The 55735-nt window shown below is 34.4% G+C and overlaps 1 protein-coding gene and 1 pseudogene across 1 annotated transcript; both read right to left on the bottom strand.

The window, feature by feature from the left end:
• Nucleotides 1-29537: 29537 nt before the first annotated feature.
• On the bottom strand, nucleotides 29538-30179 carry LOC114077153 (B3 domain-containing protein REM20-like). The gene is made up of 2 exons (XM_027916841.1): nucleotides 29843-30179; nucleotides 29538-29686 (listed from the first exon to the last, which is right to left on the bottom strand). The coding sequence occupies exons 1-2, from the start codon at nucleotides 30177-30179 to the stop codon at nucleotides 29538-29540; spliced, it is 486 nt and encodes a 161-aa protein (XP_027772642.1).
• Nucleotides 30180-41272: 11093 nt separating this feature from the next.
• On the bottom strand, nucleotides 41273-42118 carry LOC114077152 (annotated as a pseudogene).
• Nucleotides 42119-55735: the final 13617 nt, after the last annotated feature.

Here is a 55735-nt window from a genome sequence, read left to right as displayed (position 1 = left end):
TTATTTAATGAGTTTAAGTCTTCCGCATTATTTTCTGTTGATATATGTTAAAATGATAAGGGTTAGATTGGTTGGTTCGCTCACATAGGAGGGAAATTGTGGGTGCCAGTCGCGGCCCCGGATTTGGGTCGTGACAAAAATAGGTTATTGGAATTTAAATTTGGTTGGGTCATCACATGCCTAATTTTACTTTGGGCTCAAATAAGTTTGAGCTCAAATGGGCTGAAAACGGATTTGGTCATGACTACCCAATTTGGCTCAATAATTTTAACATATTGTTATTTAACTTTAATAACCACAATTTGGATTTCAACTCAAGGAAAAAAAGTTATCAGTAGATAGATAAATCCTAGAATTAAGATACAAAATAAATAATAGTGCATAGTTTCAATATAAAAACATACGTTACATCAATACAAATACAAATTCTTAAAATTACTTGAAATTAAAGATTAAATTAGGCTCAATTGAAAAATTCTTTTTTAATGGGTTAACACTTGAACGAGTTGAGATTGAACTCAATTCAAACTATCAAAAGCCCAACCCATAAAATTCTGAGTAAATTGGGCGAGGTATCTATATTTGGGCTCATTTTGATACCCTAGATGAAGTCAAATTAAAAGCATAAACCTAATCTATTTAAACCTAGGGAGAAGCAGCTGCAACAAGCACAACCACAATTCACCTTCTTTTGATCATCGAAAACACACCATTTCAATGTCATGAAAACAATCGTTTAACTCGATCTAATTCACCATAAACGGAGGTATAGTTGAATTGGCGAAATGGTTTGGTCGAGCTCCGACCAACTTCTTGTTAATACAACGAAGAAAGTTTTACTCCATCGAGGTTAATTGCTTCTCACCTTTTTATTTCATTTGTTTTAGTTGTTTCCATGGCTAGTATATATCAGATCTGTCCATATGTTTGATTTAGATAGTTTTACTATTATAAGGTTCATTCTTGAATTGTAATTTTTATTTTCTTTTTTTGGGTCTTAGCATGTGAAACCATTTTTTTTATTGATTCATTTGATATAAACGTCCTAAAAGTTTGTCAGATTATAGAGTAAAATTGGTTAAGAGTATATATTATTTAACAATGCAAAGTTGAAGAGTAACAGTGAAAAATAAATTATAGGTAAGTAAACAAATTTAATAGATATTAATTAATTAAATATTCTTTTATATTTAAATGATATTACAGATTCAACATGTATACGTTTCTATAGGTTTTCCTTTCCCTGTTTTCTGGGACAGGTAATTTGTAATATTTTAGGATGTTGTTGTGTTACTTTGAGTTGTCATTATAAATGTTGAATTTACCATTTTTGTTCTTACAAGTATTTTCGGTGCCTAAATCAATTTTAATAGCCTGACTAATTAATCAAAATACTGTGAAACAGCGAGATAAGTTGCAGATTAATTCAAGACTCATGATAATTAATAGAAGAAAGAAAAACAAATAATTGTCCCAATTTTAGTAGAAACTTAATGCTCCATGAGTTAAGCCCTGACAAGGGCATGAATAATACATCTATCTTAACTGAGGTATAAAATTTTGTGTTATAGATAAAAGACATTTAATAAACATATCTAATAAACACACATTATTTTTGTTATATTCTACCATAAAAAATTGATTATACTCAGCTACTCAACTTCCTTTAGGACTAAATTTCGTCCAAACATTATGTCAATGTTTACCTTCGATCTCTATGTCAACTGACTTACCAAAAATACTTATTTTACACCTTGCTTCATAAAGAATTTCCATTAATTCTCTCAACATACCTGTACTAATAAATTCTTTCAAAATGATAACAATGAATTGGTGTTTGAACCATTGTTGAAGTTAGAATTTCAGAAACGGAAAGTTTCAGAAAAGTACAACAATGGATTTGTGAACACTATTAATCATCTTCTATTGAGTTTGTGAAAGAAAAATAATTAGAAGAATATGTTGTTAGTAATAGAGAAATTTCATTAGGAAGTAAAATTAAATGTAAATGATTTTAGTAAGTCGATTGATATCAAAGTTGAATTATAAAAATGATGTTTGAAACATAAATTCAAACATTTCTATTCTACATGAATAATAAAATAGACTCAGCTACTCAACTTCTAATAGGACTAAATATTTTCCAAACATTATTTCAATAAATTACCTCTATTGTTCGCAAAAGTAGACTCATCTACTTACAAAAACTACTTATTTTACACTTAGCTTTGTAAAGTACCTCCATTATTATTCTCAACATATTTTTACTAAATTTTCTTTCAGGAACCCAACAAAGTATTAGTGTTCAACCATTGTTGAACTGGGGAATCAGAAAAGGGAAAAATTTAGAAAGTACAAAGTGAGATTGAAAACACCAATAATGTTGGGTTTGAGAAAGAAAAAATAATAAGAAAATATTGTTAGCAAGTGTGAAATTTCATTAGGAAGTAAGGTTTAAAATAAGTGACTTTAGTAAGTTAATTGAGATCGTAGATGAATTATTGAGATAATGTTAAAACAGAAATTCAAATATTAATATTCTACCATGAAAATCAACAATAGACCTGAGTGGCGCGAGGAGTTAGCCCCTAAACTTTAGAGGGAAAGTTCAAGAGCACTATTGACACGTCATGACAGCCCCTGCAAAGAATCTTCGACAAATTTTATTTTCTCGGTTTTTGACCCTAATTCACCTAGAATCGAATGGTTTCTTTCAAACCCTCTTATATTTGTTTACTCAACTTAATTACATGAAAATCTACTCGAAAAGTCTCAAGAACATAGCTCATTAACAAGATCCTTGCCTCAAGAACTCGACTAAAATTTTTAATTCAAGACTGAAACAAACACCTCCAGAATTTAATCAAGAACCTCAATATACTCAATCTCATTGATGAATTTGAAAGTGAAAGTCATGATTGACGTCTGGGTGAACGAATTCAACTCTATGAAAACTTCATGTCTCTTAAGGATCAAATCCTTAGCGAAATCCTTTAAAGATCGCAAGAATCTTGAATGTTTGAAGTTCTTTTCTCCCTTTTTCTTCTCTTGAACTCCTTTCAAAACCCTAGGCACATTTAGGAGTAACTACCATGAAAAATACTTATTTTTACACTTTGCTTCGTAAAGTACCTCCATTATTGTTCTCAACATATTTTTTATTACTTTTTTCTTTCAGGTTACCAACAAAGGACTAGTGTACAACCATTGTTGAAGTTAAGAAATTAGAAAATGGAAAATTTCAGTATGAACAACAATGAGTTTGTGAACACCAATAATCCTCTGTTGGTTTCCTCAAAGAAAAAAGTATTAAAAATATGTTGTTAGCAATAGTGGATTTTCATTAGGAAGTAAGGTTTAAAATAAGATATTTTAGTAAGTCAATTGAGATCGAAGATGAATTATTAAGATAATGTTTGAAATAGAAAGTCAACCATTAATATTCTACCATGAAAAACTAAAATAGACCTAGCGCACAAAGTGGCGTGGGGTGCCATCTCCTAAACTTCAGAGGGGAAGTTCAAGCGCACTACTGATGCGTTGTGCCAGCCTCTGCCAATAAGTTTTGACAAATTTTGTTCTCGACACCTAATTCACCTAGAATCGAATGGTTTCTTCAAAACTCTCTTAGTTTCGTTTACCAAACTTAATAACATGAAAATCTACTCAAAAAGTCTCAAGAACAAAGCTCATTAACAAGATCCTCGCCTCAAGAACTCAACCAAAAATTATAATTCAAGAATGAAAACGAACACCTCAAGAATTTAATCAAGAACCTCAATATACTCAATCTCATTGATGAATTTGAAAGTGAAACTGATGATTGACATGTGGGTGAACGAACCCAACACTTTGAAAATTTAAATGCCTCTTAAGGATCACATCCTTGGTGAAATCCTTTGAAGATCGCAAGAATCTTGAACAGTTGAATTTTCTCTCCCTTTTTCTTTTCTTGAACTCCTCTCAAAACAACGCGCTTAGGAATAACTACCATGAAAAATACTTATTTTTACACTTTGCTTCGTAAAGTACCTCTATTATTTTCTCAACATATTATTACTTTTTTTTAATGGTAACAAACCAAGGATTATTCTTCAACCATTGTTGAAGTTAAAAATTAGAAAGGACAAATTTCAGAAAGTACGACAATGGGTTTGTGAACACCAATAATCCTCTGTTGGTTTCCTCAAAGAAAAAAGTAATAAAAATATGTTGTTAGAAATTGTAGATTTTCATTAGGAAATAAAGTTTTAAATAAGAGATTTTAGTAAGTCAATTGAGATCAAAGATGAATTATTGAAATAATGCTTGAAATAGAAAGTCAAACATTAATATTCTACCATGAAAAACTTGAATAGACATGCCGGATAAAGTGGCATGGGGCGCCATACCCTAAACATCGGAGGTGAAGTTCAGACCTACTACTGATGCGTCGTGCCAGCCCCTGCCAAGAAGTTTTGACAAATTTTGTTTTTTCGATCTTTTGTCCTAATTCACCTAAAATCGAATGGTTTCTTCCAAATCCTCTTATTTTCATTTATCCAACCTAATTACATAAAAATATACTCAAAAAGTCTCAAGAACAAAGCTCATTAGCAAGATCCTCGCCTCAAGAACTCGACCGAAAAATTTAATTTAAGAATGAAAACAAACACCTCAAGAATTTAATCATGAACCTCAATATACTTAATCTCATTCATGAATTTGAAAGTGAAACTCATGATTGGCGTGTGGGTGAACGAACCAACACTATGAATACTTACATGCCTCTTAAGGATCAAATGTTTGGAGAAATACTTTGAATAACACAAGAATCTTGAACGGTTGAAGTTTTCTCCCTTTTTCTTCCCTTGAACTCCTCTCAAAACCCTGAGCGCGTTTAGGAATAAATACCATGAAAAATACTTATTTTTACACTTTGTTTCGTAAAGTACCTCCATTTTTGTTCTCAACATATATTTTTTCTTTCAGTTTCCCAAAAAGGATCAGTGTCCAACCATTGTTAAAGTTAGAAAGTAGAAAAGGGCAAATTTCATAAAGTACAACAATGGGTTGTGAACACCAATAATCCTTTGTTGGTTTCCTCAAAGAAAAAAGTATTAAAAACATGTTGTTAGCAATAGTGGATTTTCATTTGGAAGTAAGGTTTAAAATTAGATATTTTAGTAAGTCAATTGAGATCGAAGATGAATTATTAAGATAATGTTTGAAATAGAAAGTCAAACATTAATATTCTACCATGAAAAACTCGAATATACCCGACGCACAGAGTGGCGTGGGTTTTCATACCCTGAACTTTAGAGGAGAAGTTCATGCGCACTATTGATGCGTTGTGCCAGCTCCTGCCAAAGAAGTTTCGACAAATTTAGTTTTCTTGATTTTTTGCCTTAATTCACCTAGAATCGAATGGTTTTATCAAAACACTCTTAGATTCGTTACGCAACTTAATTACGTGAAAATCTACTCAAAAGAGTCTCAAGAACAAAGCTCATTAACAAATCCTCGTCTCAAGAACTCGACCAAAATTTTTAATTGAAGAATGAAAACAAACGCCTCAAGAATTTAATCAAGACCTCAATATATTCAATATCATTAATGAATTTGAAAGTGAAACTCATGAATGTCGTGTGGTTGAACGAACCCAACACTGTGAAAAATTACATGCCTCATAAGGATCAAATCCTTCGCGAAATCCTTGAAGGTCGCAGGAATCTTGAACGGTTGAAGTTTTTCTCCCTTTTTCTCCTATTGGACTTCTCTCAAAACCCTAAGCGTGTTTACAAATAACTTCCATGAACTTATTTTAACACTTTGCTTCGTAAAGTACCTCCATTATTGTTCTCTACAAATTTTTATTACTTGATTCTTTCACGATACCGACAAATTATTAGGGTACAACCATTGTTGATGTTAGAAATTAGGAAAGGGCAAATTCCTGAAAGTACAACAATGGGTTTGTGAGCGCTAATAATCATTTGTTGATTTCCTTTAAGAAAAAAGTAATAAAAGTATATTGTTAGCAATAGTGGATTTTCATTAGGAAGTAACGTTTAAAATAAGCGATTCTAGTATGTCAATTGAAATCGAAGGTGTATTACTAGGATAATGTTTGAAATAGAAATTCAAACGTTAATATTCTACCATGAAAAACTAGAATAGACCTGGCGCACAGAGTGGATTGGGGCGGCATCCCCTAAACTTCAGAGGGGAAGTTCATGCGCACTACTGGCGTGTCGTGCCAGCCTCTGCCAAGAAATTTCAACTAATTTTGTTTACTCGATTTTTGGACCTAATTCACCTAGAATCGAATGGTTACTTTCAAAATCTCTTAGTTTTGGTTACCCAACTTAATTACATGAAAATCTACTCAAAAAGTCTCAAGAACAAAGCTCATTAAAAAGATCCTCGCCTGAAGAACTCGACCAAAAATCATATATCAAGAATGAAAACAAACACCTCAAGAATTTAATCAAGAACATCAATATAGTCAATCTCATTGATGAATTTGAAAGTGAAACTCATGATTGACGTGTGGGCGAATGAACTCAACACTATTAAACCTTACATGCCTTTTAAGGATCAAATCCTTGTGAAATCCTTTCAAGATCTCAAGAATCTTGAACGGTTGAAGTTTTTCTCCCTTTTTCTTCTCTTGAACTCCTCTCAAAAACCCTAAGCGCGTTTAGGAATAAATACCATGAAAAATAATTATTTTTACTTTTTGTTTCGTAAAGTACCTCCATTTTTGTTCTCAATATATTTTTATTACTTTTTTCTTTCAGTGTACCAACAAAGGATTAGTGGTCAACCATTGTTAAAGTTACAAAGTAGAAAAGGGCAAATTTGAGAAAATACAACAATGGGTTTGTGAACACCAATAATCCTCTGTTGGCTTCCTCAAAGAAAAACGTATTAAAAGTATGTTGTTAGCAATTGTGGATTTTCATTAGGAAGTAGGTTTAAATAAGAGATTTTAGTAAGTCAATTGAGATCGAAGATGAATTATTAAGATAATGTTTGAAATCGAAAGTCAAACATTAATATTTTAACCATGAAAAACTCGAATATACCCGGCGCACAGAGTGGCGTGGGTTGTCATACCCTAAACTTCAGCTGGGAAGTTCATGCGCACTACTGACGCGTTGTGCCATCCCCTGCAAAGTAGTTTTGACAAATTTAGTTTTCTTGATTTTTTACCCTAAATCACCTAGAATCAAATGGTTTCTTCAAAACCCTCTTAGATTCGTTTACCCAACTTAATTACGTGAAAATCTACTCAAAAAGTCTCAAGAACAAAGCTCATTAACAAATCCTCGCCTCAAGAACTCGGCCAAAAATTTTAATTCAAGAATGAAAACAAACACCTCAAGAATTTAATCAAGAACCTCAATATACTCAATCTCATTCATGAATTTGAAAGTATAACTCATGATTGGTGTGTGGTTGAACGAATCCAACACTGTGAAAACTTATATGCCTCATAAGGATCAAATCCATCGTGAAATTCTTCAAGATCGCAAGAATCTTGAATGGCTGATGTTTTTCTCCCTTTTTTTCCTCTTGGACTTTTCTCAAAATTCTAAGCGTGTTTACGAATAAATTCCATGAAAAAAAAACTTGTTTTAACACTTTGCTTCGTAAAGTACCTCCATTATTGTTCTCAACATATTTTTTTTACTTTTTTACTTTTAGGATACGACAAATTATTAGTGTACAACAATTGTTGATGTTAGAAATTTGGAAAGGGCAAATTTCTGAAAGTACAACAATGGGTTTGTGAACACTAATAATCATTTGTTGGTTTCCTTTAAGAAAAAAGTAATAAAAGTAAAGTGTTATCAACAGTGGATTTTAATTTGGGAGTAAGGTTTAAAATAAGAGATTGTAGTATGTCAATTGGAATCGAATATGAATTATTGGGATAATGTTTGAAATAGAAAGTCAAACGTTAATATTCTACCATGAAAAACTAGAATAGACCTGGCGCACAGAGTGGCATGGGGCGCCATCCCCTAAACATCAGAGGGGAAGTTAACGCGCACTACTGAAGTGTCGTGCCAGCCTCTGCCAAGAAGTTTCAACAAAATTTTGTTTTCTCGATTTTTCGACCTAATTCACCTAGAATCGGATGGTTTCTTTCAAACTATCTTAGTTTCAGTTACCCAACTTAATTACATGACAATCTACTCAAAAAGTCTCAAGAACAAAGCTCATTAACAAGATCCTTGCCTGAAGAACTCGACCAAAAATTATATCAAGACTGAAAACAAACACCTCAAGAATTTAATCAAGAACATCAATATACTAAATCTCATTGATGAATTTGAATGTGAAACTCATGATTGACGTGTGGGCGAACAAACCCAACACTATGAAACCTTGGATGCCTCTTAAGGATCAAATCCTTGGCGAAATCCTTTGAAGATCGCAAGAATCTTGAGCGGTTGAAGTTTTTCTTCCTTTTTCTTCTCTTGAACTCCTCTCAAAATCCTAAGCACGTTTAGGAATAACTTTCATGAAAAATACTTATTTTTACACTTCTCTTCGTAAAGTACCTCCATTTTTGTTCTGAACAAGTTTTTATTACTTTTTTCTTTCGAGTTACGAAGAAAGGATTAGTGTTCAACCATTGTTGAAATTAGAAATTAGAAAAGGGCAAATTTCAGAAAGTACAACAATGGGTTTGTGAACAACAATAATCCTCTGTTGGTTTCCTCAAAGAAAAAATTAATAAAAATATGTTATCTATAGTGGATTTTCATTAGGAAGTAAGGTTTATAATAAGAGATTTTAGTAAGCCTATTGAGATCGAAATGAATTATTGAGATAATGTTTGAAATAGAAAGTCAAACTTTAATACTCTACTATGAAAACACATATAGATGTCACGCACAGAGTGGCATGGGGAGACATCCCCTAAACTTCAGAGGCGCAGTTTAAGCAAACTGCTGGCGCGACTCGTCAGCCCCTGCCGGAATTTTCAATGAATTTTGTTTTCTCGATTTTTTTATCTAATTACCTAGAATCGAATGGTTTCCTCCAAATCCTCTTAGATTATATTAACTTAATTACTTGAAAATATATTCGAAAACCCTCAAGAAAAAAGCTCAATAAAAGATCCTCACCTCAAGAAATTGACGAAACATTTTAATTCAAGAATGAAAAGCAATACCTCAAGAATTTTATCAAGAACCTCAATATACTCAATCTCATTGATCAATTTTAATGTGAAACGCATGATTGACGTGTGGGTGAACTAACCCAACGCTATAAATTCTTGCATTTCTTTTAAGGATCAAATCGTTGATGATATCCCTCGAAGATAGCAAGAATCTTGAATACTTCAAATTTTCCTCCCTTTTTCTTCTTTTGAATTCTTCTAAAAATTCTATGCACGTTTACGAATAACTACCATGAAAAATACTTATTTTTACACTTTATTTCGTAAAGTACCTCCATTATTATTCTCAACATATTTCTTTTACTTTTTTCTTTCGAGTTACGAACAAAGGATTAGTGTTCAACCATTGTTGAAGTTAGAAATCAGAAAAGGGCAAATTTTAGAACGTACAACAATGGGTTTGTGAACAATAATAATCCCCTGTTGGTTTCCTTAAAGAAAAAATTAATAAAAATATCTTAGCTATAGTGGATTTTTATTAGGAAGTAAGGTTTATAATAAGAGATTTTAGTAAGCCTATTGAAGATCGAAATGAATTATTGAGATAATGTTTGAAATAGAAAGTCAAACGTTAATATTCTACTATGGAAACTCAAATAGATGTCGCGCACAGAGTGGATTTGGGAGCCATCCCCTAAACTTCAGAGGCGCAATGTAAGCAAACTGCTGGCGCGACTAATCAGCCCCTGCCAGAATTTTCAATGAATTTTGTTTTCTCGATTTTTTTTACCTAATTCACCTAGAATCGAATGGTTTCCTCCGAATCCTCTTAGATTATATTAACTTAATTACTTGAATATATATTCGAAAACCCTCAAGAAAAAAGCTCATTAAAAGATCCTCACCTCAAGAAATTGACGAAACATTTTAATTCAAGAATGAAAAGCAATACCTCAAGAATTTTATCAAGAACCTCAATATACTCAATCTCATTGATCAATTTTAATGTGAAACGCATGATTGACGTGTGGGTGAACTAACCCAACGCTATAAATTCTTGCATTTCTTTTAAGGATCAAATCGTTGATGATATCCCTCGAAGATAGCAAGAATCTTGAATACTTCAAATTTTCCTCCCTTTTTCTTCTTTTGAATTCTTCTAAAAATTCTATGCACGTTTATGAATAACTACCATGAAAAATACTTATTTTTACACTTTATTTCGTAAAGTACCTCCATTATTATTCTCAACATATTTCTTTTACTTTTTTCTTTCAGGAAACCAACAAAGGATTAGTGTTCAACCATTGTTGAAATTAGAAATTCGAAAATGGAAAATTTCAGAAAGTACAACAATGGGTTTGTGAACATCCAATAACCGTTTGTTGGATTTGCGAAAGAAGAAATAATAAGAAAATATTGTTAGCAATAGTGGATTTTCATTTGGAAGTAAGGTTTAAAATAAGAGATTTTAGTAAGTCAATTGAGATCAAAGATGAATTATTGAGATAATGTTTTAAATAGTAATTCAACATTAATATTCTTCCATGAAAAACTCGAATACACTTGGCGTAAAGAGTGGCGCAGGGCGGCATTTCCTAAACTTTAGAGCTGCAGTTGAGGCAACTGCTGGCTCGGCTCGCCAACTCCTGCACAAAATATTCAATGAATTTTGTTTTCTCAATTTTTGTCCCTAGTTAACCTGGACTTGAATGTCTTCTTCCAAATCCTCTTAGATTAGTTTACTCAGCTTAATTACATGAAAATCTACTCGAAAAACCTCAAAAACAAAGCTCATTTTAAAGATCCTTGTTGTGACCCGACAAGCTGACTTGGAGGACACATCATCATCAACAGCTGACTTGGAGGACACATCAACAGCCACCATGGAGACACGCACTCAGCAGGAGACTACGATTTTGAAAAGAAGTAAGCGTGTGAGAAACCCTTTAACAAGGTTAACTTGTTTTATAGTGGGAACGGGGTGGCGAGAACGTGGGCAAAGTGCAATTCGTGAAAAGTGCCAACTTTGATAAATAGTGGGCATCTAAATTAGTTAGGCAGTTGTAATTGTCAGTCGGGATATCTCATCTCTTTGTTTCTCTGTTTTTCTCATCTCCTTCTTTCCTTGTTACTGTTTCATCAATATTTTTTTTTTCTTAATCATGTATTATAGTTAATCTTATAATACCTTCCACTTTATTTGTGATTTGTTTCCTTTAGTTTGTTGCATTGGTGCTTTCATCCAGAGGTCACTCATGCGGGACCACGAAATACTCAAGGCTCATATGGATGATTCGATTAAGGAAGTGAAGGATTCCTTCTCTATGGAACTTACAAAGATCCGAAATATATTGATGGAGATGGTTTCTACCAAGGTTCTGATGGGGAAACACCGTCATAAACCAACCATGGAGATAACTTGACAGGAACATCTACAAGCAACCACCATACCAAGGCACAAACCTGCTTCAGTGGAATTGGGTTGATTTCGTGGTCACAACTTCGAGTCCTGGATATTTCAAGCAGAATGATACTTTGATTTTTATAGAATTGAAGAAGATCAGAGGCTGACCATGGCATCATTTTATCTCGACGACGAAGCACTGGAAAGGTACAGATGGTTGTTTAGGAACAAACAATTAGTTGATTAGCCACATTTTTGCTGAAAAGGTGCAAATCCGGTTCAAACAGAAGGGTTTGGAGTCGGCGATGGAAGATTGGCAAAACTCCGACAAGTTACCACTGTCTCAGATCTACAAGGACGGTTTGAAGCCATAGCTAATGAGACTGATGATATTTCTGATAGGCTTATGCTTCACCTCTTTATATCTAGACTAAGAGTGGACATCAAAAGCTCTTGATTCATGAGCAAAAAACATTTGATGAGGCCCTTAAGTAGGTGCATATACAAGAGCGACGGATCCAGGCTGAGAAAGGACCCATCCGACCTGCGTTGGCTAATAAGGGTGCGCCTTTGCTGCCTAATCCAAATTTCGCCTCATCCTACCAAAATACATCTGCTGCGGTAGCAATCAACAATAACTTGAATTAAGCTTCCGCACGTTCCCCACTCTCACATGCTGAAATTCAGAATCATCGTGAGCGTGGACTTTGCTACTATTGTGAGGAGAAATATACAGTCTGCCATAAATGTAAATACCAACCTAACTATTACTCCTCACTAATGAGCCTGATTGTGAACCGATATTACCGGAGTCATTCATCGCAGATGATTTTTTGGCAGAAGAATTACAATGTCTGGAAGTGCAAGAACATTCTGTTATATATTTTCATGCCTTGTCCGGTGGGCACTCTTCTTCCATGCTTCGAGTCGTTGGTCATGTTAATGGTTCCCCGGTCCAGGTATTGGTGGATGGAGGAAGTGACCATAATTTTATCCAAGCAAGGATTGCAAGTTTTCTGAAGCTCCAAATTGTTTCCATTCCTAGTTTTTTAGTAGTAGTAGGAAGTGGTCTACGACTCAAATGCGAAAAGGTTGTACGACAAGTTCCCCTCCTAATTCAAGAATGTAAGCTTACTCTTTATTTGTATGTATTGTCGTTACATGGAGCAGATGTGGTCCTCGGGGCATCTTGGCTCTCTACATTAGGAAGGGTGGTCACGGATTATGGCAAACACATATTTGAATTTAGTTACCAAGGAACTAATAATATTTGGAAGGGGTTGGAACCAACCAGTGTTAAGCCTATTCAATTGCATAGTGTTCGACGAGACACAACAACTGATGCAATCTCAGCGCATTATTGCTTGCAAATAGTATCAACAGTGCCTACTCATGATGAGCAGGTCAGTCCAAACCTCCAAGCTATCTTGGAATCCTTTGCTGATGTCTTTCAGAGACCCCGAGGTCTGCCCCCATCGCGAACCCATGATCATGCAATACATTTGATGCCAAGATTAGAACCAGTGAATGTTAGACCATACAAATATCCATATTTTACGAAACAAGTAATGAAAGAAATGGTCACTGAAATGCTTGCAGAAGGGTTAATTCGAGCGAGTACAAGCCCTTTCTCTTCCCCTGTATTGTTAGTCCGCAAAAAGGATGAACTTGGAAATTTTTTGTGGACTATAGAGCACTATGAAGTCACAATCCGGGATAGATTTCCTATACCAACTGCTGATGAGTTATTTGATGAGCTTCATGGTTCCATGTATTTCTCTAAACTCGGCTTGTTGGCTAGATACTTTCAAATTCAAGTTAGGCCAGAAGACGTGGAGAAACATCCTTTCGGACACATGAAGGACATTATGAGTTCTTTATCATGCCATTTGGGTTATCTAATTCCCCATCCAATTTTCAAGCAACTATGAACGAGGTGTTTAGGATGTACCAACATCGTTTTGTTCTGGTTTTCTTTGATGATATACTGATTTATAGTCCCACTTGGGAAGAACATTTGTTGCACCTATATACAATTCTGGGTTTGTTACGACAACACCAATTAGTTGCCAAAAGGAGTAAGTGTCAATTTGGTCAAACCACAGTTGATTACCTTAGACATGTGATTTCTAAACATGGACTTAGTGTTGATCCAATAATGATTTCAGTAATACGATAATGGCCACCACCTAGAAATGTGAAACAAGTGCATAGTTTGCTTGGGTTGTCTAGATATTATCGGAGATTCATCCACCACTATGCTGAAATAGCTAGACCTCTTACAGATCTTCTTCGATTGGTTCCTTTTGCCTGGAAAAATGCTACTCAAGCTGCCTTTGACACACTCAAGGACAAGACGCGCCAGTCCTAGGTTTGCATATTTTCACTGAAGAGTTCTAACTTGAGACAGATGCTTCAGGCCAGGGCATTGGAGCAGTGTTTTCGTAAAAGGGGCACTCAATAGCATATTTCATCTAGAAGCTCAGTAACAAGATGCGTGAGGCTTCCACCTACCATCGAGAGATGTTTGAAATCACCCAGGAAGTTAGCAAATGGCGCCAATACTTGTTGGGTAGAAGGTTCACCATTTACATTGATCAACAATCACTCAAAAGCTGACAAACCAAACAATTCAGACCCCCGAACAACAAAAATGGTTAAGTAAGTTGGTTGGCTTTGACTTTCAGATTATATATCGTCCAGGTAAATTGAACCAAGCAACGATAGTCTTTCCCACATTCCATAGGCGGTTTTTCTCACAATTTCAGTGTGGGGTTACGACCTTGAAAATGAGCTTAAAACACTCAATCAAACACATCCCGAGTTGACCACTCTACAACAAACCGTGCATGACCAGGCCACTCCTAATGTGGGGTTCACTTTCCGAAACGGGCTGTTATTTTTTCGGGGACATTTGGTTATTCCTGATGATTCTCCTCTAAGACAGACCCTACTCCAAGAATTTCATGACACCACATTTAGAGGGCATGCTGGGGTGGCCCGAACCTATGACAGAGTTTCTTTAAATTTTTATTGGAAGGGCATGAAGAAGGACGTCTGTAACTATGTAGCTGCTTGCCAGGTCTGCCAGGAAATGAAAGATTCACATCAATTACCTGCCGGTCTCCTACAACCACTTCCTATTACTTCTATGGGGTTTGAGGATGTAGTAATGGATTTTATCACTTTCTATCCTAGTTCTAAAGGTAAATCCACTATTATGACGGTTGTAGATTGGTTGTCTAAATATGGGCATTTTGTTGCACTACCTTCTTCATTTACTGCTCAATCAGTTGCAGAAGCTTTTGTAATTGGGATTGTTTGACTCCATGGTCCCCCAAGGTCTATTGTGACTGATCTAGACCCTCGCTTCTTGCATAACTTTTGGCAAGAGCTTAATCGGTTACAAGGTACCACCTTGACTATGAGCATAGTGTACACCCTCAGACAGATGGTCAATCTGAGGCTCTAAACAAATGTGTGGAGCAATATTTACGATATTTTGTTGCTGATGCTCTCACAAAATGGGTTGCGATATTACCTTGGGCAGAATAATAGTATAATATTGCATATCAGTCTTCCGCTGGGATGACTCTATTTCTAGTATTGTATGGTAGAGACCCACCTACCGTGTCTAGGTACATTTTTAGGCAGTAGCCCTAGTGAGTTCAATGCATCTTATTTGGTGGATAGGGATGAGGTTTTAGCTCTCCTTAAGGCTATTTTGGCTCATGCACAAAATCAAACGAAAGGTTTTGCTGACACGAATCGTAGGGAACTAACTTACCAGGTGGGAGAATGGGTCTATATCAAATTGAAACCTTATCGCCAGAACACTGTTCGCCTTCACCAACATCCTAAATTGGGAAGACATTATTTTGGGCCTTTCAAAATCCTAAAACGCATTGGAGATGTTGCGTACAAAGTAAGCTCCCTGATGATGCCCGAATACATCCTGTATTTCATATATCCATGCTCAAACGTTGTATAGGTAAGCCCATTCAACAAGTTACTTGATACGCTCAAACTTACTTCTCAAATAAGAAGTAAAGCGGTCGCGTCAAGTAAATAACCCAACTAGTGAGGTTGGGATCGTTCCCACGAGGAAAATAGTCTAGACTTAACTTTAACTTGTTATTACTATTGTTCGGTTGATAACTTCCTTAGAAAGTAAAAACATAAAAATGTAAAAAGGGGGGTTTGTATTTCCTAATAAGTAAAAAGAATTAACTAAATTGAAAGAGACACTTAATGAGTTTGAAAGTTGGGTTTTAATCAGTTAATCAAAGTAACTAGGGTTTACGTGTTCCCCACAGGTTCATAACTTGATAATTCTAACTATAACAATTCTTTCCTAGTATCTTGCATGCAAAGTGATAAGTTATGTATTTCTAAATCCTTGGTCCGGCATCTAGAAAATCTCACTCCGCACCTTGGTCCGGCTACGTGTGTTGCTTTCCTAACCCTTATCGTTACCTCATATTAAGCATCGTATTCGATATTTGACTAAGTTACTACCTCGTACCAATCAATACTAGCCTATTAGATAGTATACACTAAATCTATGTTAATAATTCTTTTCCTATTATCTACCTCCTTGGTCCGGCAAGTAGCATTAAGGCGAGTTCTAACGTTGATCATCCGTTAAAAAGACTTCTAAGCGAAAGAATTATTAATACATGCAAGACACTTTTCTAGAATTGTTATTTTAGCTAGGGTTTATCTCATTATTTGCCTATGGTTCCCACAACCCTAGTTATGGAGTTTAGTTACTCATAGCCATAAACACAATATTCAAATATATTAAATAAGAATTCATGTACTTACTTCAATGAGAAAGAATAAAGTCCAAAAGATTGCTTGATTAATCACCAAAAATCACTTGCAAGAATTCTCAAAGTAATCAAAAATCTCACGAAAAGTCTAATGATTATCGAGAATCTCACAATACAATGTTTACGAATACGGAGTTTCAACAATCTCAGAGTCTAACTATCAGGTGTCTAACCTCAAAAACGAGGTTTTTCGAACTATTTATAAAAATACAAAAACCTAATTAAACAAGAATTCTAATTGCTGGAAATCTGCCAAAACGCGGCTGGGTCGACGGACCACGCGACGGACCGTCGTGGTCATGACGGACCGTCGTGGACTCCGTCGTCCCATACTTGGTGCAATTTCTTCTGCTGCTCTCTTCATTCCCCTCAACGGCAAGTGTGACGGACCGTCATAGGCACAACGGTCCGTCGAGGGTCTCGTTTCAAAAGACTTTAACTCTTGGAATCTGGGTACTGGGATCACTTCTCTGATCTTCACGACGAACCTGCAGGACGGACCGTCATGGCCATGACGGACCGTCACAAGCTTCGTAATCCCACACTTGTCAGACTTCCCCATCTTCCTTCAGCAGCTTCTCTACGCTGCCACCTACGGACCGTCACAGGCATGACGGACCGTCATAAGCTCCGTAGGTGGTCTCTTCTGCATTTCTCTCTCAAAATCTCCGCATTTGGCTTTGGACAGATTTCCTGCAAAACAAAGAGAAACTTGTATAAAAATTAGCACAAAAAGGGCTTTTGGACGCACTAAACTTAAGGAAAAAGCATTAATTATACCGTGAAACCACGGTATATCATTACTCCCTTGAACATAACTGATACATCCAATACTATTTCCGAGACTCCTATGAACCTTGAGGAAAAGGTTTCTTTTTAGGAAGGGAGTATTATTGTGACATGACAAGATGACTTGGAGGACACATCAGATGCCACCGTGGAGACACGCACTCAGTAGGAGACTACGGTTTTGAAAAGAAGTAAGCGAGTGAGAAACCCTTCAACAATGTTAACTAGTTTTATAGTGGGAACGGAGTGACGAGAACGTGGGCAAAGTGCAGTTCGTGAAAAGTGCCAACTTTGATAAATAGCAAAGGTGGGCATCTGAATTAGTTAGGCAGTTGTAATTATCAGTCTGGATATCTCATCTCTCTGTTTCTCTGTTTTTCTCATCTCCTTCTTTCGTTGTTACTGTTTACCGATATTTCTTTTTTTCTTAATCTTGTATTTCAGTTAATCTTATAATACCATCCACCTTATTTATGATTTGTTTCCTATTTCATCGATATTTCTTTTTTTTCTTAATCTTGTAATTTAGTTAATCTTATAATACCATCCACCTTATTTGTGATTTGTTTCCTTTAGTTTGTTGCAATTCTCACCTCAAGAATTTGACCAAACTTTTTGATTCAAGAATGAAAAACATTATTCTCAAATCTCATTCATGAATTTTAAAGTGAAACTCATGATTAGCGTGTGGGTGAACGGACCCAACACTACAAAAACTTACATACATTATAAGGATCAAATCCTTGGCGAAATAACTTGAAGATCGCAAGAATCTTGAACACTTGAATTTTTTTCCCTTTTCTCCTTTTGAACTCCTCTCAAAATCCTATGCGCGTTTAGGAATAACTACCATGAAAAATATTTATTTTTACACGTTGCTTTGTAAAGTACCTCCATTATTGTTCTCAACGTATTTCTTTTACTTTTTTCATTCAGGTAACTAATAAAGGACTAGAATTCAACCATTGTTGAAGTCAGAAATTTGAAAAGGGATAATTTCAAAAAGTACAACAATGGGTTTGTGAACACCAATAATCCTCTGTTGGATTTGTGAAAGAAAAAATAATAAGAAATGTTGTAAGCAATAGTGGATTTTCATTTGGAAGTAAGGTTTAAAGTAAGAAATTTTAGTTAGTCAATTGAAATCAAAGATGAATTATTGAGATAATGTTTGAAAAAGAAATTCAACCGTTAATATGTTAGTATTTTAATGATTGTGAAAATATAAATAATCTAAACATTTAGAAATCCTATCAATTATTCAGGATCGTAGAACTATATGATTTTCACATATACTTAATACTATGATGATTTCAGTCAAGAATACATACCTGAATCTGCCATTATAGTTCTTGACTTGATTGAGTGGAAGTGTTTTCTTTTAGTTCTTCAGAAGTTGTTTCTCTCTCTTGCCTTATACTTTATGAATAACTTTGATGGATAAAACTAATTTTTTATGGCAGAAAGAAGACCCTTTAAATAAGGTGTGTTTAACATCATTCCCACCTTTCCTTCATGGTGAGTAGTGGAGATAATGGATAGTTGGAAGAGGTAATGGGTAAAGTGAAAGACTTAATGGGTAGTTGGAGTAACTTCCTCACTTCTCCACACATGTAAGTAACTTCTCCACTTATCCAATTAGAATAAGAATATAGTTAGTAATTAAATATTAAACCAAAATAATATTAATGTAAGTGGGTCATAAAACTAACATAATAGTCTAACATGAAAAGTTTGAATAGACCTAGTGCAATGAGTGGCGCGGGGCGCCAACCCTTAAACTTGAGATGAGCAATTTAGGCGAACTCCTGGTGCGTCTCCCCAACCCCTGCCCAGAACTTTCAATGAATTTTGTTTTCTCAAATTTTGGCCTTAATTTACCTAGAATCGAATGTCTTCTTCCAAATCATCTTAGATTAGATTACCCGACATAATTACCTGAAAATCTGCTCAAAAACCCTTAAGAATAGAACTCATTGACAAGATTGTCACGCCTCGAGCTACCCCCGAGACGCGTACACGGAACCTAGGACCACTAGTGATCCCAAGCTAACCTTGCTGGCATGATCATGAGCATACTAAAGATAATAAACGGATGCGGAAGCTACATCATAATTAAATCTAAAAAGATGGGGGATACCCATATTCTATAACTGAGAAATTTTGAAAACAATGAGTTTAATACAAAAGAAATATTAACTCAATACTAAGTTGAATCTAACTATGTCTGAAATAAGCCTCTAAACTAGACTAGAAATACTAGGACAAGCCCCAACTAAATCTAACAAAAACTGAAACTAAATGACTAAAGACTGAAATGAAACTCATAACTGTTGTCCTCGGAGAATGAGGACTCACCACTGAATCTGCTGAACTGGAGATCGAAAGTCGATCTATGTGTGATCTGGATGCTGAGAACCTGAACCTACATCACGAGAAGATGTAGCGCACGTATGCGTCAGTACTTGAATGGTAATGAGCATGTAGGATAGAGTAAAGCTGAAATAAAACATAACTGAACAAGCATAATAACAAGTATAATAATAAGACATGATAAACTAAATTCTAAGATAACTGGATGCAATGACCAATTTACAACATACTGAAACTTAATACTGAATATACTGTTAAATGGTCAATGCAAAGAGTAATTGAACTGTGGGAGCTACTAATAACTGATAATAAAACCACATGAGCTAAATATGGAGTCCGATGTATACGCCCCATCGAGAGGACCCAATATACCCTGCCAAAGGTATAAAGGCATGCTGGTGTGATAACTAAACCGATTTTCCACTGAGGGGACTTACAACCTACTTTTCTAGTAGTTCTGGGACTATTGGGTACGCTACATTCTAGTCCAACTCGATATTATGCTACTCCCATTAATTTTTGTAAGTTTACTGATTATGTCTGAGTTTCTGTAAATACTAGATAGCTTGACACTGAACATGCAAACTAAGAATGCAATAATTAATCTGGTAATTATGCATTTATAACTAAGGCATGTATATCTGAAGTGTCTGAAATATCTGACCTAGCATGTGTAATTTAAGAACTAGAGAAATACAAATCTAGGGTTCTGAAATTCATGCAATAAACTGAATAATAACATGATAATCTAAGTTGGAACATATATTTAGTAAATTCATGAAGTTCTAACAAAGTTCTAGAAACCCTAGGTTTAATCATGATAAGATAATCAAAAGTCTGACTGAAAACTAGGGACCTAATAGGTGAAAGGAACCCACTGGTGAAATTCCACATACCTGGTGATGAAATCCACGAAAAAATACTTAAGTTTTGGGGCTAGAACTGCTGGAGCTTGTGGCTTTCTTGAACTAGGGTTCTTGAGCTTTTTTCTCCTCTCTTGCTTCTAATTTTCTAGGTTTTGATTTAATGATTTGACTTGGATATGTTTTAATAATGTTTCTAGGCTTAAACTGACTAAAATTTGATTATTTAGGGTCAAAACTATGTAGCTTAAGGTTTAAATGAAGTGGGAAAAGACCAAAAGACCCCTGGGTAAGTTGTTGTCGGACCAAACGACGTCCAAGACTGACGGTCCGTCGTCTGACCCACGCGCCGTCGTGGGGTCCATCGATTAGGCATATTTGACAGGCCTTTACTAAAATGGGCATAACTTTTTACTTGGAGGTCTGATTTTCGCAAAGTTGGTGGATATGGAAAGATAATTCAATTATCTATCCGTGGGTAGGTCATGACACCTAATTCATTTTTTTCTAAGAGTTATGACCATTTGAATTTAATCCAACTACATTTCCCCTTAACTGTCTGCAATTTTTTCCACCTACGGTCCATGCTGGTAATCAATATATCTTGTCAGAGAGTGGGTGAATGGGGGTCTTGATCAACGGTCATGGAATACGGACCGTTGTCTAAGACTTGACCAATTTTCTGGGCTGAAGTTTTTTGGAGTTTCTGATCCCATCGACGGTTGTGCAGGACGGACCGTCGTCTGACCTACGGATCGTAAGTCCGTCCGTCGTCTAAGACTTGACCAATTTTCTGGGCTAAAATTTTTGGGAGTTTTTGATCCCATCGATGGTTGTGAAGGACGAACCTTCGTCTTACCTACGTCAATGCCACCGTTTGTTGCACCTGCAATGTTTTTTGTAAAGCTAGTTTTTGGTCTATTTTGGCTACGGGGTGTTATATTATCTCCTTCTTAGGAACATTAGTCCTCGAATAAAGACTAAACTAGCTGAACTAGAGGGAGAAGCTGCAAACCCTATTACTAAACACTTTGAACTGAGTTTCTGCCTGAATTGAGTTTCGATAACATGCAAATACGCTGAAAATGCAAGTACAAACTGAGGGAACATGATTCTAAGATTGAATTCACGCATGAATGAATGGAAAACTGAAGAGGAACTATTACCTCAAGCTGGAGTGGAATCGGAAGGAAAAAAGTGAGGATACTTGGCTTTCATGGCTGCTTCTGCTTCCCAAGTAGCTCCCTCTAGGGACTAACTCCTCCACAAAACCTTGACTGAAGCGACTTCTTTATTTCTCAACCTTCTAACCTGACGGTCAAGAATCTCAACTGGTACATCCTCATAAGAAAGACTATATTTCACCGCCAAACTCTCTAATGACACTATAAAGGCTGGGTCACCCACACACTTCTTCAAGAGTGAGATGTGGAAGACCGGATGCACTGCTGATAATTCTAATGGCAACTCTAACTCATATGCCACCTTGCCAACCCTTTTCAAGATCTTGTATGGGCCTACATATCTAGGACTGAGCTTCCCTTTTTTCCAAATCTCATCACCCCTTTCATAGGTGAGACTTTCAGAAAAGCCCAATCATCCACTTAGAACTCTAGTTCCCTTCTCCTTACATCTGCATAAGATTTCTGACGACTTTGGGCTGTCTTAAGTCTATCTCTAATGAGTTGCAGTTTCTTCATAGCATAAAGGACTGAGTCTGGCCCTATCAAGGCTGCTTCACCTACTTCAAACCAACCAACTAGAGATCTACATCTACGCCTTTATAAAGCGTCATAAGGGGCCATCTGAATGCTGGAATGATAGCTATTATTGTAGGCAAACTCAATTAAAGGAAGGTGATCATCCCAACTACCTTTGAAATCGATCACACAAGATCTCAACGTATCCTCTAAGGTCTGAATGGTATGCTCTGCCTGCCCATCCGTTTGTGGATGAAATGTTGTACTAAGGTTAACTTGAGTACCAAGACCTTTCTGAAATGACTTCCAGAAATGAGAGGTAAACTGAGGACCTCTATCTGAGATGATAGACAAAGGAACCTCATGCAACCTCACAATTTCATTGATGTAAAGATTGGCATAGTCCTCCGCCGAATCTGTAGTCTTGACCACTAAAAAGCGAGAAGACTTAGTCATCCTATCAACTATCACCCAAATGGAGTCATGCTGTTTGCGAGTACGAGGTAACCCTGTGATGCAATCCATATTGATCACATCCCACTTCCAAGTAGGGATATCGATCTCTTGAGTCATACCTCCTGGTTTCCGATGTTTTACCTTGACTTAATGGCAATTGGGTCACTTACTCACAAAGTCTGCTATATCCCTCTTTATGCCATTCCACCAATAGACTTCCTGCAGATCGTGGTACATCTTAGTGGAACCTGGATAAATAGAATACCTAGAGTTATGGGCTTGTGCAAGAATATGTTGTCTTAACTCGCCCACATCAGGAACACACAATCTACCCTGGTAGCGAAGTAGACCATCTCCCCCTTGGGAAAAACCTCCACTCTCTAATTATGGATTGTGCCCTTAAGTTCAAGCAAGATTGGGTCACTGTCTTGCTTTTCCTTAACCTCCACTACCAAAGAAGATTTTGCCCTATTCTGAACTGTTACACTGCTGTCTTATATGCTCATAAGGCGAACTCCCAAGCGAGCAAACCTGTGAACATCCTTCATTATCTCCTTCCTTTGTTCCTCAACATGGGCTACACTACCCATAGATAATCTACTAAGAGCATCTGCTACTACATTCGCCTTACCAGGATGGTAATGCACATTCATATCATAATCCTTAAGGAACTCAAGCCATCTCCTCTGGCGAATATTCTACTCTTTCTGGGTGAACACATATTGAAGGCTCTTATTATCGGTCAAAACATCTACATGGACACCATACAAGTAGTGTATCCATATCTTGAGTGCCAACACCAGTGCTGCAAGCTCAAGGTCATGAGTTAGATAGTTCTTCTCATGCACCTTAAGCTGCCTAGAGGCATAAGCTATCACCCTACCTCGTTTCATCAACACACAACCTAGGCCAACTCTGGATGCATCACAATAGATCACATCACCATCTGAACTCTCTGGTAGAGTCAAGACAGGAGTTGTAGTCAATCTAGTTTTCGATTCTGCAAAGCTTTTCTCACGATCATCTGACCATTGAAACTTAACCATCTTCTGAGTCAACCTAGTTAAAAGTGAGGCTATGGAGGAGAATCCTTCCACGAACCTTCTGTAATAACTCGCTAGACCTAAGAAACTTCTGATATCTGTAGTAAAAGTAGGTCTGGGCCACTGTTTCACTGTTTCTATCTTCTGCGAATCCACTCGGATCCCTTCGCTAGATACAATGTGACCAAGAAAAGCAATGGATTGCAACCAGAACTGATATTTACTAAACTTAGCGAATAATTGGCGATCCTTGAGAGTCTGCAGAACAACTATCAAATGACTTGCATGTTTTCCTCACTCCTAGAGTAAATGAGGATATCATCAATATAGACAATAACGAACAAGTCCAAGTACTGTTTGAAAACTCTGTTCATCAAATCCCTGAAAGCTGCAGGAGTATTAGTTAGTCCATATGACATAATTACAAATTCATGATGACCATACCAAGTTCTAAAGGCTGTTTTCAGAATGTCACTATCTCTGACTCTAAGCTGATGATAACCCGATCTGAGGTCTATTTTTTAGAAATGGCTAGCACCCTGAAATTGGTCAAACAAGTCATCAATCCCGGGGATGTGATACTTATTCTTGACTGTGACCTTGTTCAACTCTCTATAGTCAATGCACATTCTGAGAGAACAATCTTTCTTCCTTACGAACAACGCTGGTGCACCCCATGGTGAAATACTAGGTCTGATGAAGCCCTTATATAGAAGGTCTTTTGACTGCTCTTTCAATTCCTTAAGCTCTGTTGGAGCCATTCTATAAGGAGGAATAGAAATAGGTTGGGTATCTGGAAGGAGATCAATTCCAAAGTCGATTTCCCTTTTGGGAAGGACTCCGAGAAGATCTTTTGGAAACACTTCTGGAAATTCACAGACTACTGGAACTGACTCAAGAGTTGGGGTTTCAAGGCTAGAATCCTTAACCCAAACTAGATGATAGAGATAACCCTTAGATATCATCTTTCTGGCCTTAAGGTAAGGAATAAATCGACCCATAGGCGCTAAGCTACTAACCTTCCATTCTAAGATTCGTTCGTCTGGAAACTTAAAATGAACAATCTTAGTTCTACAATCGACTGAGGTATAACATGAGTGTAACCAATCCATGCCTAGAATGACATCGAAGTATAGCAGTTCTAACTCTACTAGATCAGCTGAGGTGATTTTCTGAGAGACTGTGACAGGACAATTTTTGTATACCCGTCTAGCCATAACTGGGTTACTGACTGGAGTAGAGACTAAGAAAGGTTCTGAGAGAGATTCTGGACTGATATTGAATTGGACTGCTATGTAAGGAGTTACAAAATAAAAGAGTAGCCCCTAGATCAAATAATGTATAAACATCAAGGTCAAAGACACGTAACATACCAGTGACTACATCATGAGAACCTTCCTGATCCTGGCGAACCTGAAGAGCGTACAACCTGTTCCGGCGCTGACCTCCACCTGTACCAGATGAGTTACCCTGCTGAGTTGGGCGACTTGCTGGTGTTGCTGAAGTTGTAGACTGAGCTCTATCATTACCACCTCTTTGACCTTGTCTAGAAGGACAATCCCTCAACCTGTGACCAGACTGATCGCACCCAAAACATACCTCTTTTCCCGCAAGACACTCGCCCGGATGGTTCTTACAACACTTAGGGCAAGTGGGGTAAATCTTGGAACCTGAAACACTTCCCTAAGATTTAGAGACTGGTGCTCTACCCTTCTGGTCATACATGTTCTTGGAGTATGGAACACTAGCTGATGAAGGGGTTGGAGCCGAAAACTTTTGCTGACCATGCGAGCGATTTCCACCACCCGATTCCTGCTGAGAATAATCATAGTACCCAGTCCTAGACTTCTTATTTTCCTTAGCCTATTTCCTAAGCTTATCACCCTCAACCTGCTGAGCATGAGTCATAAGCTAGAGATGTTCATATCTCCAAGTAACATCGCATTTCTGCACTCAGTTTTAACCAAATCTGACACTCCATGCAAAAACTTATTCATCTGAGCCCTGAAGTCAGCAACCATATGAGGAGCATACTTGGAGAGTTCGTTAAACTTGAGTCCATACTTTTGGACTGTCATGTTACCCTGCTGAACTGGAGATCCAAAGTCGATCTATGCGTAATCTGGATGCTGAGAACCTGAACCTACATCACGAGAAGATGTAGCGCACGTATGCGTCAGTACTTGAAATGAACTGAGCATGTAGGATAGGGTAAAGCTGAAATAGAACATAACTGAACAAGCATAATAGCAAGTATAATAATCTGACATGATAAACTGAATTCAGAGCTAACTAGATGCAATGACCAATTTATAACATGCTGAAACTTAATACTGAATATACTGATAAATGGTCAATGCAAAGAGTCTAACTGAAATATAGGAGCTACTAATAACCGATAATAAAACCATATGAGCTAAATGTGGAGTCCGATTTATACGCCCCATGGAGAGGGCCCAATATACCCTGTAAAAGGTAGGAAGGCATGCCGGCGTGATCAATAAACTTATTTCCCACAGAGGGGACTTACAACCTACTTGGATAGTAGTTTTGGGACTATAGGGTACGCTAAACCCTAGTCCAACTCGGTATTATGCTACTCTCATGATTCTTTAAATTTACTGATTATATTTGAGTTTCTGTAAATATTGGATACCTCAAAACTGAACATGCAAACTGAGAATGCAACAATTAATCTGGAAATTATGCATTTATAACTGAGGCATGCATATCGGAAGTGTTTGAAATATCTGACCTAGCACGTGTGATTCAAGAACTAGAGAAATACAAAGCTAGGGTTCTGAAATTCATCTAATAAACGTAATAATAACATGATAATATGATTTTGAAGATATATTTAATAAATTCATGAAGTTCTAACAAAGTTCTAGAAACCTTAGGTTTAATCATGGTAAGAGAATCAAGAATCTGACTGAAAACTAGGGACCCAATGGGTGAAAGGAACCGACTAGTGAAATCCCACATACCTGGGGATGAAATCCACGGAAAAATACTTAAGTTTAGGGGCTGGAACTACTAGAGCTTGTGTCATTCTTGAACTAGGGTTCTTGAACTTTTTTCTTCTCTCTTCCTTTTAATTTTCTAGGTTTTGATTTAATGATTTGACTTGGATTTGTTTTAATTATGTTTCTAGGTTTAAACTAACTACAATATGATTATTTAGGGTCAAAACGACGTAACTTAAGGTTTAAACGAAGTGGGAAAATACCTAAAGACTCTTGGGTAAGTTGCTATCGGACCAAACGACGGCCAGGACTGACGGTCCGTCGTCTGACCGACACCCAGACGTGGGGTCCGTCGACTGGTCCTATTCGACAAGCCTTTACTAAAATGGACATAACTTTTTACTCAGAGGTCTGATTTTAGAATGGTCGGTGGCTATGAAAAAATAATTCAGTTATATATCTGTGGTTAAGTCATGGGACGCCTAATTCATTTGTGCTAAGAGTTATGACCATTTAATGTTGACCCAACTGCATTTTCCCTTAACTGTCTGCAAATTTTTTCCACCTACGGACCGTGCTGGTCATCCATAGCTCTTGTCAGAGAGGGGGTGAATGGGGGTCTCTATCAAAGGTCACGGACTACAGACCGTCGTCTGACCTACGGACCGTAAGTACGTCCGTCGTCCAAGACTTAACCAATTTTCTAGGCTAAAATTTTTGGGAGTGTCTGATCCCCTCTACGATTGTGCAGGACGGACAGTCCGTCTGACCTACCGACCGTAAGTCCATCCTTCGTTTAAGACTTAACCAATTTTCTTAGCTGAAATTTTTGGGAGTTTCTGATCCCATCGGCGGTTCTGCAAGACGGAGCGCCGTCTGACCTATGGACCATCAATGCCACCGTTGGTTGCACCTGCAGATTATTTTTTCTTTAAAGCTGTTTTTTGGTCTGTTTTGGCTACGGGGTGTTACAAAGATCCTCGCCTCAAGAAATTGACCAATAATTTTAATTCAAGAATAAAAATTTACAACTCAAGAATTTCATCAAGAACCTCAATATACTCCATATCATTGATGAATTTTAAAGTAAAACTCATGATTGGTTTGTGGGTGAACGAACCCAACACAATAAAATCTTACATACCTTTTAAGGATTAAATCCATGGCGAAATTCCTCGAAGATCATAGGAATCTTGAATACTTGAAATTTTTCTCCCTTTTTCTCCTTTTGAACTCCTCTAAAAATCCTATGCACGTTTAGGAATAGCTACCATGAAACTACGTATTTTTACACTTTGTTTCGTATATTACCGCCATTATAGTTCTCAACATATTTTTACTACTTTTTTTCTTTCAAGAAACCAATAAAGGATTAGTGTTTAACCATTGTTGAAGTTAGAAATTAGAAAAGGAAACATTCCGGAAAGTAAAACAATGGGCTTGTGAACACCAATAATCCTCTGTTGGATTTGTAAAAGAAAAAATAATAAGAAAATGTTGTTAGCAATAGTGGATATTGATTAGGAAGTAAGCTTTAAAATAAGAGATTTTAGTAAGTCAATTAAGATCGAAGATAAATTATTGATATAATGTTTGAAATAGAAATTAAAACGTTAATATTCTACCATGAAAACTCGAATAGACCTGGCGCACAGAGTGGCGCAAGGAACCATCCTCTAAACATTCAGATGAGCAGCTTAGGCGCACTGCTGGTGTGGTGCGCCAAGTCCTTTTCCAAATTTTTTTACGAATTTTGTTTTCTTAATTTTCTGCCCTTAATAACCTAGAATCAAATGGTTTCTTCCAAATCCTCTTAGATTTGTTTTCTGTAACAAACTCGATTTCCAACACAAACACTGATTTATATAATATTCACAGGATAGAAATTACAACGTATAATATACACAATAAAGTAATAACATACTAATGACTGATTAATTACATAGAAGAAGGTAACAAGAAGGGGATGATATATCAAAACAGAGAAAAGGGATCAGAGATAACTAAAAGCCAAAGCTTCAACATAATTTTCATTAACTGTTGTTTGAAATCCTGGTCTTTTTTTAACAAAGTGTAAATGGGCCTGGATCCCAAATGAAACTCTCTAATAGCCCGTGGGCCCTTACAGGGTCAATTTGGTTCACAACATTTTCCCACCTTAATTGCATGAAAGTCTACTTGAAAACCCTCAAGAACAAAGCTCATTAAGAAGATCCTCGCCTAATGAACTCAACCAAACATTTTAACTCAAGAATGAAAAATGATACCTCAAGAATTTAATCGGTATCCTCAATATACACAATCTCATTGATGAATTTGAAAGTGAAACTCATGATTGATGTGTGGGTAACAAGCCCAACACTAAATTCTTTGCAAAATCCCTCAAAGATCGCAAGAATCTTGAACTATTGATTCAAAATTCTTATTCATACGATAAGCGCGTTTAGAAATAACTACTGCAATTAAGCAGAAACTTATTGAAATTTGATACCCTAGCAAATTAAGTGCAAGTTTGTCTGTCTTTTTAAAGAAAACAAATATAACATCTGCCTAGCATCTTCCTAAGAAAAACTAAAATTGCTAGAATGCAATCCAAATAAATTGTAGCTAAATTATTGCAAGTAATGGGGTGTTGGGATCATCTAAACCTGCAAAACATTTGCAATATGGCCCCGAATTAACCTGAAGGGGCAAGTTTCACCATTAGCTATCTTGTTATCCTTTTAAAATGCAGTCCATCCTCTTTTTATGATAACCATACTCCTATTATACTCTATTTTCACTCCCCATTAATTCTAATCCTTCTTCATTAACCAGCCTCATATATTTCATATTGATTATGTCTGTTCTTTGGGCGAATATCAATGGGATAGTCTAATAAACACATTCATCAAACAAACATGATCATTAGATCTTCACAAAAAATAGTTAGTATGTAATGGAATGAAAAATCTAGCAAATCTGGAAACACAATGTACAAACTATTAAACCTTACCATACAAGAAGCATGTGCCTGTTTTTATAACCATTTCAAAATACAGATTGTCACCATGAAAGTTCACAAAGTTGTATCGACTGCTATTCTTTGCACCAATTTCTTGACTTCTACTATTCGCTTCTCCAACCTCCTTATCTTTAACAAATTGATATAAGTACAACAACTACTTCAATATAATTCCTACCGAAATGTTATGGAATATTTAAGACCACAAGTTTAAAAAGTCTTATGGACACATATATTAAATGGATTCACCTAATAGCTAATAAACCAGTTAACACGTTTAATTACCTTGATCGATTACATTAACACTAGTTTTAAGGTTAACTTGAATATCTTCCTCGATTACCTTATCATTAGCTTGGAGGACTGGAATATCATCCTCTTCTTCATCTGATTCAATAAGTTGATCTATTGGATATTCGATTTCTGTTGTATACTGATCATATATAGCAACATCAAAGTAAGAATGCGGGTTGTATGTGAATATTGATAAACTCCTAACGCTTATTCGGTAATAGGCACAAAAATCATTCCATCCTTTGGCTATCCAAATTTGGCCTTGAGAATTTTCCACTTCAACCTCCCATGCTTTTCCATAGGCCTCAACAAACACGGGGTTCAACATGTTGTTGCAAAATGTTTTGGCAAATATTACTGGAATCCTTTGTGTGCGAATGAAATTTGAATTTAGTTCATACAACATAATTAGTTTAACATATATCTTAGACTAAATCAACAATTAAGAAGGACTAAAATTACAATTGGGAAACTGTGAGGAAAACCAAGATTGATATTAAAGAAAGTACTTACGAGATGGCATAATTCATGTGAGGAAGAAATGAATTGGAAGAACTTAGGGTGATGAATGTTAGGAGAAGAGTTCCCAAAGGAAGATCTATGGAATATGTTGAAGAATGGATGGTAAATTGTTGAAGAACTTGTTTATTATTATATATGGGGTTGTGATTCACGCGTACAATGCAATGCTTGTCTCATGAGGAAAGCAGACACTCACGTGAATGTGACTACTATTGCTTTGTCTTGGGATGCTTTTTTCTTTTTCCTCTCTTTTTGACTTCTATTAAATACTCATTCCCCTAACCCTGTTACCACTTATTTATACTCGCGCTATTATTCTACGTTTTATTTATAATAACTAGTGAAATTTGCGAAAATTGTGGAAATATATTTAAATTTATCATATCATTTTTTTAGGATATTGAAATAAATTTTAAGCAATATATATTTTTGAGTTAATTCATAAATGTGAATTATTTAAAAGGTATATGCAATGTATTATAACAAAAGGAAAGCCCAGAAATAGTAAAGAAGGAAAGAAAAACAAGCAGTCGAAAGTTCTTCTTTAATAGAAAAAATACTAACGGAAAATTACTGGAGAAAGCAGAGAGCGTACTTTTTAACTTTATATTAATCGACTCCTACTTCTAGTATAACTCCTAACTTATAGTGTTTTTATTCACTAAAAAAAATCCTAAACTTACTCTTGAAGTTCCTAACTTTCAGGTCACTTTCTAAGACATTGACTTGGTAAATGCAGTAAACAAAGAACATAGTAAGTTGCACTAATTTGTTACACTCCCCCTTAGTGAAAGCTCACGATCAACAACTCCTAGAGCATCTCGAAAGTATTGAAACTTAGACTTCTCCAAAGCTTTAGTGAATATTGATACTTGAGTGTTGGTGCAAAAAGTTGTCAGTTCAATCTCTTGACTTAGAACTTTCTCACGAACAAAATGATGGCGGATCTCAATATGCTTCGTTCGAGCATGAAAAACTGGATTTGACGCAAGTTAGATAGCACTTTCGTTGTCACATTTGATTTGCACAGCATAGTCTACTTTGTGGGACATGTCTTTGATTAATCTTTTTAACCAAATACACTCTTGTGCAGCCATGGTTGCTGCAATATATGCAGCTTCGATGGTAGACAAAGCAAAAACATCTTGCTTCTTGCTGCACCAGGAAACCACTGCTGATCTAGTACTAAAACAGTTACCTAAAGTTGAGCGACGATCATTTGAATCACCTGCCCAATTTGCATCAGTAAATTTACTCAATAAATACATTGCACACCTCTTGTACCAAAGTCCATGACTAAGAGATCCCTTCACATATCGCAAAATCCTTTTTGCTGCATCTAAATGAAAAGTTGTTGGACTATGCATAAACTAAGAAACAACACCAACTGAATAATATATTTCTGGCCTTGTGATAGTCAGATAGATCAAACTTCCAACTAGTTGTCGGAACATCATAGCATCCTTCAAAGACTGGCCTTCATCCTTCATCAACATGAGATTTGGCTCCATTGGAGTAGCCTTTTCTTTCGACTCCCCATGCCAAAAAGCTCTATGATACTCTCATTATAACCTTTTTGAGACACAAAGTAGCCTTGATCTGATTTTTCCACTTCCAAACAAAGAAAACATCCAATCTGTCCCAAATTTTTCATCTCAAAACAAACAGACAAGTCCGTCCTTAAATTAGAAATTTCTGATTCATTATCTCCAGTTATTATCATAACATAAATATATAATAGTATGAGGAGATGCACACTTGATTCTAATTTCATAAATAAAATAGAACCCAAATCAAAAACTCTAAAACCACAAAAGATTAGGTATTGCACAACTTTACCATACCAAGCTCGTGGTGCTTGCGTGAGGCCATATAGAGCTTTCTTTAAAAGACAAACATGACTTGTAAATTGTTTAGAGACAAAACTGTGAGGTCTCTCCATAAATACTTCTCGATCCAACTCTCCATAAAGAAATTCATTCATTACATCGAGTTGCCACAAATTCCAACCTTTGAAAGCAACTAGAGAAATAAGTGACTTTACTGTCACCATCTTCGTCACCGGACTAAACATCTCCTCATAATCTAATTCATAGTTTTGAGAGAACCCACGAGCAATTAGACGAGATTTAAACCTGTCAATGGTACCATCTGATTTTTTCTTCAAGTGAAATACCCATTTGCAAGTAACTGGAACACATTTTTTTGGTTTGGGTACCAATTCCCAGGTTTCATTCTTGTCTAAAGTATCAATCTCCTATTGCATTGCTCTTTCCCAATCTGGACAACCATTTGCTTCTTCATAACTTAGTGGTTCCTGTAGTTGATGCTCCTGTAAAGAAACATGAGGTCACAGAATATTTTGAAGTTTTACCTCATAATCTTTGAGGTAGTCTGGTTGCCTTTTCTCCCTTGTTGACCTTCTCATTGCTTGATGTTCTCCATCTCCTTCCCTAGAAATGTTTTGACTCGGAGATACAATTTCTACCTCCTCATTACTAGGTGTTGGCCAATTTACTTTCTGGAAATAATAGCTCTAAATTATTTTGATAATCTCCAAGAACTAAAATCTTTTGAGCAGAAAATAAGGATGACACTTCATCAAATACCACACCCCTAGAAATGGTAAACTTATTTGTCTTTGGACCAAAAACTCGAAAATAGCTCACATTTGGCTTCTGATTATATAGAATTTTGAAAGGGTCTTTTTGTGTACCTGTCCAAGGAGGAAGCCTATTTATCACATGGCATCCACATTGAATAACTTCAGCCCAAATCTTTCGAGGAAGACTCTTGTTCCGCAACCATGAAAGACAAACTGAAGTAAGATAGACAAGCTTTCTTTCTCTTTATTTTTGTTCCAAGTTGATGTGTTCTTCTTATTTGACTTACCTTTTGAAAACAGAACATTATCATATTCAAGGTTCTTAGCCATTTGTTTAGCTAAGGATTCTTGATTAGAAAGCAGGTTCTCCAATTCTTCAACAGATGGTTGTTGCAGCCAGCCTTGAACTGAAGTGACAAAAGGACTGTACTCCTTTTTCAATCCACGAATAAGATAGTGTCATAAGCGTGACTCGCTAATCTTCTCTTCAGGATCAATCTCTGAAATTTCAGCACAAAAACTCGCAAAAAGTAATCTGAGATTGACATACCTCCCTGTTGTAACATTGCCAACTCATTCTCCAAAAGTTGCAGCCTTACTGGTGTTTTTCATGGTAAATAGCCTTTCGAGTGTGTCCCAGACTTCGTTTGGAGAGTTAACATCACGAACATGATCAATAAACTCCTTGCTGATAGAGGTCCTCAAAGAAAAGAGAGCTTTTCCGCATTTGGTCTTCAGTTTCCTTCGTGATTCGGCATTCTTAGGAGTATCAACTGAATTATTGAATCAGTTCCTACAATCAAATCCCATAGATCCTGACCTTGAAGGTATACTTCCATACACATTCTCCAATACTTGGAGTTAGTTCCTACAAATTTTTCCATTCCATATTGAGTACTTCCTCCGTTTAAGGCTTCCATTGCTACAGACAACAAAAGTGTTCCCTTCACAATTTCAAACTTTTCCAACAGAATAAACTGACAGACAAGAAGACTGAAACGAAAAAAGTTCCTCCTTCAACCTGGATCTTGATACCATATAACAAAAGGAAGGTGCAGGAACAGGAAAGAAGGAAAGAAAAACAAGCAGTCAAAAGCTCTTCTTGAATACCAAAAATAATAACTGAAAAATACAGGAGAAAATAGAGAGCATACTTTTTAACTTTATATTAATTGACTCCTACTTCTAATATAACTCCTAACTCATAGTGTTTTTATTCCACTAAACAAACTCCTAAAGTTCCTAACTTTCAGGCCACTTTCTAAGACTGTTTTGACTTGGTAAATGCAGTAAACAAAGAACACAGTAAGTTGCACTAATGTGTTGCATGTATGAGCATTTTTAAAATCAAAACATATACTAATACAAGTTTGCTACTCCAATCCAAAGATAGTCTGCAAACGTAAATTCTTAAAAACTAATCGAAAGAAAAATTAAAAATATTAATTATATATTTTCAACAAAAAAAGGCAAATGCATTATGAGATACTAGAATAGGGCAAGCCCCCTCACAATGGTGTGAGTCTTTTTCTATCTTCTCGCCACAAAGGAAGGAAAGCACCACCAAACCAACAAGAAAGAAGAAAATGCATGATGTAAGGCCCTAGCTGACTTGGCTCTCTCTTACTCTAGTCTACACTCCCCTTGACCCTTGTGAGTAGGTTTTTTCTTTTGCCTAGTTTCATCTCAAACCAAGGAGGCACTATGAAATAGTATGTAATGGATATACGTTTTAACCCTCTCTTAAGGAAGAGATATTTTTTCCATTTCATTAATATTGTCTGGTCTCATGATAAGGGTTACAACTAATACAATTACCATATTAAGTTGCAATCGCAGTATTAGTGACATAAGGTATAAAAAATCAAATGAAACACTTACTAAAAGAAATACAATAGTACAACACTGCATCTTCTTTATTAAATCAAATTGAATAGTAATCTGAGTTGATTGTGCCATTAGTGTTGCGCAGCTAATCAGGCCTTTCATAAGCTAAAACAAGAAAGGGAGGCATTTGAGAAAGTGCAACATTTCTTTCGTAAATTAGTTTTGATGACAATAGTTTTTGGGGTTTTAATTAAGCAAGTCACAATTCTGTTATATCCAATTGATTTGGTTTTTCGAGATCAACTAGTGGAGTTTAAATTATAGATTCATTTTGTGATCCACATGACTTAGACAATAATTCTATATTTTATCCACCTAGTGATGATTTGATTGAAGTTCGAAGATCCTGATACCAATTAAGAATATTCTTTGACATATATCTTATATATATATTTACTAAAATAGTACATGCTCAACTCTTTCTAAAGTAAAGATCCATAGATACATTGTTTACTTCCCTTTAAAAAGGGAAGGAACTAACACAAAGTAGGTGAACAAAATATACATCAGAGTTTAGAGTACTTAACAAGTGAAATAATATTATATTCATTCAGCGGAAGGAAATATGATGACATTTAACAGAAGCTTGGGTCCATTTAAACACAAACTCCTTTAGCTTGAAGTACCATGTTACTATGTCTATTGGCAAAGAATTCCTAGCTACTGACGGCTTTATGGTGTGTTAATTTGAAGGATGCATTATTATATAGAACCAAAATTTCATCACGTAATAATTTAAGTTAGAAAAAAACAATAGAGAAATTATGGCTTTGAGGCGTGAAGAATTACTTTCTTTCAAGAGTCATAGGGATTACAAGCAATTTTTTATCAGAACACAACAAAGCCTAAAACCCATGTGCAATTGAATATGCCGATGGAGTGGGTAAAAGTCTCACATTGATTGGGCAGTGGACCGGTGTTTGTCTCCTTATATGGAGTATGAAATCCTTCCTTCATGAGCTAGTTTTTTGGGTTGAGTTAGGTCTAGGTATCATATCTTTACATGGTATCAGAGTTAGGTCCATCATTGTTTGAGCTCCTGGTTCACGCGTCAGTTGGGCAATCCTCCCCTAATGAACTAGCTTTTGGGGTTGACTTAGGCTCAAGTAGTGTCATATTTTTTACATACACCACAGCCGAAAGTTCACTTATTTATAGAACCAATCAAGGAAACCTTTTCAATGAAAACCTCATTTTCTAAATAGATACAACATTTGTGTTCAATTGATTTTTTTAATATTAATTGAAATTTTAAATAAATAAATTGGTTTAAAATCTTTTATTTTTATATTTAAGATCACAAATTTTAAAGTCCTTGTTGCTATATAAATATTATGACATTCATGTTTATAATCTCTTATTTCCACAACGATCTTTTATATTTGTAATCATTAAGTGATCAAATTTTATCACATGAATTGAAACAAGGGAGTAATTACTAATAAATTCTAATGAAACGAGATGACATATTCATTATGTTCATAGCTAATAAATCAGATAAGATGCTTTACTATTTTAACTCGATTGCATAAGGTTGGAAGCCAACTGGAATATCATCATCTGCCTATCATCCTTGCATGAGTATTGTTTTTCTTTAATGGCTTAAAGGCGCCTTTGACAATAAAGGAATGAAGATAGAAGCGTGACTACTAGGCACTTGGCAATGGACACAATATTTTTATTCGACCTTTTTTAAATTGTCCGCATTTATAGAAAGAATGAGGTGTAGATCTTGCACATTTTGTGCCTCATTATCTAGCCTCTACCAATGAAAGTTCAAAGATTCAATTTTTACAGGGTAACAAAGTAAGACATGTCATTTTTGTATATATGCAATTTGTGAGAACCTCGATTGTTTCACGCTCAAAAATATGTCTAGCCTTGATCGTGAAAAGGAATATTTTTGTCAAGGGAATGAATTTTAATTTGTCTTCTTACGTTGGATTTGATAAATTCTAATTGATTTAGACTACTAATTGTTTGATTTAAATCCACAATTGACAAGGAGGAAAGTAGAGTAGCACTAACATAGAGTTGGGAATCAACCGATGGATTCAAGATTAAAAAGACAAATTAAACAAAGAAGATGGGATCAAAGCACTTACGAGATGCCAATATACAACTACACCATGTTTAGGCACAAAATAAAGTTTTTATTGGAAAAACTAATTATGCTGTCATGATTCATGAGACAAAAGAGGTATACCAGAGATTTTTCCCTAATAAATTCAATGAAAAAATGAAATTCACCATTTGACCATAACATTTGGATTAATTTTGAAAATCTATGTTTGAATAATTTTCAAGTTTCAAAATTTGGTTCTTTTTTAGAGAATTTTCACTTTCACTCACAAAAATTTAATTGATTTCCAAGTAAAATATATGTTCAAAGATAAATGCAAATTTTAAATATGACAACTTCATAAATTCAAATTTTCAAATTTCAACTTTAAAATTAACTAGGTAATTTATCTGCACTTCGCGAGGTCATAAATAATAATTGAATCATACTTGCAAATAATTGTTTCTCTAATATCCATACATTAAAAATAATGGGAAAATAGGTTCTTAAAATATATTAGCAATATTCCAACAGGATTTTAATTATTTGTCGTTATTACATAACTCAAGAACCTCTACTGAATGATTTAATCACTAAATATTAAATCATTGGTTCTTTAATCAATATTAAAAGGAAAATAAAGAAGAAAATAAGTATATATATACAAAGACATTCCCTAATAAAAAGAAACATTTAAGTTGCATAGATTACACAATTGTGATATATTTATTAGGAGAAAATTAAAAAAATATTAACATATTTAAAAAGAAATTACGCTTGAAAATGAAAGCAATTATAACTTTTGAACTTGCATAATGAATTTGTTCAATTGATAACTGAGAAATTTCATATATATGTAAACATATAAGGTTATATATAGTACTTTTAAGTTATAGAATTTAATATAGAATATCAACCCATGAATTCTTGGAACTGAGTACAATAATTATTCTCTACACAATGAATATCTGTACGATATGTGTATATGATAAATCTAACCGGAGACAATAACTTTGCAGAAAAATAAACAATAGAGTTTAAAATATGTACTCAAAAACAACAATTCATATCATAAGAATAAAATTTTGGAGTGTTAAAAAACACATCAGGATATGTAAAGATAGAATGAAATATAAAGAAAAAAAATTGCGTCCACTTAATGCACAATGCCCCCTTTAAGAAAACTATTCCCCTCCAATACAAGAGGTTTAAAGAATTACATCATCTCAGGATGGACGATTTTATTCACCAACTTATTGATGCAAAAACAATGGTGTTAGTAAGCTACTCAACAAAATTAAAGTACATAAAATATTTAATTTTGCGCATATAGATGAAGAAGATCAGAATTTTTGTTGTTTAAAATGAGAGAAAATCCTACTATTTATAGACAATAAAGGATAGTGTGAACAAATCTTTAGTGTGCCTTATCACAAAAATTACAACTATTTGAAAAGTTCACAACCTTTCATAAAATTCGCAACTTTTCATAAAAGTTACAACTTTTCATAAAAGTAGCAACTATTCATTAAAGTCATAACTTTTCATAAAAGTAACAACTTTTGATAAAAGTCGTAACCTTTCATTAAAGTCGCAACTTTTCATAAAAGTCACATCTTTTCATCGAAGAGGAAAGCTAGTTTAGGAATTTAATAAATTTAAAAGGAAATTCTTGCTTTTGGTGGCGCCACGTAGGCGGGCCTATGGTTCTCTTTTATATATATATATATGATATATGATTTATGCTTAAATTACGGAAATATCATGCACGACACTTCATAGTTCTCGTGGTTCTAACATTTCGGTGGTTTGAATTTCCAAACACGTCTACTTTGAATTAAGAGTTTGAGCCAATCTTAAATGACCTCCTTTAAAAAAATACTTACGGTTTGAGGTGTGTCGATGACAATGTCCTTAAGATTATTTTTGATTTAAGTACATATTCTTGAATTTAAAAAGCTCTTCTATATAAAATATGAGTTAAAAGATTTAATTAAAACTAAATCCAACACATTTATAGAATATATGGGAGAATAAAGTAATCTTCATCTTTACCCTCATTAGGAGAAAAAAATACCATAAATTACATACATAATTATAAAGCTAGATATAGACAAGATGATGTGACACATCTCTATGGTCTACAAAATTATTACTATCCTTTATATAATATGTTTTTTGAATTTATTACTTCATTATTTTCAATAATCAATTCGTTTGCTAATTATAAAAAAAATTACATCTAAATAAACCTCTTGAGTTATATAAAAACCCCATACCTTTGTATTCTCACTTAATTAACTACATGTTACCTTTATTCCCTTCTACCTTATTCTTGTATCAATCTATAAATAGCAATTATGTATGGAGTTGTTGGATACTTATTTCCAGTTTCTCCTTTTTAATTAGTGTTTTTTTTCCTTTATTTTTTCAACACTAATGTATTTAGTAATCAAAAGAAATGACATAAAAAAAAGGTGATGCGAAAATATGACCATAACTTAGATGAGTATTGAGTTTGAAATGAACATGATAAGCGAACACATTTTCTTTCTTGAACTACAAATCAACAAACACCTACTGATTTCTAAGGGGGCAGAGTAGACTTTCTAAATGAGAAGAAAGGTGAAGTTGTCGAAACAGGTAAGGTTGATATTTTCTCAAACTTCGAAGGCAACAAATTTGAATCTCACTTTTTGACATATAAAATTTACATGTTGATGAATCAAGGTCCTTGTTGTTGAATTTGCGGCAACTTTTCCTCTTTATAAAACTTTGTTATATAATAGTCGTGAGCTAAGTAACTGAAGATGCGCCTAGTCCCTTGCTTCTTGCTCCAACTTAAGATTAGACTCACCAGGGTATTTAGAGTTTTAGTTTTCTCGAAGTGCGCCATTTGATTGTCTTTTTCAATCACTCTCCACAGTATAATCAATGTCTCTTTTAGATAGTTGAGGTTATTCTTTTTTGCCCATCTAATGGAAAGTGTCCAAACTTTATAGATTCTTATTTTTCCTTGATTAGATGATAATTAATAATATGTGGTCACCTTCTTCATCCTCTTGCCATAGTTTCTTATAATTTTGTTGTTCATCCTTATTAAGGCTTAAGTGCAAACTGTTCATCCATCTTGAAGGGGATAAAGAGAAATTAGTATGTTTCGAAAGACTTCTTTTTCTCTTCTGATCCCTCAATCTTGGCTTAATTCTAATCCTCCTTTATCTGGTGGGGCTACTGGATTTAGGTCTCGAGAAACAGAACGCGATAACTATTTTAAGACAAACACAATATTTTAGTAAGTGATAAGGTAGATTTTTCTCTCTTTTCTTCCATCGTGACTTATAACTATTCTAAAATACAAAATAGTAATTCATTTACTATTTACTTGAAGATTAGAAAAAATAGTTTAAATATATATGTAAGCCAAAACCAACCAAGAGTTGTATTCCATAACGTTTACAAAATAAAATGCTTACTAGAGCACTTGATGAATACATATACTTGCAATTATAAGAAGATAATTTATGCAGAAACCTATCTGAAATTTGATACCCTAGCAAATTAAGTGCAAGTTTGTCAGTCTTTTTAAAGCAAATAAATATAATATTTGCCTAGCATCTTCCTAAGACAAACTAAAATAGCCAAAATGCAATCCAAAGAAATTGTAGCTAATTTTTTGCAAGCAAAGGGGTGTTGGGATCTTCGGAACCTGCAAAACATTTGCAATAGGGCCACGAATCAACTTGAAGCGACAAGTTTCACCATTAGGTATCTTGTTATCTTTTTGAAAGGCAGTCCATCCTCCTTTTATGATAACCATACTCCTAGTATACTCTATTTCCACTCCTCATTCTACTCCTTCTTCATTAACCAGCCTCATATTCTTCATGTTGATTATGTCTGTTCTTTGGGAGAATGTCAACGGGATAGTCTAATAAATATTTTCATCAAACAAACATGAGCATTAGATTTTCAGGAAAAAGAACTAGCATGTGCAAAATCTAGAGAATTTGAGAACACAATGTACAAAATATTAAACCTTTCCATACAAGTAACATGTGCTTGTTTTATAACCATTTCAAAAAACGGATTGTCACCATTTAAGTCCACCAGCTTGTGTCGACTGCTATAATTATTTGGACCAACTTTTTCACTTCTACTAATAGCTTCTCCAACCTCCTTATCTGCAACAACTTGATATAAGTATAACAACTAGTACGATATACTACTAATGGATTCACTTAATTAATAGCTAATAAAGCAGTTAAAATGTACTTACGTTGCTCAATTACATTAGCATTAGTTTGAAGATAATTAACTGAAACATCTTTCTCTTCTTCCTCGATTACATTAGCATTAGAGTTTGAAGGTAATTAACTGAAACATCTTCCTCTTCCTCCTCGATTACATTAGCATTAGCTTGAAGGTTAACTGGAATATCTTCCTCTTCTTCCTCGATTACATTAGCATTAGCTTGAAGGTTAACTGAAATATCTTCCTCTTCTTCGTCGATAACATTAGCATTAGCTTGAAGGTTAATTGGAATATGTTCTTCGATTACATTAGAATTAGTTTGGAGAACTGGAATCTCTTCCTCCATTACATTAGCATTAGCTTAAGCAACTGGAATATCTTCCTCTTCTCATCTGATTCAATATCTTGATCTATTGGATATTCAATTTTTGTTGCACTCTGATCATATATAGCTATAGAAGAGTGAGAACGCGGGTTGTATGTGAACATTAATAAGATCCTGATGCTTATTGAGTAATAGTCCCAAAATCACTCCATCCATTGGCTTTGAGAATTTTCCACTTCAATCTCACATGCTTTTCCATGGGGAGCCTCAAGAAACACGGGGTTAAACATGTTCTTGGAATGTTTTTTTGGCATATACTACTGGAATCCTCTGTGTGCGAAAGAAATGGCAAATTTAGTTTCATACAAATACAATTAGTTTAACATATATCTTGGACTAAATCAACAATTTACAAGGACTAGATTACAATTAATTACTTCCCAGACGGCGTAATTCATCTGATGAGTTAATGGTTTGGATGAACTTAGGGTTGTTGGGAGAAGAATTCCTTAAGGAAGATCCATGGAACTTGTTTGCCATGATAAATGGTAGGATGGGAAATTGTTGAAGAACTTGTTTATTATATATAGGAGTTTGATTCAGGAGAACCATGCAATGCTTGTCTCACGAGGATTCTATTGTATCTCACTCATCACATGATATTAGTGATGACTATTATATTGCTTTGTCTTGGAATACTAACCAGATTGTTTTTTCTTTTCTTTCTTTTTGACTTCTATATAAGATTCATTCACCTAACCCTATTAATTACCACTTATTTACACTAACATGAATGTGACTACTATTGCTTTGTCTTGGAATGAAAAAAGATTGATTTTTTTTCTTTTTTTTGACCTCTAATAAAGACTCATTCACCTAACCCTATTGCCACGTATTTACACTCGCACTATTATTCTACATTTTATTTATAATAACTAGTGAAATTTGCGGCGATTGCAGGAACATATTTAAATTTATCATATCATCTTTTTTTAGGATATTGAAATAATATTTAAGCAATATATATTTTTGAGTTCATTCATAAATTTGAATTATTCAAAAGGTATATGTAGTGTATGAATATTTTTTAAATCAAAACATACTCTAATACAAGTTTGCTACTCAAATACAGAGATAGTCTGCAAACTTAAATTCTGAAAAAATAATTAACAAAAAAGCAAATGTATTCTCAAATACTATAATAGGGAAATCCCCTTATGTGGCAATGGTGTGAGTCTTTTTCTATCTTCTCGCAACAAAGGAAGGAAAGTACCACCAAATCCACAAGAAAGAAGAGGCCCTAACTACCTTGGCTTTCTCTTACTATGATCAACACTCTCCTTAGCCCTTGTGAGTAGGTTATTCTTTTCCCTAGTTTTGTCCCAAACCAAGGAGTCACTAAGAAAAAGTGCGCAATGAATATACCTTCTCATTTCTTAAGGACGAGAGATTACTTCCGTTTCATTAATCTTGTCTGCATCCCAAGACAAGGCGTTACAACTAATACGATTATCATATTACGTTTCAATTGCAATGATAGTGATAAAAGGTTTAAAACAATCAAATTAAACACTTGCTAAAAGAAATATGGAATTGTCAATCCAGTGGTACAACATTCCATATTCTTCATTTTTGGTAAGTAAATTGAACTTAACAGTAATATAGATAGGACTATTTTGAATGATATTTTTGAGCTGAATGCAGCTTTAGTCTTGCACAGTAAATCCGACATTTCATCAACTAAAATAAGAAAGAGAGGCATAGAGATCCAAATATACATTATCTCCAAAACACATATAGTATCTAAGCATAATATATATAAGAGTTTAAAGTAGGAAACTAAACAAGTGATCAAGCAATCCTAAATACATTCAGTAGAACGAAATATCAACACTGAACAGAAGTTCGGGTCCATTCAAAGACACAAACATCGCCAACTTTTAGGTTGTTCTCCAGCACAAACTCCTTCCAACCAGTACTGAACTTCGTGTTTGTTATTCCAAGAGTGCATTTTACAGTCCATTGTCAATTGCTTGAAACATGAAATACAACACTCTATCTACTGGGAAAAAAACTCCTAGATATTGATGATGTTGTGCTTGTCAGTTTGAAGGATGCATTATCATATGGAAAAAAAGATTCATCATGTAATAATTAGTCAGATATTGTTTTAGATAACTAAAATATACATATCAATGAATAACTATCTTACCAATTGCATCGGGCCTCAGGCCAGAGACACATATGATGATTGCATAAAGCTTAAGAAGAATGGATTTTTAGATGTAAATATTTTTGCTTTTTGATATGCCATAACTATTTCTATGGCTACCACTCTTCCCATTAAAGAAGATTTAGCTTGTTGGACATGCCTCATTATGCCTTCACTGAATTCTTTCGCAAAAATTCAAGCCAACGCGACTAAAGTATATATTGAAATGATCAAGAAAGTACCTATAATGCATTCTAAAGAGTTAATGCTATCATTTTCAGTATACAGTTGAATACTTTATAATTAGCTATTACCCCACCTTCAAATTTTGAAGTGATGAATCCATCAGAATCTCTTTTCTGCTTCTTTTCAAGATTCAGTTTCATTCAATGAACTATTTTGGGTTGAGAACATGGAACTATTTTATGCGTTGGTTTCCTCTCGGCTGCACGAAATATATAGTGACATCTAAAATGGGATGAGTGCCCTTAATCAGTTCAAATACACTGACATCACAAAATTTTAACCTATTGTGAAGCACAAATGACTCCAAGTTAAGTGAATTCTCCCTTTTGATATCCGAATGTCATATTTAACAGACCAAGATCCCCCGCCAGCAGCATGAAGCACTAAATCGCCACACATATCCGGGAAACAATTCCAAGCAAATACAAAATATATGAGCTGCCAAAAGAGATAGAGATGGTAAATTGAATATAACAACATTCATTCATCGGATGAAGTTGTTCATCTCTTAATCCGCAGTCTCGAGTTAGAGCCTGAGTATGAAAAAATCGTTGATAAGGGGGAGATTTTCTCCGAATGATCCTATGCGGTTTGGTTGCAATCTAGTAGTAATTGCAATTGTTTCACAGCACAACCATTATAGAAAAAGCGGTAAAAAAAATTGTGATCTACAGCTTCACAAAATGAGATAGTGAAATATTGTACATTATACAATTACTTTGTTATCTACATTTTGTTTAAGTTCCCTTTTGCTAAACTCCCTCAGTTCCAGTTTATAAGACTTACTTTCCTTTTTAATCAGTCCCAAAAAGAATGACACATTTTTATATTAAGTAACAATTTAGCTATAAAATATTTATTTTATCCTTAATGAAATGATTTACAGCCACACAAATTTATATCCTTCATTTTGGTAAAAGACTTCATTTCTTTCTTAAACTTTGTGTCGTGTCTTCATTTCTTTCTTAAACTCTGCGTCGCGTCAAAATACCTCATATAAAATGAGATAGAGGGAGTACTTTTATATATATATATATATATATATATATATATATATATATATACACACACATATATATATATATATATGTTTTATAATGTTTACAAAATGAAGTCCTTACTAATATACTTTCTTAGACAAATAATAACAGTCAAATACAACTCAAAGAATTGTAGCTAAAATAAGTGCAAGGAATGAGGTGTTGGGATCTTCTGAACTTGCAAAACACTGGGAGTAGCATGACCCAGAATCAACTTGAAACGCCAAATCTCACCATTAGCTATCTTGTTGTGTTTTCGAAATTCAGTCCATCCATTTTTTATGATAACCCTTGGCCCAGTATGCACTATTTCCACTTCCCATTCTTTTTCCCTTTGCCATTAATCAGTCTCATTTTATTCATATTAATTATGCCTGTCCTTCTGGCGAATCCCATTGGAATAGTCTAATAAACATATTCATCAAGCAAGTAAACATGATTGTTAGGTTTTTTTTAAAATAATAGTATGTAAAGGCATGAAAATTTAGCTAACGAAAAAATAAAATATCCAGAATCATTCAGCCTTACCATAGAAGTCGTGGGCGAATTTTTTTTTACAACAATTTCATAATAGGCATCATGGCCATTGAAGGTCACCATATTGCATCGACTATTCCTCTTTAGACCATATTGTTCACTTCCACTATGAGCTTTCTGTTAGAACAAATAAACAAGAATAATAAAATTACAAGGAATACAAAATAAAACTTGCTTGGCTTAGAGGCACGTTGAAACGTTTCTTGAAGATAGTTGGAGTCTCTCCCATGAGCAATCGGAAGAATAAATAACAACTCTATCTTCGGGATTCAACTAAGCCACAAAACAAGTAGCATTCAAGAATGTTGCTCTTCTATTCCTGAATTGGTGATTTCACCTTATAATAAATGTCTCACAAGTGTTTTCAAGGGAAAGTACTTTTGTTTGGATGCTTATCTTTTTCAACCAAAAGAAACTCAATTTATAGGATAAAAAGTTTTGCAAGAAAAAGATTTTTAATTAATAGAATTTATTAGGTTCATAAATTGGAAACAAAAAACTTATCTTTCAAAAATCCATAACGTAGAATTAAAAAAAAATTCTTGCAAATATTTATAACATAGAATTAAAGTAAATGAATGTTACAACTCACATTCATGTATTTGTTATTTCAAAACGTATGAATCTTTTTTCAAAATTAATTTAAACACTAACTCTTACAATCCCCCACTTGTTTCAAGAAATTTTATCTTTGAAAAATCCAAAAAATATTTTGAGACATAAATCTAACAACACGCATCAATAATGATATCTTTTTGACTTGAACCATTAGCTAGTGAAGGTTTTTTCTAAATCATTGACTACTTAGTGAACATATCTTGAACTAAGTGCATCATTGAATGAAGTTAGAAAAATACTCCACGCATATCACTATGTTCCGGTGAAAATCGAAATCCTTTGACACCTTACGGCCATGTGTCCTGAATTCTTTTTAGCCAAGTGCTTAAGATTTTCCTGTTAAAATCTTATTGAAGCGGCCTCCACTTCGCACTTAGTGCGGTGAATTCATCAAGAGTAACTTTGCATACTCCGACCAAATAGTCTATGAACTTCATTAAGAGAAATTAATCTCATCCTCCTTTACACAAAGTATCGCTAAATCTATCAAGAGTATTCCTACATACTCCAATCGAAATCGATTTATGGACTTATTAAGAGAATATAATCTCATCCTTCTCTTCAGCAGGAATATCGAAAAAAAATTATCAAGAGTTTTCTTACTAACTCAAACCGAGATCGCCATTATAAATTTATGAAGAGAAAAGAATCTCAATCATGCACATCTACTTATTTCATTTTATTTTAAAAATGAGAATTTTATTGATGTGCTTCACAATTGTAACTTTACTTTTTTTCCCCTTTGAACCCAAGATTACATCATTAGGTAGGGTTACCATAAAGTACAATTAATTTCAACGGGCTTTATTCCCATCCCATTACAAGTTTCCACCACTAACTCTTTGCCTAACCCTTTAGATAGAGGATTCGCTAAATTAAATATGGACTTCACATATTGAAGCGATATCACGCCTTCCTCCAATAATCTCCTGACATGATTATGTTTGAGACGAACTTGTCTCGACTTGCCATTATAGCAGTCACTTGAAGCCCGAAATATAGCAGCTTGATTATCACAATAGATAGTTAAAGGTGGTATTGGCTTACTCCATAAAGGAATATCTATCAGCATTGATCACAACCAATCAGCTTCTTCTCCAGCAGAAGACATAGCTATAAATTCTGACTCCATGGTTGAATGAGTAATACATGTCTGCTTCTTTGATTTCCAAGAGATCGCTGCTCCAACCAAACTGAAAATCCAAGCAGTAATAGATTTAGACTCATTCGGATCAGAATTCCAAGTAGCATCACTATAGCCTTCAAGAACAATGGAAAATGTATAATAATGCAGGCCAACATTAATTGTACCCTTCAGGTATCTTAAAACACGAATTAAGGCATTCCAATGTTCAACTCCGGGATTACTAGTAAACTTGCTCAAAGTTCCTACTGCGTAACCAATATCCGGCCTGGTACAAGGCATAGCATACATAAGACTCTCAACAATCTGACAATATGTCAGCTGGTCGAGAATATCACTAGAGTTCCGCATTAGTTTGATGCTAGGATCAAATGGTGTAGGAGCAGGTTTGTTGTCAAAGTTACCAAACCTCTTTAGAACTTTCTCAATATAACTTGATTGAGTAAGAGTCAAGCCATTTGCTGATCTTATAATTTTAATACCCAGAATTACATCAGCTTCTCCAAGATCTTTCATTTCAAATTGAGAAGCTAGAAATTTTTTTGTTTCTTTGACTCTTTCAATATCAGTTCCAAAGATCAACATATCATCTACATATAGACATATTATAACACCAGATTTTTCTTGAAAGCTAAATATACAAATATCACCACCATTGATTGAGTAGCCATTAGAAATCATTACTCTTCGAAATTTGTCATTCCATTGTTTTGGAGCTTGTTTTAATCCATATAGAGATTTAAGAAGCTTACAAATTGTGTTCTTGACCAGGAACGACAAATCCTTCTGGTTGTTTCATGTAAACCTCTTCATCTAGATCTCCATTCAGAAATGCAGTCTTCACATCCATTTGATGTATTACCAGACTATGAATTGCGGCTAAGGCAATCAAGAGTCGAATAGAAGTCATTCGAGCTACAGGTGCAAATGTATAAAAATAATCAATATCTTTCAATTGAGTAAAACCTTTTGCCACCAAACGAGCTTTTTACTTATCTAAGGTTCCATCAGATTTTAATTTCTTTCTGAAGATCCATCTACAACCAATAGACTTACATCCAGGAGGAAGGTCTGATAAAATCGATGTATTGTTTGACATAATGGAGTGCATTTCATCATCAATAGCTTCACGCCAGATAGGAGCATCATGTGAAGCCATTGCTTCAGCATAATTTCAGGATCCCTTTCAACTAAATAGACTTGAAAATTTGGTCCAAAGTCTCTTGGTTTGGCTGATCTTGCACTACGTCTTGGTCGGCTTTCTTCCAAAGGTTCAACTATTTTTCTTTTAAGAGTAGATATAGAAGAACTTGTATTTTGTTCCAAAGACTCTTTTTCTTAGGAAATATATGCTCAAAGTTAGCATGCAACGATTCAATAATTGTGTGAGGGCTTGGAGTCTCAAGATTCAATCTATAAGCCTTACTGGTTTGTGAATAACCAATAAATACACAATCTACTCCTCTATATCCAATCTTAGTCAATTGTTGATCTGGTAATCTAACATGATCCAAACAACCCCATACTTTAAAATAATTTATATTTGGCTTTCGATTCTTCCAAAATTCATATGGAGATGAATCATGTTTCTTGGAATGAATTCGATTCAAAATATGACATGCAGAAAATAAGGCTTCAGTCCACAAATTTTCAGTGATACCAGATCCATAAAGCATAGAGTTAACCATTTCAATGAGAGTTCTATTTTTTCTTTCTGCTACACCATTTTGTTGTGGTGTATAAGACATAGTCAATTGTTTCTCAATGCCTTCTTTTTCACAAAAATAAAATTTGATTTTAAATGTTCTCCACCTCTATCAGATCTAATTAATTTAATCTTCAAACTCAATTTATTTTCAACTTTTGTTTTATATGTTTTGAAAGTCTCAAATGCCTCATCTTTTGTTTTTAATGGAAATACATATGTATACCTTGAGTAATCGTCAATGAAAGTGATAAAATATCTCTTTCCATGACGTGATAAACAATCCATCTCACAAATATCAGTGTGAATTAATTCCAAAAGTGTGGATATCCTTTCAATAAACTTAAAGGTTTCTTTGTTATTTTACATTTACTACAAGTAATACACTTAGCAACATGATCCTTTCCACATTCTTTAATTAATCCATTTTTCATCATAAGTTAAATGGATCTAAAATTCACATGACCAAGACGTTCATGCCATAAATCTAAAGACTCCACAATATAAGCAGAAATATTTTCATTTTCAATATTGAGTTTGAACATGCCATTTGTAGCATAACCTTTTCCAACAAACATGCTTTGTTTAGACAAAATAAATTTATCTGCCTCAAAAATCATTTTAAAACCATGCTTCAATAGAACTGTACCTGACACCAAGTTCTTTCGAATATCAGGAACATGCAATACGTCTATCAATGTGACCATCTTACCGGAAATGAATTTTAGTTCAACAGTTTCCTTTCCCACAACCTTAACAGATGATGAGTTTCCCATATGCAAAACTTTATCGCCCCCCACTAATTCATATGTCGTGAAAGAATTTCGATTACCTGATATATGACGAGTTGCACCAGTGTCTATCCACCATTCCACTTGATCTCCCGCTACAAATGTTTCTGTAACCATTGCCACCAGTTCATTTTTTGTATTGTTATTTGCCTTTTCTTTCTTCTTTTCAGCTTTAAGAATTTTACAATCACGTGCATAATGACCAATTTTATGACAATGATAACATTCAATCGACTTAGAATTAGAATTAATACGCTTGAAATTTTTACTCTTCTTTGCCTTCAAAATTTTATTATTGGCAGGTTCCTTCTTGATCTTTTCTTCAACAACATGACCTTTCATGATGGGCTCCCTCAAGATGTTATTGTCGCGGTATCGTGTCTCTTGTTCAATTTACAAGTGTTGCAATAATTGTTCAAGAGTCAAATCTTCCTTCTTGTGTAAGAGTTTGCTTCTGTACTCTTTCCAAGATGGAGGAAGTTTTGAGACAATCGCACCAACATGAAAGTTTTCATCAAGAGCAATTCCAGTTATAACAATTTTATTAGCTATAAGTTGAAATTCTTGTACTTGTTCAGTGATTGACTTGTCATCAACCATTTTGAACTCCATATAATTTGAAACAAGAAATTTCTTTGAACTCGCCTCTTCTGCTAAATGAATAACTTTAAGAGTATCCCAAATCTCCTTAGCAAATTTACATTTAATATAATATTGATCATAATATTTATTGGACATTCCTCCAAGAATATAACTCTTGCATAGTAATCATCATCTTGCCATTTGGCAATTTGTTCTTTAATGAAAGTAGCCTCGTCCGTTGCTACCTCAGAAGTAGGAGCCTCAGGACAAGGTTTCTCAAGAACATACGCTAACTTTAATCGTCTTAAAAAGAATTCCATCTTTCCACGCCATCAAGAAAAGTCTTTGCCATCAAATATTTCAAAATTAGGATTAGGCAAAGATGGAACACTGTTCGTTATTGATGTGGATGCCATAGAGACAACTATCTTCAAATTGTTAGAACAAATGAACAAGAATAATAAAATTACAAGGAATACAAAATAAAACTTGCTTGGCTTAGAGGCATGTTAATACGTTTCTTGAAAATAGTTGGAGTCTCTCCCACGAGCAATCGGAAGAATAAATAACAACTCTATCTTCGGGATTCAACTAAGCCACAAAACAAGTAGCATTCAAGAATGTTTGAAGAGAGTTTGAAGTATAAAGAGTGATAATAGTGACCAAAAATTTCAAAAGGATACATAAAAAAAAATTTAACCAAAAGGAAAAAATCGCTGACCTACCAGTGATTTTGTCCATATCTTTTTCCTTTTTTAAAAAAAATCGTTGACCATGCAGTGTTTTTGGCAAATTTTATTTTTAAGAAAAGTTAAAATGACTGCGACTGCAACATTTTTCTAAAAATTTTAGTGGGATTTCTTTTTCTTTTTTTTGGAAAAGGCTGCGATTTCTCTTTTTGAAAATCAAGGCAGCTAATAAACAATTTTTGTTAATTTTTCTTTAAATATTACTGCCAATTATTTTTAACAAAATTATTTAATGTTATACATTTTTTAAGAAAAATAATTAAAATCGCAATGATTACAACGTTATATTTAAAAAAATTCAATCGCAGACAGTGATTTTAGTGATTTTTTTTTTATCTTTTTGGAAATCGCTTTTTTTAATAAAAAATTCACTTCTAGTTAAGTTTCTTTTCCCTTTAATATATCGCAACCAATTATTTTTTTAAAAATCGTATTAAATGTTAATGTTTTTTTTCGTCAAAATAAAAATCATATTAAAATTTTTAGTAAAGATTTCATTGAATGATTTTTTTTTTAAAAAATCCAAATTATTTTATTTTTTAAATCAATTTATATATAAAATAAAAATAACATCATGTTTTAGTGATACTTTTTCTTGGCAGCGATTTTTTGGAAAATTATATTTTTTAATAAAAAGTCGCAGCTTGGTGGAATTTTTTTAAAAAAGAAATAAATCACTGCCATTTATTTTTTAAATTCACCGACATTTAATACGATTTTTTTAAAAAAAATTGGCAGCGATGTTTTAAAAACAATTAGTTTATTAAATAGCTGCCAAGATTTCTTTAAAAATAAAAAAGAACAAAAATTCCACAGAAATGGCTGCCAAGGCCGCGATTTTCCAAAAACATAAAATAATTTTTCCACTTAAATCACTGCTTAGTCAGCAATTTTTAAAAAGAATTTGTTTTTTATTAAAACGCTGCAATCGCAGCGATTTAATTTTTTTAAAAAAACAATCACCAAAAAAAGCTGCATGGGCATCGATTTTCTTTTTAAAAAGGAAAAAAAATGGACAAAATCACTAGTAGGCCAGTGATTTTGAGCTTTTAACAGGCTTAACGGCGTGAAAACAAAATCACTACGTCAGTAGCGATTTTTCCTTTTTGGTTAGAAAAGAAATTGATGTACCCCTTTAGAATTTTTGACAATTCTTTTTGCCATTTAGGCTTCGCACACATATTAAAGATACTACTCATAAGTTACACTCACGTCTATATATAAATTAAGACTCTAACTATACCTTTCTAAGTATACCAAATGTAGAAATAGATAGACGATATGTTACTTGATGACATTTTTTCCCGCTTAGGATTTTTATAGTAAGTTGTACGATGCGAGTAGGGAGGATCATTTTCATCATCATCACTGCAAGACATATCAACACTTTCTTCCTCAGTATCCTATACTACTATTATTGGTTCCATTTTCTTAGATCTCTTTGAAGGTCCAATCTCCTCTTCAGAGCTACTGCTGCTGCTGAGTTCTTCGTAAGGAAGTTGCCTCTCACGAATAATATTTCTACAACTTTTTGGTGTGTATGGATGTACACGGAACGTTGATTTTTCAATGAGTGAGGAGATCAAAATGTCAATTGGCTTTAGTTGGTGATGCTCCACAAATTAAAACAATAAAAAACACTTAAATCGTTAAATAAAAGGCAATAATAAACTCAAGTTTACTTATATATAAAATCACATATTTTATGTGGGAGATTCTCTAACCGATAACCACCACTATGAGTCTAAGTGGTGATACAGCGTCTTGCCCATGCTTCCAGAATTGTCCTATACTTTGTCGTCCCATAGAACTACTTAACTTAGTGAATCCACTAGATTAACTTAAATGATCATCTAAAAAGTATGACCCGTTAATATCCAAGATGACTACATGGTTTTCAAGGAGAATTGAGTTAATATGTACTCTTATACCCACATCGGTGCTCATAATACTGCTAAAATATACTTTAGCTCGTACTTTTAAATTAACTTCTTTCTTTAGTTTGAGATGATTACTCAATGCTTAGCCCAAAGGCTCATTTGGAATCGGTGTTCCCTTTTCTTGCTCAAATGTGAAAACATTTGTAACTCAGGGAATACTTAGTTTCCTTATAATTTTTTGAAAAATGTACTCAACTCTTTACTCTTTACTTATCTTGAAACTTGAGTATTAAATCAAATCTTAGACAATACTTAGTTCCCTTATATTTCTTTGAAAAAAGAACCTCAACTTTCTACTGTTTACCTAACTTGAAACTTGAGTCTTAAAGCAAAGTTAAAACTTTTTTTAAAGACTCTTGAAACTTTAAGAAACTTTCTCTTAACTTACTTATGAACTTCTAGACTTAACTCTTAACTTTTTTGACTTTGATCTTAACTTCCCTTCAATTGGATTATGAATTAAAGGTTCATGATCTCGTGTTTATGGATGATTTCATGATGTTTAGATGTACCTTTAAGTGTTGGAATCAACTAAGAAACATGGGTTCATCACTTAGGAACGAGCACGAAAGAGTGGGGAATGAATGGGGTGAATTGGCGTCCTTGGCGCTCTGAGAGGCGTGGGGTGCCAGGGACCATACTTCACACCTTTTAACACCCAACAATTCTATTTTTTACTAAAAGGAAAGACAAAGTACTACCATAAATGTTTTTACTTTTCATAAAAAGTTTATTTTTTTCATATTCGGTTTATTCTTTATTTAGAAGGAAAGTCTGAAATCTTATAGATTGAAGATCCTTATTCTCAAATAATACAATAGCATCCACAATGTAGTCATTTAAAGAGCCTTGTTTATATGGGATATTTTCTCCTAAACATATTTATGTTTTTCAATATTAGTTTCATAATAAGTAGGTCACTTGACCAAATTATATTAATAATACCTTTTTAGCATAGTTTTATTTATCATCTGATTTATCCATGTTATGATTTGCAATTCTAAACTTCTGCATGATGCCCTAATCACTTTCGAATCCAACATAGAATCTTCATCTTTATAAAACTTTGTTATACAATAGTCGTGAGCTAAATTAGTGAAGATCTAGATGCGCCCAATCCCTTGCTTCTTGCTCTAACTTAGGATTAGACTCACCAGAGTAGTTTCAGTTTTCTCTAAGTGCGCGATTTGACGGTCTTTTTCAATCACTCTCTCCAACATAATCAATGTCTCTTTGAGATAGTTGAGGTCATTCTTTTTGCCCATTTAATGGAATGTGTACATGGTTTATTGATTCTTCTTTTTTCTTCATTGGATAATAATTATTGATATGTGGTCACCTTCTTCATCTCTTGTGGTAGTTTCTGATATTTTTGTTGTTCATCCTTATTAAGGCTTGAGTGTTGCTCTTCTTGTCCCTCAATCTTGGCTTAATTCTAATCCTTCTTTATTTGGTAGGACTAGTGGATTTTGAGGTCTCGAGAAACAGCACACAATAACTATTTTAAGACGAGGGCGATATTAACATAAGTGATAAGGTAGATTTTTCTCTCTTTTCTTCAATCATGACTTATAACTATTAACAAAGCTGCAAAATAGTAATTCGTTTGCTATAAATGATTGAAGATTAGAAAAAAAAAAGATTTTAACATATATAAGGCAAAACTAATCGAGAGTAACATTCCGTAACTTTTACAAAACAAAATGCTTACTAGATCACTTGATGAATACATATACATAAGACAAATTTGCATAAACCTATCTGAAATTTGATACCCTGGCAAATTAATTGCAAGTTTGTCTGTCTTTTTAAAACAAACAAATTGAACATCTGCCTAGCATCTTCATAAGACAAACTAAAATAGTAGAATGCAATCCAAAGAAATTGTAGCTAAATTATTGCAAGTAATGGGGTGTTGGGATCTTCTGAACCTGCAAAACATTTGCAATATGGCCCCGAATCAACCTGAAGCAGCAATTTTCATCATTAGCTATCTTGTTATCTTTTGGAAATGCAGTCCATCCTCCTTTTATGATAACCATACTCCTATTATACTCTATTTTCACTCCCCATTCTACTCCTTCTTCATTAACCAGTCTCATATTCTTCATATTGATTATGTCTGTTCTTTGGGCGAATATCAACGGGATAGTCTAATAAACACATTCATCAAACAAACATGATCATTAGATCTTCACAAAAAATAGTTAGTATGTGATGGAATGAAAAATCTAGCAAATCTGAAAACACAATGTACAAAGAGATAAGTGTCAAAAGAAAAAACCTAAAGTATTCATTTTTTTTTAGTTTCATACCTAAATTATTTAAAGTGTGAGTTTCATACCTAAACTATCACTTTTTAGTTTGAGAAATATACCTCAGTAGTGTATGAAGTGCACTCTCTCTTTTATATGAAATTTTTTTTGACACGTGGCATTCCACATAGATAAAATATTTTATCTAGATAAAAATTAAATAATAAAAAATAAATATTAATTAGAAATTAAAGATTACTATCCATATAAAAAATTAAATTATTTTTCTTATGTCACTCCACCACCTCCTCCACGCACCCCCCTCCCCCGCGACAACCCATCCTTTTTTTAAAAAAAATCATTTATAAAATATTTTTAAATTTTTCATATTTCATCCTCCCCCCCCCCCC

The sequence above is a fragment of the Solanum pennellii genome, chromosome 5 (assembly GCF_001406875.1).
Source record: "Solanum pennellii chromosome 5, SPENNV200".
In the NCBI taxonomy this organism is placed as follows: domain Eukaryota; kingdom Viridiplantae; phylum Streptophyta; class Magnoliopsida; order Solanales; family Solanaceae; genus Solanum; species Solanum pennellii.
Note: the sequence above shows the minus strand (reverse complement) of the source record. Positions and strands in the feature narration are given on the sequence as shown.

Excerpts from the sequence above, each read along its gene's own strand:
- LOC114077153 (XM_027916841.1), bottom strand. The coding sequence starts at position 30,179 with ATGTTGAACCCCGTGTTTGTTGAGGCCTATGGAAAAGCATGGGAGGTT. Across the intron at positions 29,687-29,842 it reads TGTTAATGTAATCGATCAAG|ATAAGGAGGTTGGAGAAGCG; the intron begins GTAATTAAACGT and ends AATTTGTTAAAG.